The 54,921-nt window shown below is 43.3% G+C and overlaps 1 protein-coding gene across 2 annotated transcripts; it reads right to left on the bottom strand.

Moving 5' to 3' along the window:
- Window positions 1–15,277: 15,277 nt before the first annotated feature.
- USP39 (ubiquitin specific peptidase 39) lies at window positions 15,278–51,927 on the bottom strand. 2 transcript variants are annotated; one of them, XM_061432674.1, is made up of 13 exons: window positions 51,589–51,927; window positions 47,452–47,521; window positions 44,064–44,158; window positions 42,516–42,652; window positions 40,554–40,706; window positions 35,396–35,621; window positions 33,988–34,065; window positions 32,926–32,993; window positions 31,858–32,046; window positions 24,401–24,543; window positions 18,541–18,676; window positions 16,716–16,802; window positions 15,278–15,761 (listed from the first exon to the last, which is right to left on the bottom strand). In XM_061432674.1, exons 1-13 carry the CDS (start codon window positions 51,854–51,856, stop codon window positions 15,714–15,716), a joined length of 1,698 nt encoding a protein of 565 aa, XP_061288658.1. In that variant the 5' UTR covers window positions 51,857–51,927; the 3' UTR covers window positions 15,278–15,713. The 2 variants fall into 2 exon arrangements, with proteins under 2 accessions (XP_061288658.1, XP_061288659.1); XM_061432675.1 differs by lacking the exons at window positions 47,452–47,521; window positions 51,589–51,927 and adding an exon at window positions 44,327–44,452.
- Between the last annotated feature and the right edge of the window lie 2,994 nt (window positions 51,928–54,921).

Below are 54,921 nucleotides of genomic sequence, written 5' to 3' on the forward strand. Positions count from 1 at the left end.
GCACCCTGCACTCCAAAAGAAGGTGGGAAGGAGAAGCCCTAGGAGGGGTTAGGGCCCCAGTGCATGGGGGTCTTGTTCTTCAGTTGCCAGGGTATGGCCTAAGGAGGACACATCAGAGTGAACTCTGGGAGGGACCTAGGTAGGAGGGCTTGGGAGCCACCTCAGAGGGAGCCCCTCAGTCAGTCAGTTCAGTTTAGTCACTCAGTCATGTCTGACTCTTTGCAACCGCATGGACTGTAGCATGCCAGGCTTCCCTGTCCATCACCAACTCCAACACATCGCTGCTAATTGCTCCATGCTTTTTTTTTTATAAAACATTTTTGTTTTTTAAAGCAACTATTATCAACAATGTTGTGAAGAATAAAAATCCTGGCAGTAACGTCTTTGTTTACCAGTCCAATTATTTCATTAGAATCAATTCCAACTCCAGGAGCCTGCTCAAACTTATGAGGTGATGCCATCCAACCATCTCATCCTCTGTTGCCCCCTTCTCCTCCTGCTTTCAATCTTTCCCAGCATCAAGCAAGGTCTTTTCCAATGAGTTGGCTCTTCACATCAGGTGGCCAGAGTATTGGAGTTTCAGCTTCAGCATCAGTCCTTCCAATGAATATTCAGGACTGATTTCCTTAAGGATTGACTGGCTTGATCTCCTTGCAGTCCAAGGGACTCTAAAGAGTCTTATCCAACACCACCATTCAAAAGCATTAATTCTTCAGAGCTCAGTTTTCTTTATAGTCCAACTCTCACATCCATACATGACCACTGGAAAAACCATAGCTTTGACTAGATGGACATTTATCAGCAAAGTAATGTCTCTGCTTTTTAATATGCTGTCTAGGTTGGTTCATAACTTTTCTTCCAAGGAGCAAGTGTCTTTTAATTTCATGGCTGCAGTCATCATCTGTAGTGATTTTGGAGCCCAAGAAAATAAAGTCTGTCATTGTTTCCATTGTTTCCCCACCTACTTGCCATGAAGTGATGGGGCAGATGCAATCATCTTTGACTTGATACAGAAGAGCAGCACACCCCATAGCCCAGAGGCCATCAGGATGGGCTCTATGCTTTTTTCCTAACAAGATGGATGGGCTCACAAGAGCCCACCGTTGGCGACAAAGCAGTGAATGTTTCAAAGACCTGGAGAGGATTAGAAGCCATACTTGTGCAGCCAACACGAGATAGCAAAGACAGGCAAGATGAGTGACATTTGGTGGCAGGGACCTGGAGGGCCCAGGAGAGCACAGTTGCCAACATTTCTCCTCAAGACAGTGTAATCTGTCAACCAGTCTCAGGGGAAACAAAAGGAGGGCTCAGTGGGTAGTCACCCAAGATGAGCTGGCTGCATTTTAAACAAGAAGGGACTGGGTTGTTTTCAAATGGGAATATTAAGTGTGAGGAACTTACAAGCCAAAACGAGTTCAGTTATAGAGAAATAAAGACAATTATGGTTATGTCCCCCTGCTTAATAACTGAAGTTTTAAATCTATAACACAATCATTGTAACATTTATAACATATATAACATATTATTCCAAACCTTTCCCCACACGTACAAAGATAGATATAACAGATTTACAAATATGGGAATACCCTATACACACTGTTTTGTAAACTACTTTGCTCATTTAAAATAATCTTTCCTATAAAATTAACAACAAAGACCTACTATATAGTACAGGGAACTATATTCAATATCTTATAATAACCTAGAATGGAAATATGAAAGAGTATATATATACATGTGTGTGTGTGTGTGAAACTAGCACAACATTGTAAATCAACTATACATCAATCAAGGAAAGTAAACAATTTTTTAAATTAAAAAAAAAATCTTTTCATGTTAATAAATATAGATACCTATCATCACTGCTCCATGCTTTTTTTGACAAAAACTCCTTGTTTTTTAAAACAACTATTATCAACAATGTTGTGAAGAATAAAAATCCTGGAAGTAATATCTTTGTTTACCAGTCCAATTACTTCCTTAGAATCAATGCCAAGACATGAAATTCTGGGGACAAAAACCATGTACATCTTTACTTCTAATATAGTCTGTGTTATCAGTCTGGCTCTGTGCCAGCCATACCAGTTTCTGCCTCAACAGTAAACGAGTGCCTTTTTTCCACTCTCATCAACCCTCAATATTAGCAATCTTTCAAATCTTTGCTAAAGTTTAAAAGACCTCTAGTTATTCTAATTTGCATTTCTTTGGTTACTAAGTAAACTATTTTTAGCATGTTTTTTGGCCATTTATATTTCATCTTTCATGAAATGCCTATTTGGGTTTTTGGCCTGATTTTCTTTTTTTTTAATTAATTGATTAATTCTTGGCTGCACTGGGTCTTCGTTGATTCCACTTGCTTTCTCCAGTTGCTATGAGCAGGGGCTACTCTTTGTTGCGTGCACAGGCTGCTCGTTGTGGTGGCTTCTCTTGTTCCGGAGCACAGGGCTTCAGTAGTTGTGGCTCATGGGCTCTAGAGCACAGGCTCAGTGGTTGTGGTGCACGGGCTTAGTAGCTCTGTGACATGTGGGATCTTCCCAGACCAGGGATCAAACCCATGTTCCCTCTATGGCAAGCAGACTCTCATCCACTGCGCCACCAGGGAAGTCCCTTGCCTGATTTTATACCAGGATGTTCTTTTTATTATCTTGCCAATAAAAATATAGCAGGTATATTTATTTATTTATTGTCCCGTACACTGCAAATTTTTCCCTCGTATAGATCTTTCAAATTTGGGATGCGTTTTCCACATGTTGTGACATCCAGCTAAGAAAGCATGGATTTCACTTCTTTCCCATCTGCAATTCCAACTGGCCAGAGTTTGAGGTCTCCAAACAAGAAGCATCTGCTGAAATCACAGCTGTAAAGACACATGAGCCCAGACCCCTGTTCAGACAGTCGTGGTGGAAGCCTACCACATGTCCCCCACAAAGGACTGCAAGCTACGGCACACAGGACATGACAGTCAGCCTGAACAGTGGTCCCCAGCATTTCAGACACCTGCATCTACTGTCAACACCTTTGTTGCTGTTGTTCAGTTGCTAAGTCGTGTCCGACTCTTTGTGACCCCATGGACTGCAGCACCCCAGGCTTCCTTGTCCTTCAGTATCTCCTGGAGCTTGCTCAAACTCATGTCTATTGAGTCGGTGATGCCATTCAACATCTCATCAACACCTTGGGAGCGGTGTAAAGAGACCAGAAAAAAAAAAAAATCATCTGTGCAAAAGAAGGCTACAGAGAACACACACTCAGCACTATGCCATTTGCTTAATGGACACTATTAGTCATTGACTCCAAGGTGTCAAGCATTTCCCTAGAAAGTGAAAGTGTTCTCAGTCATGTCCGACCCTTTGCGACCCCATGGATTGTAGTCCACCAGGCTCTTCTGTCCACAGAATTCTCCAGCCAAGAAAACTGGAGTGGGTGGCCATTTCCCTTCTCCAGGGATATTCCTGACCCAGGAATCAAAGCCAGGTCTTTCTGCATCAAAGGCAGATTCTTTACAGCCTGAGCCACCTATGACTAGGCACAAAAGAAAGTTTCTGTCTGCTTTTTTGGAAGTTAGAGTCTAGTTGAGGACGCAGACATTAATCGCAGAATCACAGAAAACAAAATGGGGAACTTCAGGTGCCATCAATTAGAGCTATGCAGGGTATTGAGCAGACACAAGAGCCAGAGAGGTGAATGAAGAGTGGCAAAAAGAGAGCACCCCACGCAGAGGAAGCAGATGGCACAAAGGCCTGGTATCTGGTGGTACATTTGAGCAACAGAATGAAAGCCAGTGAGTCTGGGAATTAAGATCAGGATAAAAGTCCCGAGAGGTGAGACTAGAGAGGCTAAGGATTTCAGTCTGTATTGTAAAAGCCAAGAAGTGTCTTAAGAAGGAGATCAGGGTGTGGGGAACAAATGATTTAGTTAGACTTGTGCTTTAAAAGATTACCCTAAGTGCATGTGGGGAGAAATTTGGCAATCACAAACTTCAGACAATCATAAACTTAATCAGATGCTGACTCCAGTGGAAGATGTTGTCCCAGACGTATCAGCATCTTTACTGACCCAGCATCATCTTTGCTGATACTGCATATCTACTGATTTGGCATCTTTACTGATACAGCACAGCCTCTGCCACTTTGTATGCCTCATCCTCCATGCTAGTTTATAAAGGTCCTCAGAAGTCATGTGCTTCTCCCTGGTGGGGCCAACAGTGTACCTTCACATTTGTGCATAAGAATGATGTCAATTTTCCCACTCTCTATCATCAAAAGTCTACAGACATCTTGATCATCTTGATACCCCACAAAACTTAACAGAAGTCCACTATATTGATGACACAGGATGTCATAACATCCAAGAAGCAGGAAGTATCAAGTATTTTATTATTTATTTCAATTTTATTTACTTTTGGCTGTACTGGGTCTTTGGCTACACACAGGCTTTCTCCAGTTGTGGCGAGCAGGGGCTACTCTCTGGTTGCGGTGAACAGCATGGACTCTAGAATGCAGGACCAGCAGTTGTGGCAGGTGGGCTCAATAGTTGCAGCTCAAGGGGTTAGGTGTCCCATATGGAATATTACCAGGAATATTACCAGGGAACGAATCCATGTCCCCTGCATTGGCAGGTGGATCCTCAACCATCCTGTATCAAGTATTTTTAAATGTCTTGGTGAGACATACACAATGGCAAAAACCCACACAATATTGTAAAGCAATTTATCCTCCAATTAAAAATAAAATTTAAAAAATAAGACACACACAAACAAGAGAATGGGATTTAACCCCAATACAATTCAGGGACGGTCACCTCAGTGAAGTTTCTTGGGGTCAGTGGTTGAAAGTATGCAAAGCAGCTCCATAAAGGTGCTGGACCTCATGTGACCTAACACACAGACACACACACAGGCGATTCAGTAGGACATTTGAGTTTTGGAGACAACATATATCACATTTGAGTGTGCTATTTTGATCGATCTAGGAGTCACTTGCAGCTGTATAACTATAGCTTCATGGAGACCAGAAAAAGAGAAGATTCTGCAGTAAATTTAGGTGGCAGAACAGATACTCCAGTACTTGGGCCTTATTACCCAGGAAATCTATGATATCTTGAAGTGTTCATGGCAAGCAGGAATGCTGTATGGAGCCTCCAGCAAGGACCAGTAGGAGAATCACAGTGCAGAACTCCAGGATTTTGGAGCAAGGCTATGCCCTTTTCTGCAAATACTTATTCTCCTTTAAGAAATAGTTTATGGCAAGTGGTGGAGATGGAGCACCTAACAACAGGACATCAAGTGGTCATGGAGCCTGGCCCTCCCATCATGAACTGTCAGGCTGCCGTCTGACACCTTGCCACGCTGGGCATGTGCCAACCTAGCACACAAGACCAAGCTCAGACAGGGCCAAGGCCCAAGTTAACATGAGAAGAGCCCTTAAAAAAAAAAAATTTCTGCGCTGGTCTCCATTGCTGTTGCACAGGCTTCTCACTGTGGCAGCTTTTCTTGTTGCAGAGCACAGGTTCTAGGGTGCCCAGGCTCAGCAGCTGTGGTACACTGGCTTAGTTGCCCGGCAGCATGTGGAATCTTCCCAGACCAAGGATCAAACCCATGTCCTCTGCATTGGCAAGTGGATTCTTATCCACTGAGCCACCAGAGAAATCCTTGAGCAGATTCCTGATACAACTCCTGTTCCATTGCCTCCTGGGGTGTTCCTTCAGGTCAGTTGGCCAAGAAAAGACAAAACTCAAGCCAGGTTTATGGATGGATCTGTACATTATGCTGGTACAACCAGTAAGCGGACAGTTGCAGCACTTCATCCCCACTCAGGGTGACACTGAAAGACAGAAATAAAGGAAAATCCTCTAGTGGCCACACCTCAAGCAATATATTTGGTTGTTCACTGTTTGGAGTGTGAGATGGCCAGAAGAACAGATCTAGACTAATTCAGAGGCATTTGCCAATGATTTGGCTGGATGATCAGAATTCAGAAGGCATAGGATTATAACATTAGTGAAAAAGAAGACTGGGGAAGAGGTATATGGACGGACAACTTGAGTAAGACTATTCACAATAATAGTTGTGTTCCATATGAATGCCCACCAAAAGGCATCTGCTGCATTAGAGATCCGTAATAGTCAGGGGTACACAAGTGAGATGCTTCGTGGATGTCACCAGCACTTCTTCCTCCAGCCGTCCCTAGCACTTGCTCAGTGACCTCATGAGCTATGGTGGCAAGGACAGAGACTATGCATGGGCTCAACAATACAGGCTATTGTGATCTGAGTTGTACTTGTATTGTTGTTCAGTCACTCAGTTGTGTCTGACTCTTTGCGACCCCATGGACTGCAGCATGCCAGGCTTCCCTGTCCTTCATGTCCTGGAGTTTGCTCAAACCCACGTCCATTGAGTTGATGATGCCATCCAACCATCTCATCCTCTGTTGTCCCCTTCTCCTCCTGCCCTCAATCTTTCTTTCCCAGCATCAGGGTCTTTTCCAATGAGTCAGTTCTTCACATCAGGTGGCCAAATTATTGGAGCTTCAGCTTCAGCAACAGCCCTTCCAATGAATATTCAGGGTTGATTTCCTTTAAGATTGATTGGTTTGATCTCCTTGCAGTCCAAGGGACTCTCAAGAGTCTTCTCCAGCACCACAGTTCAAAAGCATCAATCCTTCAGCGCTCAGCCTTCTTTATGGTTCATCCTTCACATAACTACTGTGAGTACATGACTACTGGAAAAAACCATAGCTTTGACTATATCGACCTTCGTTGGTGAAGTGATATCTCAGCTTTTTAATATGCTGTCTAGGTCCGCAGATCTGGATCTAATTTGCAAGTCCAGCGATTAACACTGAGTGCCCAGTATGGCCACTATTCCTTATGGGGATTGGCCAGCCACCTGGTGCCAGGCTGATTACCATCTTCCATTATTGAAGGAGCAGAGGTCCAACCTCAGAGGAATAGAAATGTTGTTTTGGATACGGATTTACCTTCCCTGCCCATGTTTCTACCAGCACCACCATCTATGGACTCTCAGAATGCCTTATCATCATGACATTCCACACAGCATTGTATGTGATCAAAGAATTCTTCTTTATAACAAAGCAAGCACAGCAATGGGCTCATACCCATAGGATTAACTGGACTTACCACATACATGTCATCTGAAAGTGGGTAGCCTAATTGAAAGAATCACCAGAGAATTGCCTGGCGGTCCAGTGGTTTAGGACTTAGTGCTTTTACTGCCAAAAGCCTGGGTTCAATCCCCAGTTGTGGAACTAAGATCCCACAAGCCACACAGCACAGCCAACTAAAAATAAATGAGCAAATAGGTCCTAAAACAAACAAACAAAAAAGTTACAGTACCGTAGTGCTTGTTCTGGAGAAGGCAATGGCACCCCACTCCAGTACTCTAGCCTGGAAAATCCCATGGATGGAGGGGCCTGGTAGGCTGCAGTCCATGGGGTTGCAGAGAGTCGAACACAACTGAGCAGCTTCACTTTCACTTTTCACTTTCATGCATTGGAGAAGGAAATGGCAACCCACTCCAGTGTTCTTGCCTGGAGAATCCCAGGGATGGCGGAGCCTGGTGGGCTGCCGTCTATGGGGTCGCACAGAGTCGGACACGACTAAAGTGATTTAGCAGCAGCAGCAGCAGCAGTGCTTGTTATACGGGATGTAATATGTGCTTTGAATCAGAGACCACTGTATGGTGTTCTTTCCCCTGTAGCCAAAATATTAATACATGGGCCTAGAAAATACATGGGTGTCAGAGTGGCTCCTCTACTGCTCCTAATAGACTTCTCACTGAATTTTTGCTTCCAGTCCCAACAATTGAAAGCCCCACTGGTTTGGGGATCTTAGTTCCCAAAGAAGGAGTTCCCCACTAGAACACGCAATGGTTCCACTGAATTGGAAGATGAGATGACCACCTGGACATTTTAAGCTCTTTATGCTAGTGAACCAACAGATGGCCAGGGGGTGGGGGGAGTACAGTGGGAGAGTATAACCTGTATTTGTCTGAATGACTGATCCTGATTACCAAAGGGAAACTGAGTTGCTTCTACACAACGGAGGTAAGATGGACTATGTTAAATGTGCCTGCATGCTCAATTGCTAGGTCATGTCCAACTCTTTGCGACCCCATGGACTGTAACCCACCAGGCTCCTCTCCCCATGGGATTTCCCAGGCAAGAATACAGGAGTGAGTTGCCAGTTTCTTCTCCAGGGAATCTTCCCAACCCAGGGATTGACTGGAGTCTCCTGCATTGGCAGACGAATTCTTTACCACTAAAACACCAGGGAAGCCCATGTACAATAGCAAAGGTTAATGAAAAACTACAACAAGCAAAATGGGGGTTGGGGGGGGGTGGGCCGGATGATTAAGGAGCCAGGCCCTTAGAGACTGATGATTCCGGTCATTGCACCAGGTAAATAACCTAAATAGCTGCGGTTTGAACTAAGAGCAGAGTAAACACAGAGGTGTGGTGGAAGAAGCAAGCATTGGTATCAATCACGGCATGGTGACCACTTACAGAAATGAGGACTCTAAGTAGCTTTACTCATTTTCTAATTGCTTGTTACATGTACATGACAATCTGTATGTACTAACCATTTTTTCTCTTCTTCCCATTTTTAAGTTACCTTGTTAACTCTACAACCAAAGTCTTTAGGGAACATAATATTCAGTGTGGCTGTGACTGATTTGTGCAGTAATATATATAACTAGCCCCTTCATGGATCACAGCCTTGGTGGGGCAAAGGGGCTTGCATAACTCATTGAAGCTATAAGCCATGAGACGCAGGGCCACCTAAGACAGATGGGTCATAAAGAAGAGTTCTGACAAAATGTGGCCCACTGGAGGAGGGAGTGGAAAGATTGAAGACAAAAGGAGAAGGGAGTGGCAGAGGATGAGATGGTTAGATAGCATCACTGACTCAATGGACACGAATTCAAGCAAACTCAGGAAGTAGCGGAGGCCAGAGGAGCCTGGTGTGCTGCAGTTCATGGGGTCGCAGAGTCGGAGGTGACTTAGTGACTGAACAACAACAAATATGTAACTATCAACGGATACATGACTCTTGGAGCTGCATCTCAGTTTGAGAAAGGTTGGTAACTGTTCTCTTGTAAGAAGGGCAGCTGTTTTTGTAAGGCATAAAGACAGTTGTCTTCTTCATTGTGGTGGTAGTAGTATGCGAGTTCAAGGGTATGCCAAAGCACATATGGTGGCTGAGTCATCAAAGGGATGGGCTGGGCCACTTATCAATGTAGTGGCCCTCAGCTCCAAATTCACCCCTTTTGCCTGCTCTGTGAATGGACTGGAGCCTTTAGATTTTCTCCCCCAGCTGCCACTGAGGCTCTGTCAGGAGAGGGTGGTGGAGACACAGCACTGGAAGAAAGGGCTTGGCTTCCTGGTTCCTGTGGGCTCCCTTGCAGGCATCATGCACAGCTTTCTCAGCAGCAGGCTCTTGCTGTGCTCAGTCTCCAGTGCCTGGATTCAGTGGTGCACGGCAGCCAGCAGCTTCACTGGGCACGTCCCTCCTCCCCAAGCAGTTCGGTAGCACAGCAAGAGGCCTCGCTGTAAAGTTTCCCTTATTGCACTAAAGAGAGCATTCCTGACAGGTTCCAGTGGACAGATTTTCAGAAAAGTCTGGATTTCAGCCTTGGACACTCCACGTCACCCCTAGGGGCAGTAGCTGTTCCTTCTATCTGCTATTCCTATTCTTTTGTGGTGCGTACTAAGTCACTTCAGTCATGTCCAACTCTCTGCGACCCTATGGACTATAGCCCACCAGGCTCCTCTGTCCATGGACTTCTCCAGGCAAGAATACTGGAGTGGGTTGCCATGCCCTCCTCCAGGGGATCTTTCTGACCCAGGGATAGAACCCACATCTCTTATGTTTCTTCATTGGCAGGAGGGTTCTTTACCACTAGCCCTACCTCCTATTCTCTTACTGCTACTGCTAAGTCACTTCGGTCGTGTCCAACTCTGTGCGACCCCATAGACGGCAGCCACCAGGCTCCCCATCCCTGGGATTCTCCAGGCAAGAACACTGGAGTGGGCTGCCATTTCCCTCTCCAATGCATGAAAGTGAAAAGTTAAAGTGAAGTCGCTCAGTCGTGTCCAACTCTCAGCGACCCCATGGACTGCAGCCTATCAGGCTCCTCCATCCATGGGATTCTCCAGGCAAGAGTACTTGAGTGGGGTGCCATCGCCTTCTCCATCCTATTCTCTTATTTCTAGCCAATTCTTCATTACTCCTGTCCCATTACAGTTAATAATTCCTGAAATCAAACTTCCCCTGATCAAATTTTTACACTGTTTCTCTCTCCTGATTGGACCTAGATTAAGCTGGGGCTTGCTGTGACTGCTGCTGCTATCACTTCAGTCATGTCTGAGTCTGTGCAACCCCATAGATGGCAGCCCATCAGGCTCCTCTGTCCCTGGGATTCTCCAGGCAAGAACACTGGAGTGGGTTGCTATTTCCTTCTCCAATGCATGCTCGCATGCTAAGTTGCTTCAGTCGTGTCCGACTCTGTGTGACCCTATGGACAGCAGCCCACCAGGCTCCTCTGCCCACAGGATTCTCTAGGCAAGAATACTGGAGTGGGTTGCCATTTCCTTCTCCATAGTTGTGACCAAACAGTGGGGAAAATGGAAAGAAGTGGGGAGATTCAAGAGATACAAGAGAAGTAGGGAGATTCAAGAGATACAAAGTAAAAGACAAGACTTTGTAATGGATTAGACAAGGGAAGTAGGGGTAGACGGAGGATGACTCCTGGGAAAATAACCAGTTTATAGACTAGATGAACAGGGGAACCCTTCACCTACATAGAGACTTTCAGAAAGGGGTCACAATTGAGGAGAAAACTTACAAGCTCAGTTTTGAACAATGTTGAGCTGAGTTGTTCCTTTGGTATCTCTGATTTTCTTGAAGAGATCTCTAGTCTTTCCCATTCTGTTGTTTTCCTCTATTTCTTTGCATTGATTGCTGAGGAAGGCTTTCTTATCTCTTCTTGCTATTCTTTGGAACTCTGCATTCAGATGTTTATATCTTTCCTTTTCTCCTTTGCTTTTCACTTCTTTTCACAGCTATTTGTAAGGCCTCCCCAGCCATTTTGCTTTTTTGCATTTCTTTTCCATGGGGATGGTCTTGATCCCTGTCTCCTGTACAATGTCACGAACCTCATTCCATAGCTCATCAGGCACTCTATCTATCAGATCTAGGCCCTTAAATCTATTTCTCACTTCTACTGTATAATCATAAGGGATTTGATTTAGGTCATACTGAATGGTCTAGTGGTTTTCCCTACTTTCTTCAATTTAAGTCTGAATTTGGCAATAAGGAGTTCATGGTCTGAGCCACAGTCAGCTCCTGGTCTTGTTTTTGCTGACTGTATAGAGCTTCTCCATCTTTGGCTGCAAAGAATATAATCAATCTGATTTCAGTGTTGACCATCTGGTGATGTCCATGTATAGAGTCTTCTCTTGTGTTGTTGGAAGAGGGTGTTTGTTATGACCAGTGCATTTTCTTGGCAAAACTCTTAGTCTTTGCCCTGCTTCATTCCGTATTCCAAGGCCAAATTTGCCTGTTACTTCAGGTGTTTCTTGACTTCCTACTTTTGCGTTCCAGTCCCCTATAATGAAAAGGACATCTTTTTTGGGTGTTAGTTCTAAAAGGTCTTGTAGGTCTTCATAGAACCGTTCAACTTCAGCTTCTTCAGCGTTACTGTTGGGGCATAGACTTGGGTTACTGTGATATTGAATGGTTTGCCTTGGAAACGAACAGAGATCATTCTGTCGTTTTTGAGATTGTATCCAAGTACTGCATTTCAGACTCTTTTGTTGGACATGAAAAGAAAATCAGAGATACCAAAGGAACATTTCATGCAAAGATAGGCTCAATAAAGGACAGAAATGGTATGGACCTAACAGAGGCAGAAGATATTAAGAAGAGATGGCAAGAATACACAGAAGAATTGTACAAAAGAGATTTTCACGACCCAGATAATCACAATGGTGTGATCACTCACCTAGAGCCAGACATCCGGGAATGTGAAGTCAAGTGGGCCTTAGAAAGCATCACTATGAACAAAGCTAGTGGAGGTGATGGAATTCCAGTTGAGCTATTCCAAATCCTGAAAGATGATGCTGTGAAAGTGCTGCACTCAATATGCTAGCAAATTTGGAAAACTCAGCAGTGGCCACAGGACTGGAAAAGGTCAGTTTCCATTCCAATCCCAAAGAAAGGCAATGCCAAAGAATGCTCAAACTACCGCACAATTGCGCTCATCTCACACGCTAGTAAAGTAATGCTCAAAATTCTCCAAGCCAGGCTTCAGCAATATGTGAACCATGAACTTCCTGATGTTCAAGCTGGTTTTAGAAAAGGCAGAGGAACAAGAGATCAAATTGCCAACATCTGCTGGATCATGGAAAAAGCAAGAGAGTTCCAGAAAAACATCTATTTCTGCTTTATTGACTATGCCAAAGCCTTTGACTGTGTGGATCACAATAACCTGTGGAAAATTCTGAAAGAGATGGGAATACCAGACCACCTGATCTGCCTCTTGAGAAATTTGTATGCAGGTCAGGAAGCAACAGTTAGAACTGGACATGGAACAACAGACTGGTTCCAAATACGAAAAGGAGTATGTCAAGGCTATATATTTTCACCCTGTTCATTTAACTTATATGCAGGGTACATCATGAGAAACGCTGGGCTAGAAGAAGCACAAGCTGGAATCAAGATTGCCGGGAGAAATATCAATAACCTCAGATATGCAGATGACACCACCCTTATGGCAGAAAGTGAAGAGGAACTCAAAAGCCTCTTGATGAAGGTCAAAGTGGAGAGTGAAAAAGTTGGCTTAAAGCTCAACATGCAGAAAACAAAGATCATGGCATCCGGTCCCATCACTTCATGGGAAATAGATGGGGAAACAGTGGAAACAGTGTCAGACTTTATTTTTCTGGGCTCCAAAATCACTGCAGATGGTGACTGCAGCCATGACATTAAAAGACGCTTACTCCTTGGAAGCAAAGTTATGACCAACTTAGATAGTATATTCAAAAGCAGAGACATTACTTTACCAACAAAGGTTCGTCTAGTCAAGGCTATGGTTTTTCCTGTGGTCATGTATGGATGTGAGAGTTGGACTGTGAAGAAGGCCGAGCACCGAAGAATTGATGCTTTTGAACTGTGGTGTTGGAGAAGACTCTTGAGAGTCCCTTGGACTGTAAGGAGATCCAACCAGTCCATTCTGAATGAGATCAGCCCTGGGATTTCTCTGGAAGGAATGATAATAAAGCTGAAACTCCAGCACTTTGGCCACCTCATGTGAAGAGTTGACTCATTGGAAAAGACTCTGATGCTGGGAGGGATTGGGGGCAAGAGGAGAAGGGGACGACAGAGGATGAGATGGCTGGATGGCATCACTGACTCGATGGACACGAGTCTAAGTGAACTCCGGGAGTTGGTGATGGACAGGGAGGCCTGGCGTGCTGCGATTCATGGGGTCGCAGAGTCGGACACGACTGAGCGACTGATCTGATCTGATCTGATCTGAACTCAGTTGACATTAAGACACCCAAAACATACCAAGTAGGCAGTTGGCTCCAAAGTTCAAGAATTTAGTGGAGTCTAAGATTAAGAGTGGGTTTCAATGCTGGCTCAGACAGTGAAGAATCCAACTGCAATGTGGGAGCCCTGGGTTCAATCCCTGAGTTGGGAAGATCTCCTGGAGAAAGAAATGGCTACCCACTCCAATATTGTGGCCTGGAGAATTGCATGGACAGAGAAGCCTGGCGGGCTTCCATGGGGTTGCAAAGAGTTGGACACGACACTCCAGTACTCTTGCCTGGAAAATCCCATGGATGGAGGAGCCTGGTGGGCTGCAGTCCATGGGGTCGCTAAGAGTTGGGCAGGACTCAGCGACTTCACTTTCAATGTTCAGTTTCCTGCATTGGAGAAGACATTGGCAACCCACTCGTGTTCTTGCCTGGAGAATCCCAGGGACGGGGGAGCCTCGTGGGCTGCTGTCTATGGGGCCGCACAGTCAGACACGACCGAAGCGACTTAGCAGCAGCAGCAGCAGCAGAGTGACTTTCACTTTACACTTACTTTAAGATTAAGAGTACAGTCATCTGGAGTTTCCTGGTATTCCAGTGGTTAAGACTCCATCCTTCCACTACAGAAGGCATGGGTTAGATCCCTGGTCAGGGAAGTTCCACATGCTGTGAGGTGCAGCCAAAAAGAAAAAAAGAAAAGACTGGGATCATCTCCCTTAAATTGGTAAATAAAGCCACAGGCATAGCTGAAATGGCCCAGGGAAAAAGTAAACAGTGAGAAGAGAGGGCCTGGTGAACCTGCAAAGGGTTGCTGGAGCTATAGGAGGTGGAGGAACACAAAGACGGTGCAGTCGGCCCCCCGCATCTGCAGGTTCTGCACCTGTGGATTCAACCAACCTCGACTGAAAATATTCAGGGCGAAAAAATTCCAGAAGTTTCCAAAAAGTAAAACTTGAACTTGCCATATGCCTGGTAACTATTTACCTAGCATTTACATTGTATTAGGCATCATAAGTAATCTAGAGGTGACGTAAAGTAGACTGGAGGATGTGCGCAGGTTATGTGTAAACACTATACCATTTTATATAAGGGACTTGAGCTTCCTCAGAATTTGGTGTCCAGGGCTGTCCTGGAACCAAGGTCCCGAGGATACCGAGGGATGACTCTATTGTGTCCTGGAAGCAAAGAATGGCAGCCCGAGGTGCAGGGCTCTGACCTGCCACACAGAGAACTTGCTGCAGTTGACTGGCTGCCACCCACACTTGTATCTCCAGATCGCTGTATCTTCAGGTCTACAACAGTGCCCAGGCCTAGGCCACACTTCCTCCCTGAGTAAGTCTGGCTGAAAACCACTTCTGCTTGATGTTTCTGTGCTCCGAGCTCCCCGCTGGCCTGGCTGAGACGTTCTCAGAGCTGTCCTGTGGTCAGACACTCTTCCTGCCTGCTTCCCTGTCATTCCTCACGGAGCCCTGCACTGCAGGCTGAAAGTGCCCACTTCCAGAGTTCCAGCTAAGACTGATAGTGATTTATCTCTTTGTCAGATTCTGTCTTACTCAGAGGATGGATGCACCCTAACTGACACACCACGCACAGGCTGACAGGAAGAGACAAGCGTGATGTCCACCAGATGAAAGATCATAGGGGAGATAGTTCGTGAGGACTTTCTTTTTAAACCCCCCTTAGGCAGAAGCCCAAGGGAATGATATGAAACAAGAGGCTGGTTTAAAAACAGGAAAACATTTAATCCATCCCCAAACACATATCAAGAAATGAAGAGAACCACAGGAAAACTACCTATGATGGAAGAAGGGTGTTACTGGCTTCAAGCTCTAAATCCTATAATCCTGAGGCTTTGATGCTTCAAAGAAACCCATCTAGTCCTTTAGTATTCCTGGCTATTCAGAAATAAATTACATACATCTGTAAAAGAGTTCTGGCCTGCTAGAAGGGAGCTAGCCAGGGAGGAGAAAGGGGCACCAATCTACTGTAAATGATCAAAGACCAGCTGAGTGACAGCATGGAGCCATCCGAGGCAGATGGACCACTGATGCTCTGGTGAGAACCAGAACACAGCGCTGGCTCAGGGGCTTGTGCCATCCACCTGTGCTCACAACAATGTCGGCCAAAGCCCCGGGAGCAAAGTTCTAAACGCCTCCTTCATGCCCCCTGCTGGTTGGTTTCATCATTATCTCGCCTCTTCCAAATCTGTAAGAAATGAATACAATGGATACTTAGGAGCCTGTGTTCCATCCACAAATATTTATCATGCACCTAAATCTGTGCTAGGAAATGAGCAAACTATCACCCCAACTGCGTATTTGCTAAGTCCCCTAAAACTAACTCAAAATCTTTCAGAAAATTCCCTTTCATTTAATTTTCACTTTTCTACCCATCCTTCTCTTCCCATTCCAAACTCCTTTTCTGAAAAAGGACTAACAGTCAGGCCTGCAACTTCAGTCACCAAGGAAAGAGTTCTTCTTGGAACAAGCACTATCTCTCTCCTTTTTTATAAAGCTGTGGCCTTCTCTTAGCCTGTCTTCCTTCTCTGCAGAGACTAGGACAGTTAGAAAGAGAAGACAGGGGGACTTCCTTGGAGGTCCAGTGGTTAAGACTCTGCGCTTCCACTGCAGAGGGCATGGGTTTGATGCCTGGTTGGGGAAATAAGATCCCATATGCTGCACAGTGTGGCCAAAAAGTAAAAATTTTTTTAAAAAAGAAGAAAGAGAAGATAAGAGCCCCTCAGCTCCTTGAACTCCCAAAACAGTGGAGAGGACAGTTAAAACATGCAGCTGCTGCTCCATAGACATGGGACAATGCTGTGGGGTCACAAAGAATGCTGACTTTGCCTAGGGAACTGGGGAGAGCTTCAGAGATGACTCCAGATGATTCTGAGCTCTTCCTCCTTGAAATCAGACCACACACTTGCAAACCTGACCTGGTTGACCGCACACAGAGAACCTCCTTGCTCACTAATAACTCGTCCATGCTTTCCTGTCCTTCTCTTCACTGAAGATCACTCCTGGCCCCGCCTCTTTCCCCACTGCATGTCGAAAGGCACCCAAGCTAACTCAGTCCCACTCCCTGCCTTCACCCACAACACTTCTCTCACCAGCCCCCACACCCCATCACCTCCACGCTCATCGAGTGAAGCCAACCCACCTGAATGTAAGCCTCTGACAGTGTGATCATCTGGGGAAGGATGTCGGTCACCTGGAGGTCCTGTAATTCATACCATTTGCCTGTCCCCTGCAAGGAGTATGAAGGGCTAGGTCAGTTTGCTCCCAGAAACCAATAGAGTTTTAGAGGGAAAGAGATGCAGCCAAAAGCTAGAAAAGTCAGAATAGTCACTAGACCATCACCCAGCAAGAGTTCTAAGAAAGAAAGTACAAGGCCTCTGCTGGGCATCATTCAATGTCAAGAGCTTTTAGGGTGCTGATCTTGACAAACAAGTCCTGCTGAGGACTCCTTAAAGCACAGTGGAGTCTCAAACACTGTTCGTCTTTTAGGAAGAGACTAGGAGGACAACACAGAGAAAGAAGAGGAAGCCCCTACTCCTCACCTGAGATGTCCCCTTGCTGCTCTGAAGTGACAGATCAACACATTCACTTAGAAGGTGCAGCATTAACCAAAAATGGACATTCCCACCCCTGCCCCAGAGGACACGGCAAGAGCTGGACAGAAAAAGACTCCTTGGTGGACACTGTCCCTCATACTAACCTGTTTCCTTTGGCCTAAGAAGCAGTGCTGCAAATATAACAACATCTACCTCACTTCATTCTTCTATAAACAAAGAGGAAAAGAAGTTTCTGGATTATGGCAGAGATACTTCTGGAAGCTCACCTGCCTCATCCATCCAAACTTTCAAGAAATGCCAAAGACAAATATATTCCGGTTATTCTGGATATTCCAGTAGTTCAAATAGGATACACAACAAAAGCTCAGGATCCCATAATGAAAACCCCTATTCCTGGTGTGAGGACTGGTTAATAAGAACACAGTAAAACCGAGTATTCAGGTTCCAATGCCAACTCTTCTAACTTCAGATCAGTTACTCCAACTCTAAGCTAGGTTCCTCACTTGTAAAAAGATGGTATGAACACCTGTCCTGGAAGTGTGTTTAGGGATATAAACAAGATGAACATACATGAAGTATGTGGCATACTATCTAGCACACGGCCAAGTGCTTGGCAGATAGAAGCTGGTTACCATTAAACCCAGATTCTCAGAAGACTCATCAAGTTAGAACAATTTGTGCCAGTAATCTGTATCATACCAAATACATTCTAAGCACATGTTTCTCCCATTTTCAGCAAATTCACAAAATTAGTTTTAGCTGAAAGGTAACCTCTCTACCAGTGCTTTGTAAACTTTAATTTCATACCCTTCAGAGGGCCTTGTTAAACCAGTAGACTGTGATTCAGGAGGTATGCGAGGGGTCTGAGATTCTACAATTTCTAACGAGTTCTCATGTGATGTCAATGCTGTGAATCCAAGGCACTTTAGGTGGCAGGTGCTAGTCTAGGACAGCGCTTCTCAATCTTGGCTACACAATGGAAACCTGAGAATTTTAAGACCATCAAGACGCCTGGTTCTCACCTCCAGATAATCTAATCAAGTCTTAACTCCAACATTTTGGACCGGAAAACTCTTTGCGGTGGGGGCTGCCTGTGCATTGGAAGACATTCAGCAGCATCTCTGGCCTTTGCCCCAGTGGAAAATCAACAGGCACAAATCACACTGTTTTCACGTAACTGGTCTGGGATGGTCCAGGCTTCAGCAGTCTAAAACCTGCCCCCAGGGAAGTCCCACATGTAGCCAAAATTGAGAACAGCTGCCTTAAACTGGTCACTGACAACTCTGTTTCTCACAGAATCCCAAAGTCAAGGACAAGAAAGAGCAAACTGAAAGGAGCTGCCTTCCAAAAGGCCAAGGGAACACCACGAGCTTCTGCCACTCTGCACAGTGAGAAGTCAGCCCTACTCACATGGTGGAGCACGTGGATCCGGTAGGAGCCCTCGGAGGGTTTGCCGTCGTGTACAATGTTGGCGATGAGGTCGTAGGTGGTATTCTTGTGCACTGCCTGCACTTCTTCAGACAAATACTCTCTCAGGTCCACATTTCTGAGGATGATGAAAATAAAGTGAAGATCAGACAAAGCCTATGAGGTTAGCCCTGTAGAGGTTAACTGTCCTCCCTAAATGGACCACGAAGCTGTGGAACCCTATTTCAGGAACTTGGATCTAGGTGGGCTTGAATAGCTACGGAGCCCAGGTTTGTGGAAATTCACAGTTTGCTACAAAAATGGGTCAAACTAGGAAGACTGGCTCTATGGGAAAAGCGTATTTTAAAAGCATGCCTAGGAGGAGAAGGGGACGACAGAGGATGAGATGGCTGGATGGCATCACTGACTCAATGGACGTGAGTCTGAGTGAACTCCGGGAGTTGGTGATGGACAGGGAGGCCTGGCGTGCTGTGATTCATGGGGTCACAAAGAGTTGGACACGACTGAGCGACTGAACTGAACTGAACTGAGGGCTTCCCTGGTGGCTCAGTGGGAAAGAACCTGCCTGTCAATGCAGGAGACACAGGTTCAATCCCTGGTCTGGGAAAATCCCACAAGCCACGAAGCAACTAAGCCTGTGTGCCACAACTATTGAGCCCACAGGCCTCAACTACTGAAGCCAGGTGCCCTAGAGCCTGTTCTATGCAAGAGAACTACGAAAGTGAGAAGCCAGCCCACTGCAACTAAAGAGTAGCCCCCCTCTCACTGCAACTAGAGAAAGCCCATATGCAGGAATAAAGACCCAGTGCAACCATAAATTAATTAATTAATTAAAAGACGTTCCTGGTGGTCCAGTGGCTAAGACTCTGCACTCCCAATGCAGGCGGCCCGGGTTCAACCCCTGGTCAGGGAACTAGATCCCACATGCCACAACTAAGAGTTTGCATGCTGCTGCTAAACGTCCTGCAACTGAAAGATCCTGCATGCTGCAACTAAGACCCTGCACAGCCAAATAAATAATATTTTTAATTAAAATCTTAAAAATAAAAAAATAAAAGCATGCCTAGGGGAGTCATGCCTGGTGGTCTTGTGGATGGACTCCATGATTTCACTGCTGAGGGCCCTGGTTCAATCCCTAACTGGGGAACTACAATCCTTCAAGCCACAAGGCATGGACAAAAAATATTCAAAAATAAAAATTAATGCATACCTAGCAGTCTAAAGTACACAGCTTGGAGTCATTCAGACCTGAGCTGGAATCGAGGCTCTGTCACCTCAGAGCTGTGTTTAAGTTTAAGCAGGTGACATAAGCTAAGGCTCTGCTGTATGAGAATGAGAGTCACCATCTCCTCTGAGATGAGAACAAGGGTAACCGCCTCACCCTCTGCTCTGTCAGGGAATCGGTTGCAGTGGCAGTGTTCAGGGGGTACCTGGTCTCTGGACTCAGCCTATAGAAGCCTGCTCACCTGAGCATGTCAGTTATAACTGTATACAATCACTGTAACAATTTCAGTGCGGCAAAACAGGACTTCCCTGGTGGTCCAGTGGTTAAGAATCCACCTGCCAATGCAGGGGACACGGGTTCGATCTCTGGTCCAGGAAGATTCCACGTGTGGCCAGGCAAGTAAGCCACCCCTAAGTTGTGATCTGCAACTACTAAGCCCACGAGCTGCAACTGAAGCTCTAGAGCCCGTGCTCCACAACAAGAGAAGTTACCACAAAGAGAAGCGCCTGCGCCGCAACCAGAGTAGCCCCTGCTTGCGACAACTAGGGAACGCCCACGCACAGCAACAAAGGCCTAGCACAGCCAAAATAAATATGTCAATTAATTTTTTTAAATATGGCAAACCAGGCAGATCATTCAGATTTGTTTTTTTCTTTGATTTCATGGGACTGTGTTTATTTGATTATTTTGCCTTTAGTCAAATAGGCAGAATGGTTACAAGTAACAGAACACCTTGGGCAGCCCAAGTACAAAAGGGGGATTAATTGATTCAAGGTTTCAGACTAGGAGATGCAGCAGAAACCAGGCACTGAAGAAGCAGCAAGATCCAAGAGTTACCTGCCCTCTTTTCTCCTTTGAAAAGCTTTATCCTTTTCCCATCCAGCTTTCTCTCCTTTATGGAACCCACCTTGACTCCCCCACAGCTTCCAAATTTCTCAGTTCTGGTTGTCAATAGAGACTACTGACTAGGTTCCTTCAATTGGGACTTAAAAACATCAAATTTATTTTTAACACTTGAACACTCATTTTTTAAACACAGAGAAGCATTCTTGATGTACTTGGAATAAAACCTCCTTTTGTGTTTTATTTGTTGAATTCTATCAGTTGATGTATAAATGTGGTATAAATGTGTACCAGTTTTTATGAAGTCAAGAGCTATAATACAGGCTTACTGTGAAGACGGCAATGACAATTACCAAGAACTTTCAAATAGGGAAGTAGATTGACAGTTAACGTAACTATTAAGAGAAAGCTAACTAACTACACTATTTTCAGGAAAAATATAACCTGACGCCTACAAATATTTATAAAAATTTAAATACAAGATAGAATAAGAAGAGTATGTGTGTGCTCAGTCACTCTGTTGTGTCCAACACTCTGTGACCCCATGGACTGTGGCCCGCCAGGCTCCTCTGTCCATGGGATTCTCCAGGTAAGAATATTGGAGTGGGTTGCCATTGTCTTCTCCAGGGGATCTTTCCAACCCAAGAATCGAACCCACATCTCCTGCACTGGCAGGCAGATTCTTTACTACTGAGTCACCTGGGAAGCCCGAGAGAGATTATATCCTTTTTCTCATCTCTAGAACTGTCGGCTGTGCTACCACTCATAACATGAAACACAGTGCTATCATCTCAAGAAGGCTTTACAATAAATGCTAACAGTGGTCACATCCGGGGATCATTTCTAGATATGTGTCTCCTTTTGAATTTTACACTATGAATTTATGAATATATCATCTGTCCAAAAATACAAAAAAATTTCAGTGTAAACCATGTATTAATAATAAGCAGGCAACTTTGTTCTAACTGTATTATGTAGCTTTCCATGTGTTAAGGATAGCTACTTATTTCCACAGACTGACAGCGAACCATGTAGATTGCAATAAATAGTCATTGTTGTTTTGGGGCTTTTGGGATTTTTTTTTTGGACCTGCCACACAGCTTGCAGGATCTCGGTTCCCCATCTGTGGAACACAGTGAAAGTGCTAAGTCCTAACCACTGGACTGCCAGGGAAGTCCCTAAACAGCCACTGTTAAAATACATTTTAGATATGAGTCTGAGGAAACCGATGAGGGCTCAAGAGAGCCAAAATGCCTGCCAGCTGCTAAGAACTGACTTCTCATACTGTCTTCTCAGCTTTAACAACAGCTGTTTGGACTTCTTTGAACAAGTCCTAGAAAAGTCTTCAGAAGTATATATACTCAAAAATTTCATGACTGAACCCAAACTGTCTCAGTGGCAAAAGGGAATAAATTGATGTTAAATCATTTTGCTTTAGAAAACAGTCAATGGGGAAAACCCTATTTGTCCCCCCATGAAACAGTCCAATGTTGAGACCACCTAACTAGCTGGAAGTGAAACTTTACACCTGTGCCCAGAAACCCTATCTCCAAACAAGCAGGGGGCCACTAATCACTGCATGTCTGATGGATCTCTACTATGAATAAAACACAGGAGAAGAATTAGATCTGACGAAGGGTTTTTCAAATGGGGACTTGAGCATAATGAGAACTGTATTAGTCTAAAAGTGATGACGGTGTGTTAATAATCAAAGTCTAGGTTTCCAGGAGAGTCACACAGTGTGATGGTCTCCATCGGACTAGTGGAAAAGTCATCTTTTTCTCAACTTCTCCAAAGCTTTCTGATAGACAAGCTACTGAAGGCACAGTGACCAAAAATCCAAATGTAACTGGTGGCAAAATACACATATTCCAGGTCCCTAATATAAAAGAAACTTCCTACCAGTGAAAGGAAATTTCTGTGCTGACTGAGCAGGAACTACCATCAACACACAGTCCTGCCTCGGGAGCTGCCCTAGAGTAAAGAGGGCTCCTTCCTTCCAGGAACAGACTGGTGACTGCAGCAATTCACCAAAGTCCAGCTCTGAATTAAAACCCCTAGTCTTTCAGAGAAAGCCCCTCTGTGATCCTACTCAAGTTAGCAGACAGCTGGCCTTCATATTCCCAGATTTCATTCTACTTGTCACATAAACAAGATATTGGAGAAGAAAAGGAAGAAAAGTGCATGAAAAGAGAGAAAGAAATTCTCCTGTAACCCTAACTACTACAAAGGTTTTCTCTCCTCATCCACCACTGTTCTCAGAGTCTTGGTGATGATGGAACCAGAAATAATAAAATGTTACCCTTGGAAGGATCCCTAGGGCTCGTCTAGTCCAGGCCTCTCATTTAATCCAGAAGAGAGTATACAAATGACCTGCGCAAGGCCACCTGGCTAGGACAACACAGAACTCAAGACTTCTTTAAGCTGCTACCCTCTTAAACGCTACACAGAATTAAGAATTGGTACTATTTTCAAAGGAAAACACTGGCAGCTCAGTCTGGGCAACTGGAGGGGATGGAGGGAGAAAGACAAGAGAAGAAGATGACCATTTGCCCATTACAGCCCCCAAACTACTTTCTGAGGTTTAAAAATAACTACACTTCTGAGCTAAACAGCATGGTAATCCTATCTTCTAACCATTCAGATCCTTCCAGTAAGAAATCATGTTAGGGCTCCTACCTTATCTAAACGCCCACACACAGATGCACCTTTCTTCCTGCCAGCCCCACCACCAAGCCTCTCTGTGGTCTCGTCTCTTGGGAACTAAAAACCAACTGTCTACCCCCAAAAGGGTCTTGCAGGAGCCTTCTACTGCTCCTCCAAATTCCCCATTAAAATACTCATAAAAAAAAAAAAATTACTCATAAACAGAGACGCAGATGCAGAGAGCACACACGTGGACACGGGCGTGGGGGGAGAAGAGGAAGGAGAGGGTGGGATGAACTGGGAGATTAGGACTGATGACATAAATACACTGCCATTTGTAAAACAGCTAGTAAGAAGCTGCTCTATAGCACAGGGTGCTCAGCTCCATGCTCTGTGATGACCTAAAGCAGGGGATGGAGTGGGATGTGAGAGGGAGGTCCAACAGGGAGGGGATATATGTATGCACATGGCTGATTCACTTCACTGTACAGCAGAAACTAATGCAACACTGTAAAGCAAATATATTCCAATAAAAAAAAAATAAAGGACACATACTGAAAAAAAAACACATATAAATATCTGCAAAAAGACAACTAAATGGTCAATTAAAAATAAGACTATACATCAAAATTTATAACTTTCTCATCAATAGGCAGAAATTGAACATATTCCAGACTTTATCCTCTAGGGAAGAAATAAGATAGTAGAGTTCCAAGAGAGTAAGGCAAATCTAGAGTCATCCCCACTGTCCACACTTAACTAACCATAGCACACAAGATGCAATGATAGGCAGACAGACATACAGACTAACTATTCAAGATTACCTTCAAAGCCAGGAAAAGCCTACCTGTCCTACTTTTACCGTCTGTTCATCCTTATACTGAAAGACTACAATTCCCAGCAAGCAACAGGAGGGAAGACAAAAGGGGAATTGCCTCCAAGTAAACATTCATCTTTGAGGTCCCTAAAATGTTTGTATCCTTCCCATAGAAACCTTAACTTATATAGTGTAGGTAGGTTCCTTACAATCTCCAACTAAGACGGTCCAATATTAAGAGTGGCACAAAGAAATAAAAAAGGAACTCAAGCTCACACCCCTAATAGGAAGTGTGGGAGGGGAACACTCACGTAATCGGGAAGTTGACAATAGTCGGATTCTTCTCCACAAAGAAATTGTTCTTAGTGAATCTCTTAATACAAAAGATTAGATATGGAGGCAGCTTGGTGAGCTGGAAGCGCTTCAGAAAGTTCTCCTTGTAGGTCTTATATTCCTAGAGAGAGAAAAGAAAATGATCAAGTTAATGTTGGAGCATTAGAGCAGGAACACAAGTTTTGTTTTGGCTTGGCTTGGGTTTTTTAATAGAATTTTGTCTTCCAATAGAATCCAGAAGACACCTGACCCCAGCAACCACCTGCAAGGGTTAAGAATAGCTGTTTGGCCAAAGCTGAAATACCTCATCTGTGTTTCAGCCAGCACGTGACCAAACTGTTGAACTCTAACCATATAATATAGGTTTTTGTTTCTATAAGGAAAACAAAAATGTCAAGTGAAAAAGAGGATTTGTTAAAAGTTCAGAATTTAAAAACCATGAGTTGTTGTTTGTTTAGTCCCTCAATCGTATCCGATTCTTTGTGACCCCAGGGACTATAGCACACCAGGCTCCTCTGTACATGCGATTTTCCAGGCAAGAATACTGGAGTGGACTGCCATATCCTTCTCCAGGGGATCTTCCTGATCCAAGGATCGAACCCATGTTTCCTGCATTGCCAGACACATTCTTTACCACTGAGCCACCTGGAAAGCCCCTAAAAAAAAAAATAAGAGTTTCACTTAATTCAAAATAAAGAAGAATGTCCTGACCATTTGACCATCAGACACATGCACCATGGAACAGGCACCTGTGACCAACAAGGAGCCCTTTAACACTGAGGGTTTTCCAGAAGAGCAGTCAACTGACATTCCACGTTCCTTCCTCCTCCAAGGCCCCAAGACTCGTAGGTCAAGTACAGTCTGTTGAGCAACACTTAACTGAGGCCTCACTCAGGACTTGAATATCTCACTTTCAACAGTGGATAGACAACCAGGCAGAAGAAACAGAAGACCTGAGCAACACTATAATTAGGCCTAAAGTTGCACCGCCAGCAGCATAATGTACACTCTTCTCAAGTGCACACGGAATGGTCTCCAGCAAAGACCGTATGCCAGCCCATAAAACAAACTTCAACAAACACAAAATATAGAAACAATACAGAGTATGTTCTCTGAGCACAATGGGGTGAAATTATTAACAGAAGTCAGCAACAGAAGGAAATGTGCAAAACTCACAAATGTACGGAGATTAAACAATACATTCCTTAACAAGCAATAGGTTAAATAAAAAAGAAATAAAAAGGGAAATCAGGAAAAGAATTCAAGATGAATAAAAATGAAGACACAACATATAAAAACTTATGGGATATAGCTAAAGCAGTGGTCAAGAGGTAAACTTAGTTGTAAATGCCTAGATTGAAAATCAAATCAATAACCTTCCACCTTAAAACATTGGGGGAAAAGCAAACTAAACCTAAAGCAAGCAGAAAAAAAGAAAAAAAAATCAGACCACAAGTTAAAAAAACACAGAACAGAAAAACATTTCAGAAAAATCAACAAAACCTGTTTCTTTGAAAAGACAAGCCTTTAGTTAGTTGAACAAGAAAAAAAAATTCAAATTACTAGAATAAAAAATGAAAAAGGGAACATTACTAGGAACTTTACAGGAATAAAAATGATTATAAAGGAACACTATAAACAACTGTATGCTAAAACAGTAGATAAGTTAGATGAAATGGATAAATTCCTAGAAAGACTCAAACTACCAAAACTTGAAAAGAAACAATCTGAATAAACCTACAACAAGAAATTAAATTAGTTGTTAAAAAACTACCCATGAAGAAAAGTCCAGGCCCAATTTCTTCACTGGTATTTTCTACCAAACATTTAAAGAAATTACACCAATTTTTCAAACACTTTTCCAAAATAAAAGGAGGGAATACTTCCCAACTCCTTTCATGAGGCCAACATTACCCTGATACCAAAACTAGGCACAACTACATATCAGTATTTCTATGAATATGGATGCAAAATTCCTCAACAAAATACTAGTAAATCAATTCCAACATAAACAACAACAAAGAATTATATACCAATTATACATGACTAAGTATGATTTATTCAGGAATACAAAGGTGGCTTAACATCCAAAAATCAATTAATATAATATACCATATCATATAATAATAAGAAAATAAGGCAATAAATAGCAAAATAAGACAACAAATAGCAATAATCGAAACCCACACAATCATCTCTGTAGATACAAAAAAGCATTTGACAAAATCCGACACCTTATCATGAGAAAAACACTCAATAGAGACAGAAAGGAACTTCCTCAACCTGATAAAGGGTATCTATGAAAAACAGATATGTGATGTTATCCACAGCTAACATCATACTTACCGGTAAAAGCCTGGACTCTATCCCTCAAGATCAGGTACAAGATAAGATATCTCCATTTTCCACTTCTATTTAACCCTGTACTAGAGATTCCAGCCAGAGCAATCAGGTAATAACATTTAAACAAATATGAAGCATCCAGATTAGAAAGGAAGAAGAAGTAAAACTATCTCTGTCTGCAGATGATATGATCTTGCATACGGAAAATTTTAAGAAATACACTTTAAAAGTTTGGCAAGGTTGCAGGCTACAAAAATCAATATACAAAAATCAACTGCGGGGGCTTCCCTGGTGGTCTAGTGATTGAGAATCCGCCTGCCAATGCAGGGGTCATGGGTTCGATCTCTGGTCCAGGAAGATTCCACAAGATCACAACTAAGCCCATGAGCCACAACTACTGAGCCCACGAGCCTTAGAGCCTGCACTCTGCAATTAGAGAAGCCACTGCAATGAGAAGCCTGCACACCACAACGAAGACCCAGTGCAGCCAAAAATTAAAATAATAAAAATTTATATTAAAATAGTTCAAAACTTATACTCCAAAAACTATAAAACACTATTGAAGGAAATTAAAGAAGATAAATAAATAGAAAAATAACCCATGTTTATGAATCAGAAGACTGCTATTATTAAGTTGGCAATAACTCCCAAACTAATCTACAGATTCAACACAATCCCTGTCAGAATATCAATTGGCTTCTTTGTAAAAATCCACAAGCTGATTCTCAAATTTGTAAAACTGCAAGGAACCTAAAATAACCAGAACAATCTTGTAAAAGAATAAAGTTGGAAAGTTCAGTTTATAATTTCAGAACTAACTACAAAGTAATAATAACCAAGACTGTGTTCTAGACATACATCAATGGAACAGAATTGAGACTCCAAAAATAAACCCATGTGTCTATGGTCAAATGATTTTTCAACAAGGATGCCAAGACCATTCAATGTGAAAAGAATTGTCTTGTCAACAAACAGTGCTAAGACAACTAGACAGCCATATGCAAAAGAATAAAACTAGACTTTGTACTTTACACCATATACTAAAATTTAACTTAATACACTATTGAGCCCACAAGCCATATCAGTATGTTTCTAGAGAGTGATACAATAAATACCACCATGTGAAGTTGTTAGAGCTTCAAATCGATGAAGGGTTCATTACACAACTTATGATTGTCATTAGTATTAATATTTTGCTCTGTTAGGTATTTGTTCCAATGAAAAATTTTCAAAAATGATGCATCATGAAATTTTGAGTGAAGAAGAATCTTTCAGTGAATTTTATGAAGATATTTTCTCTGATTGCCTGAGCGATATATATACTAGTGTCTCAGAAGATGACAGTTCTTCAGAATATAGTTCTGATTCAGATGATGTGAATATTAGACCAACAAAAAGACAAAAAACCTTAGTCATTGATTCTGATACAGAAAGTGTAAATGAAACTCATGGTGCTGGAGAGGGTTCCTTTGCTTCTACAGAAGAGTGAACTGAAGACAACATTTCAATTCAATTAAAAGATTCTACAGGTGTGTCAGGTGTAACTACTGAATGTAATAACTCACAAAGTGTTAGTGAAATAACAGAATTAATCTCAGGCTAACCAAAATAAACTTACTGACCGCAGGCATTAGTTAGTTGCTGCAAAAATCCCCCGATCAATGGAACTTTCTTGGTGGCTCAGATGGTGAAGAATCCACCTGCCAATGCAGGAGATGTGGGTTCTATCCCTGGGCTGGGAAGATCCCCTGGAGAAGGAAATGGTAACCCACTCCAGTATTCTTGCCTAGAAAAATCCCATGGACAGAGGAGCCTGATGGGCTACAGTCCATGGAGTCACAGAAGAGCTGGACGTGACTTAGGGACTAAACAACAACAACAAAGGCCTGAAATGTAAAAGCTAAAACTATGAAAGTCTTAGAACAAAACACAGAAGTAACCTTTCATGACCTGGGATTTAAGAATGGATTCTTACATATGATAGCAAAAGCCCACACTATAAAAGAAAAACTAAGTAACTTCATCAAAGTTACAACCTTTATGCTGCTAATGATACTATCAAGAGAGTAAAAATGCAACCTACAGAATGGGAAAAAATATTCGCAAATCATACAATTTGATGAGTGACTGGTATTGAGACTATATACAGAAATCTTACAACTCAATAATAAAAAGATAAACTAATTTTTTAAATTCACAAAGGATCTAAACAAACATTTCTCCAAAGATGATATACAAATAAGCACATGAAATTAGTCACCAGGGAGATACAAATTAAAATTAAAACCATAATGAGATACCATTTCACACCTACTAGGATGCCCAAAACCTGAAGATAAACAATAACAAACGCTAGTGAAGATGCAGAGAAACTGGAACACTCGTACACTGGAGGTGGGAATATAAGACAGTGCAGTCACTTTGGAAAACAGTTCTTCAAATGGCTAAACGTAAGAGTTACCACCCAGCAATTCCACTCCCCGATATCCAGCCAAGAGAAATGAAAACATGTTCGTAACAAAACCTTGTAGACTGACCGTGATCTCAAAGTTTGTTTCAAAATTTGCAAGCATCAAGTGTCATTCAAAAATGATTAGTTGCTGTCTAGGGCAGGGGGACACAAAGGGGTTAAAATGATAACTAAAGGGTAATTAAAAAAAAAAAAAAATCAATGATGAAAGTATTCTAAAGCTGACCAGATCTGTGGTAGCTCATATCTATGAATATAGTAAAGCAAAAAAAAAAAAAAAAAAGACAAAACAAAAAAAACTGCACTGTAAACTTTGAATAGGTTAATTGTATGCTGCTAAACTGCTTCAGTTGTGTCCGACTCTGTGTGACCCCATGGACTGCAGCCCACCAGGCTTCTCCGTACATGGGATTCTCCAGGCAAAACACTGGAGTGGGTTGCCATTTCCTTCTCCAAATTGTATGCTACTGTATATTATATCTAAATAAAACTGTTCCTTTTTAAACAATTAAGTGTCCTGCCACATGATGAATAATCTGAGAGCACTGGAGAAATAAAAACTTTCCATCTCTAGTACACATACCAGAGCCACACCTTCTTTCTGGTAAATTTCTCATCATCTATAGGTATAAGCCCTATAGAAATAAATGTCTTTTTGGTGATAGGAAGTAACTCATCTCTGTGTGGTTGAAATAAAATATTGTGCTAAACCCTCCCCCCACTCCAAAAAAAGAAATGTTCTTAATCAAGTAAACTCCAAGAAATTTCACTGCCCACATCTGTGTCTATGTACAAGCTGGCATCAAGAGGCACTATTTTTAATTATCTCAGAGTAGTGAAGGACAGAGTTAACACTTAAATACCACCATAACCTAACATGAAAAGGTTTCTCTGAAATTTACAAGGGAACACTGGGAGCATGGGGTGGAGGGAGGGGAGGAATTTCACACTGGACATCAGTATGGTCCTCACACAGCAAGGTTTTAGCTAAACTCACATAACAATAGTGCTATTAACCAGTTTTATTGATTTCAAAGTTTTGTTTACATAAAAGTTAGTTATAATTTAGTACTTTCCTTAAAAGCTATAGGTATGAAAAGTGTATACCAACATTGATGTTTACACTGATTTAAGTAATACTATCATAACAATAAACGTAAACCAATACTGAGGGTCCACAGGAATCTCAATATTGCTTATATGTGAACAAACAGTAATAATAGAGACCATGTGGTATAGTTGAAAAAGTCAGAGAAAAATCTGACTTTAGATCCCCAGCTCTGTCACGTAAAATTGGTATAAAATAAAGCCAAATAAAATAAACAGATTTAGATAAGCCCTAAGGTCTTTCACCTTCCCCAAATGAAATGAGTCTAAAAAAGAGAGGGAAAAGGGTTCAGAATGAGGCATTGAGGTAAAAAAAAAAAAAAGTTTTTTAAGTTTAAAAGAACGAAAAAGGATTAAATTTATCTACGATGAAGAAAGGAATTAAACCAAGAAACAGTTAACTCTGCAGATAAAAAGAAACTTTCAACTTGATGAAAGGTAATGTTATAGTAAGAATACATTTTTTCATTCTATTTATATTTTAGTGTTTTTCTTCTGCTTTAATGTCTACATTATATTTTTTAAAAGATGGGAGTTTTTCATACCTTTGTGAGTTTCTACTCTCCTAAATACCCTGTCCTTTCTCCATACTACCCAGAGGCACTTTAATTCAAGTTGAAGTGTGAAAGTGTTAGTTGCTCAATCATGTCTGACTCTTCATGACCCCATGGACTGTAGTCTGCCAAGCTCCTCTATCCATGGAATTTTCCAGGAAAGAATACTAGAGTGGGTTGCCATTTCCTTCTCTAGGGGATCTTCCCAACCCAAGGATCAAACTCACATCTCTTGCATCTCTTGTTTTGGCAGGTGGATTCTTTACCAGCTGAGCCACCAGGGAAGCTCCCAGGTAAAGAATCAACCTGCAGTGCAGGAGACCTGGGATTGATCCCTGGGTTAGGAAGATCCCTTGGAGAGGGAAATGGCAACCCAGTCCAGCATTTTCGCCTGGGAAATCCCATGGACTGAGGAGCCTGGTGGGCCTCAGTCTATGGGGGCACAAAGAGTAAGAAATGACTGAACAACTAACACTTTTACTACACTTTCAACTCAAGTTGAGTTGAGGGTAAAACAGCAGAAAGTCTGGGAGGCTCAATAAACACCACACACTTTAAAATAGCATTACACACATGTGGCGATTTTCAAGTATAAAAAGAAAAACGTCAAAGTGAAAAGGTTGGACTTTCATGGTGGTCAAGAATCCACCTGCCAATGCAGGAGACACGGGTTTGATCCCTGATCTGGAAAGATTCCACATGCCATAGGGCAACAAAGAGCCACAAGCCACAACTATTGAAGTCCATACGTCTAGAGTCTGTGCTCCACAAGAGAAGCCACCACAATGAGAAGCCCACTCAACGCAACGAGACAACAGCCCCCACTCACCACAACTAGAGAAAGCTCACAGGCAGCGACAAAGACCCAGCACAACCTCCCCCTCATAAAATGAGATATTAAAAAAAGAGAGAGGAAGAGAGACAAAGGATTATGAGCAGGGCAGGTGTGCAAATGGGTCACCTTCTCAGTGATGCCGTTGAACTTGGCCAGGATGTTGAAGAGAGGCACCTGGGGGATAATGAGCTGCTCCTTCTCGTCCTTGTACAGGGGGGCGGTAGGAAGGTCCAGTGTCAGGTACATAAATGTGGACTCCACCATCGTCTCCTGGTACTCGTCATTATGCAGCAGCTGCTCTTTCTCTTCTGCTGGCTGGAAGTGAGGAAGAAGGAAAAGGAGGGAAGGAGTGTGAGCAAAATAGAATACCACAGCTGGAAAGAAATGAGGTTTCAGGGACGCTTATATTTACTTCATTTAATATTAAAGGGAGAAGGGGTACCCAAGAGACTGTGCAATTCCACAGGCACTTGCACAACCTGTTTGCATGCGTGGGTGCTCAGTCATGTCTGACTCTGCGACCCTGTGGACTGTAGCCCATCAGGCTCCTCTGTCCATGGGATTTTTCCAGGCAAGTGTACTGGAGTGGGTTGCCATTTCTTTCTCCTAGGGATCGTCCCAACCCAGGGACTGAACCCACACCTCCTGCGTCTCCTGCATTGGCAGGCAGATTCTTTACCACTGAGCCACCTGGGAATTCCTAGAGATTAATGCAAACACTGGTCTTTCATCTTCATAGAGATATTATTTAAATATCAGACTATTTGAAATCTAGAAAGTTTATCTGAGCTTTAGGGAAAAACACACTAGCACCACCTAGTGGCCAGAACACTGAAATCAGTCATCCCTCCTTATCTATGGTTGCCTCCAGGACCTGCCTTGGATACCAAATTCCACGGATGATCAAGCCTCAACCAACTGCTAAATGTAAATAGAGTGCTTTTATATACTGAAAAAATTCCATGTATAAGTGAACTAGTGCAGCTCAAAACTGTGTTGTTAGAAGGTCAACTGTACAATCAACCACCACCTCCCAAACTTAGCACACTGGTACACAGGAACCTAAGGGACATGCCACTTGGCAGGCGCCTTGCAGAACCTCTTCCTGGAGCAAAAGGCTGTTCCAGTTATCTAAGCATCTTTTTGTCAACTCTGAATCCTCTCAGGCAATATAAACCAGTCCAAGCCACTCACCAGATCAGGATGAGGCAGTTTTTTAGTGAAGATCCTCATGGACCCCTGGAAAACGTCAGTTACAATTGCTGTACAAACAGAAATCAAAATGCAACTTCTGTGTTGAAAGTATTTCCAAAATTCAGTCCTAACTCCTACATTTTTTAAATAAATCAGCATCTTCCAGCATAAGACCCAAAGCTCTCACTTAAAAACAGACATATACCACCAAATTATACCTTTTTACTTATTTGTGTAAATAATTACTCTAGAGGATTTCTACGACTCTGTGCTCCCAATGTAGGGGCCTTGGTTTGATCCGGGTCAGGAAACTAGATCTCACATAGCAAAACTAAGAGTTTTATGCCACACGCAACTGAGACCTAGTGCAGCCAAATAAATGAATATTTTTTTAACAATTATTCTATGTCTTTCTTCTCCCCAAGATGGATGGGGCGGACAGACTGAAGACACCTAAAGAGGGGGCAGGGCCACCTGGTAAAAAGAGCATCAGGCCACAATCCCACATCAAGAAACCAACACCATCAGAACACAGAGAGAAAAAAACTGCGTTAGGTCTCCAAAACAACTTACCTGGTTCAGCAGTCTCTAAGCTAAGTTATTTAAGGCATTCATGAAAAATATCCAACTACTGCTAAGCCAACCTGGATGCTAAGAACACAAGGACTCAAGGTCTGAGCCTCTATAAACTAGCTTTTAGTCTGTTATTCCGAAGAAGCAGCCAGGCCTAAGGACTATCCACTAAGTCTTCACTCTGCTACCACCAGCCCACCAGCATGTCTACAACACATTGCCCAGCCCCTCAGTTTGAAACTAGGTCAGGATTTCTAGAGCACAATCATATCCATTTCTACTTATTAAAAATACCATTATATACAAGCATGCTCTAATAAAGAAAAATGGAAAGGAAACTATTCAGGAACAAGATTTAGCCCATGTGTACAGAGACTGTACCCTAACACAAAAAATACACAGGTAAGAAGAAAGGATGAAAAGTTGCAAAGTGTTTCCAAAAGGAAGCAAACAAAAAAGTGCTCTCCGTCATAAAATAACACAACTTACTCTTTTTTTTCTTCTTTGTGCCCCCCAGAGCTGAGTGTAGAGCATTCAAAAACCAGGACAGAAAATCAACTCCATCCCCTGGAAAAGGAGAGGTGGGACATCAGACTGAATGAAAGTCCAAACCACACACTGGTTGGCATGACTCCACATTCTCAGTTTTCCTCCCTCCTCTCCAGCCATCCCATCCTGTGGGCAACCTCCTCTATCTGGCCACTACACACTGACACTCCTCAAGGCCAAGATCTTAGTCTTCTGACATTACTCACCCCCTAGACAATCTGGCTCAACCAGAACCTTCACTTATCAGCTCTATTCCAACCCTGAGTCTCATCACCCATCAAAAATCATTACTGGGAGTTCCCTGGGGGCCAGTGGTTAGGAATTGGCATGTTCACTGCCATGGACTGGGTTCCAACCCTGGTCAGGTAACTGAAATCCTGAAAGCCACACAGTTCAGTCAAAATATTAAAATAAAAATAATAGCCATTACTGAATTTCTAAGTCATTCCTCAACAAGAATGTTTTAAGACAAACATGTGACAGCGTATCTTCACTTAAGGGCCTTCACTGCGTCCCCGCTGTTATCAGGATGTAATCCAAGTTCCTTATAGCAGTGGGAAATAAACCCAACCACTTGGTCCATCTCAGCACTCATTGTTGGATCCAAAGGTCCAGCTACAAGCAGTCCTCTCTCTGTGCCAGGCACCTCCATGCTCCTGTCCAGTGTCCTCTCTGCCTGGAATGTCCACCCCCACCGTGTCTCCCCGCTACCTAAAACTCAGGTGTCTTTTCCTTCTCTCTGAATCTCAGCTCACCTCGCATGTGTTCCCACAGCATGCTGTGCTTCTGCTATCACAGCACTTAACACATGTAATCATCTTTCTACAGAACTATCTTCCCCACTAGAACAGGAGTGCCTGGAATGAAAAAACTGTGTTTTTTAACCCTGCAGCATTAAAACCTAGCACCATGAGTGAATAGTCAATCAACTGACCTGGAAACTAGAGAGTATCATATCACATCCTATGAGCTACTATGAGCTACTCATGTGGCAATAAATCACTGGGTTTGGAGGGATAAAAATAGTCAGAATAGAACAGTCTGCGACATGACAAAATGAGAAGCAAAAGTGGCAGGCACTTAATAATGGTTGGTGCCTTTTCCAGCCTCCTGGTTTTCCCAAGTCGTAGTTTAGTTCAGCAAATCAGACAGACTGCCTATCCAGCTGACCACGCCTGGGACTCTGGGCAGGGCAGGCTGATGAAGGACGACTGAGACACCTGAACACGCTATGCACTGGACACTCGCTCCAGCTACTGCAGAGTTCACTGCAAAGCAGAAGTAAATGTGCCCACCAGACTAGTGCTATTGCCCAAAAGTCAGAAGACACGAATTACTCCTTCCTTACCCTGTTTCGTGATCTGAAAAGTCTTCTTGCTGCAGAGGACAACAGCCTGCAGCATCTCATGGGGAGAGACATGTGCTTTGAAATTGCGAGGGTTCCAGAGTTTTCTCATCAGCTCTCCGAAACGCTGGACCAACAAGAACATGATATCCCCTGGAGGACGTTTGATGTTCTTATAATTGTCTTCTTCCAGGAAGTAGTTCCGGAGAGGAGGAACGTTAGACAGAGCCTGGAAATCAAACATTCCGATTCCGATTAATCCACAGCCCTTCCGCTGGACCCCTGGGACTTAGGCTCATCTACTTAAGCTCTTCTAAAAACTGTTACACCTTAAAGAATCAGAAGTAAAGGTGTCTTTCCCACATGTGGTCTTAAGAGTGTGGTAATAAAGCCATACAACTGTATATAAAAATGAATGTACTCTGTTATGATGGAAATAGTCAAAGACTTTAAGAGAACAGAAATCAATTTTATCTCATTAAGCAAAAAGATAAAGACCTACCACGTTAGTTCAGGAAGAAACATATGCTTATTAGTGTGATATATGAAACTGGGAAGGAGACCACAGAACAGACCCTAAATAAATACAGTCTCAGGTCTTTTCTGATAGGGTCATGAATCCTCATCAGTGCTGTGCTTACCATGTGCACAACTTTCTTTGACAAGGTAATCCCTTTAGCAAGGAGTAAGGAAAGATGCTGCTAAATATATAAACCCAGGCATCTCTGGGGAAAACAATTCAGGGGGCAACTCAGGATAATGACAGAGGTGACCAGGAAAGCCTCTACAAGTTTGGGGCTTCCCTGATGGCTCAAGTAGTAAAGAATTTGCCTGCAACCCAGGAGATGCAGGTTCAATCCCTGGGTCAGGAAGATACCATGGAGAAGGAATGGTAACCCACTCTGGTATTCTTGCTTGGAGCATCCCATAGACAGAGGAGCCTGGCAGACTACAGTCCATGTGGTAGCAAAGAGTTGGACATTACTGAAGCAACGGCCTGAAAGCCTACAAGTTTAGCTCAGCTAAAGAAACAAGGATTTCCTGCTGAGATACTGAAAGTAAAAGTTGCTCAGTCATGTCCAACTCCTTGCGACCCCATGGACTGTAGTCCATGGAATTCTCCAGGCCAGAATACTGGAATGGGTATCTTTTCCCTTCTCTAGGGGATCTTCCCAACCCAGGGATTGAACCCAGGTCTCCTGCATAGCAGGCGGATTCTTTACCAGCTGAGCCACAAGGAAAGCCGTTCCTGCTGCGTGTTACTCTCAAAAGGAAAAGCATGTGGATAAAGTTTATCCTAGCTCTGTTATCCATGCCCCACTGTGGAGAGAGGTTGCTCCCTGACTTCAGTGACAAGACAAATAGCAGGTGTCCTCAGAAAGAAATTAATCAGCCTCTGTGGAGTACTTGGTCCATTCAGTAACATTTTAGTGGAAACATCACAGAGGATTTGTTCATCTACTTACATGTATAAATAAAAAGAACTTCCTATGGGGGCTAAAACCCATCACAAAGTCACAACTTCCCTGATTGTATTCAAAACCCTATCTGTCCTCAAACAGTCTTCACAAAGCCATGAGAGACTGGAAGAGGCAAAGTCAGCAAAATCTCTCTCCATCTAAGAATTCAACCTTTCCAGGGACCAGAAACATTCAAATACTAAGATCATGGAATCTGGTCCAAATACTACATGGCATATAGATGAGGAAACACTGAAAACAGTGAAAGACTTTATTTTCTTGGGCTCCAAAATCACTGCAGAGGGTGACTACAGCCATGAAATTAAAAGACACTCACACCTTGGAAGAAAAGCTATGACAGACCTAGACAGCATATTAAAAAGCAGAGATATCACTTTGCTGACAAAGGTCTGTATAGTCATAGCTATGATTTTTTTCCAGTAGTCATGTATGGATGTGAGAGTTGGACCATAAAGAAGGCTGAGCGCTGAAGAACTGATGCTTTCAAACTGCAGTACTGGAGAAGACTTCTGAGAGTGACTGTAAGGAGATTCAACCAGTCCATCCTAAAGGAAATCAACCGTGAATATTCATTGGAAGGACTGATGCTAAAGCTAAAGCTACAGTACTCTGGCCACCTGATGCAAAGAGCCGACTCACTGGAAAAGACCCTGATGCTGGGAAAGATAGAAGGTAGGAAGAGAAGTGGACAACAGAGGACGAGACAATCGGATGGCATCACCAACTCAATGGGCATGTTTGAGCAAGCTCCGGGAGATGGTGAAGGACAGGGAAGCCTGGTGTGCTGCAGTTCATGGGGTCACAAGGAGTGGGACACAACTTAGCGACCAAACAACAAGGGACCAGGCATGACACAAATGGCAGACAGCAAAACTCAGAGATATGTTTTTGCAATGTTTTACCCAATTCTTTATGCAAAAACACCATACACAAAGTTTAAAGGCCAACCAAATGAGAACTAGAATACGTGCAACACACACACATATACATACAAATATATACATACTTTTAAAACTCAATATAGTGTAACACTAATAGAAAGATGAGCACATAAGGCCCACAACTCATGAGAAAATATAAGAATCAACTTTAGAAATGAATTTTTAAAAGTAAGTTAAGATGGAGATACCTATCAAAATGGAAGAACTTTTTTTAACGGTAACAGTGACAATGCAACACCCCTTTGGGAATCCTCCTACACTGCTGGTAGGAATGTATCAATAAACTGGTGTAGCGACTAAGGAGAACAGCATGAAGGTTCCTGAAAAATCTAAAAACAGAGTTACCATAAGATCCAGCAACTCCACTCCTGGGCATACATGCACCTAATATACATGAAAGCACTATATACAATAGCCAAGATACGGAAACAACCTGAATGTTCATTGACAGATGAATCAAGATGTGACACACACACAGAATACTACTCAGCCGTTTAAAAAAAAAAAAAAAGAATGAAACAATGCCATTTGCAGCAGCATGGATGGACCTAGAGATTATCATACTAAGTAAAGCCAGAAAGAGAAAAATACCATATGACATCACTTACATGTGGAATCTAATACACAGCACAATTTATCTATGAAACAGATTCACTGACACAGAAAATAAATTTATGGTTACCAAAAGGGATAAATTAGAAATTTTGGATTAGCAAATAAAAATTACTATATATAAAATAAACAACAAGGTCCTACTGTATAGCACAGGGAACTATATTCAATATCCTATAGTAAATCATAAGAGAAAAGAATATGAAGAGGAAAATACATATCTATAACTAATTCACTTTGCTGTTTATCAGAAACTAACACAACACTGTAAGTCAACTATCAGATCAGATCAGATCAGTCGCTCAGTCGTGTCCGACTCTTTGCGACCCCATGAATCGCAGCACACCAGGCCTCCCTGTCCATCACCAACTACCGGAGTTCACTCAGACTCACGTCCATCAAGTCAGTGATGCCATCCAGCCATCTCATCCTCTGTCGTCCCCTTCTCCTCCTGCCCCCAATCCCTCCCAGCATCAGAGTCTTTTCCAATGAGTCAACTCTTCGCATGAGGTGGCCAAAGTACTGGAGTTTCAGCTTTAGCATCATTCCTTCCAAAGAAATCCCAGGGCTGATCTCCTTCAGAATGGACTGGTTGGCTCTCCTTGCAGTCCAAGGGACTCTCAAGAGTCTTCTCCAGCACCACAGTTCAAAAGCGTCAATTCTTTGGTGCTCAGCCTTCTTCACAGTCCAACTCACATCCATACATGACCACAGGAAAAACCATAGCTTTGACTAGATGAACCTTTGCTGGCAAAGTACTGTCCTGTCTCTGCTTTTGGATATGCTATCTAAGTTGGTCATAACTTTGCTTCCAAGGAGTAAGCGTCTTTTAATTTCATGGCTGCAGTCACCATCTGTAATGATTTTGGAGCCCAGAAAAATAAAGTCTGACACTGTTTCCACTGTTTCCCCATCTATTTCCCATGAAGTGGTGGGACTGGATGCCGTGATCTTCATTTTCTGAATGTTGAGCTTTAAGCCAACTTTTTCACTCTCCACTTTCACTTTCATCACTTCAATTAAAAAAAAAAACAAAAACAGCAGCCTTTTCTGTGGCTGGTGGGTTCATAAACCACAACAACTCCCCTATAGCCTAGAATCAAGGCTCACAGTGCATTAATACAAGAAGTGAAGGTTGAATGAATCAAATTCAACAAAACAGAATGACGTGTAATCATTAAGGATGCTGCACAAGAACATTTATTGATCTCACAATAGGCTTTTAAGTTAAAATATATACAAAGATATACACATATACTATGTTACTTTCTAGATTAAAAATCCAAGTATTTGAAAAGTCTAGAAAAGAAATAAAACAAAATATAAGAGGGTCACAAAAAGTGCAAGATGGATACACACTGCAACACTGGTAACAAAAAACCCTGAGACAAGTGAAATTTTATCTATCAATTGAGGAATAACAAAATAAACCATAATATTGCCACATGACATTATGCCTGTGTGTGCGTGTGAGTGTGCGTGTGTGTGTTTAGAATAGTTCTGGAGCTTTCTATACTGTTAACTATCCCAGGGCAGAGCACTAGGGAAAGGAATAAAGTTCTCCTGTTACACTTTCTGTATCTTTCTTCCCCACTCTCCGCAATTTGTTTATAGTAATCATTTTTTTTTTGAGTGAAGCAGAAGTACTGTTAATTTTCTTATTTACGCTTATCAATATTTTCTACAATGTACACTATTACTCATGTAATTTTTTTTTAAAGCAAAACTTAATTGCAAACAGGACAACTTTGGCTTTCTGCTTTTCTCATTTCAGGGTTTACACACAGGGACAGGACAGACACCTCAGAGCCAACACAGTGAACATCTACACCATGGAAGAAAAGCATCACCTAGCACATGTGCCTCTTTTTGGGTCCTCCAGGCTACATGCAGATTCCACTCCCTGTACACTCCAGAGGCTGAAACAGGCCCACCATTTACCAGCAGCCCTCAAGCGGACACAGGAGTGTTCTGCTTGGTGCAGAACAAATAGGCCAGCAGAGTTTCCAGCAAAGAATCAGGATCTGAGGACCACTAGACTCCACCAGAAAGCAGTCATTTCCTGGCTGACCTTCAGTATTCCTGGGTTGCCCCCTCCCGCACAGTTCCCATCCCATCCTACCCTACCTGAAGGACGGCGTTGGCGTAGTCATTGGCCTTTATGTTATTCAGGCCCACGATACCTGGCAGGTAAGTGGTGCCATCATATGCCCGGGATAACTTGGCTTGCTTGTCCAAGTTAGCAATCTGCTGCTTTGTGAAAGTGGGCTTCAACACATACTGCAAAACAAAAGAAAATTCCAAGTTGTTTCAGGACAATCTATAGAGCTGACAAGACATATTTGCAACAGCAATTTTTGCAAAAGCAAAAAATACTTTACCATAAACAGCCACCCAAAGAGTTCCCAACAGTAGGCCTAAGGACGGAGGTGACATGGAACAGGCCCACTACACACTGCTCATCTATAAACAGGTGATTATCAAAAACCCAAAATCACCGAGTCCCAGGCCTTCCCTTAGAGAGCACGTCTGGCCAACCCCATAACAAACAACAGTGAGAAACTGCAGGATACTCAAGTCTGCAGGCGGCACAAGTCTGAGTCCCAGGTAGGAGCTCACGCAGGGTCAGCACGTGGGCTGCTGCGTAAGCAGGAATGTCGTTCTCCCTCTCTGTGGAGGTCTGCAATGCTGTGATTCCCTGTGACTGGAGGGGCAGGATCAGACCCTTCCCAGTCCTACAGCTATGAGGGTCATTAGGTCACAGGCTGGTCAGAGGGCACCACTGACTCACTTTGTTTCTATTTTACGTTTTGGTTTTTTGGCTGCGAGGCATGTGGGATCCCAGCTCCCAGACCAGGGATCGAACGTGCATCCTCTGCATTGGAAGGCATAGTCTTAACCACTGGACCACCAGGGAAGTCACCACTGACTCACTGTGAAAGCTTGAATTTAAAAAAAAAGCTTGAATTCCTTTCAGTTTCTCCTCTGTGTATAACCACTTAAAATTTCAATTTTAAGAGGACTATGAAACTTATGGAAGTGGGGTAAGTAGTGTTTCAAACACTCTGAACACCAAGCTTTCCTTAAATAGAACATTTCACTCTACTGAACATGCAGCCACTTGCTGAAAAGGAAAACAATAATCAACAGTTCCAACAGTAATCAAAGCCCAAGAGGACTTCCCAGGCTCCCCACTTAAGTGCAGGGACTCCTGGCATAAGGCACAAATCGGAGCCTGCAGGTGGAACATGCTGGCCATTTTGGCCACATCATGTCAAAAGGAGCCGTGCATGTGTGCTAAGTCACTTCAGTTGTGTCCAACTCTTTGCGACTCTATGGACTATAGCCCACCAGGCTCCTCTGTCCATGGGGATTCTCCAGGCAAGAATACTGGAATGGATTGCTATGCCCTTCTCATGGAATCTTCCCCACCCAGGGATCAAATCTGTGTCTCTTAGTCTTCTGCATAGGCAGGCAGGTTCTTTACCACTAGGGCCACCTGGAAAGTCCAAAAGGAGCTGTGAGCTGGTATAAATCTCTGTCCTAAACCTGGCTACCCCAGGCTCAATTCACATCACTACACCAAAGTGTGGAAGGGTAATTTATTTCATAAAAATGCTTTCACTCCAATTACAAAGGAGCCCTATTTCTTCAGTCCTAACTAAAAACAGAAACAATAGCTAAGCTGCAGACCATGGGCCATGACTACGAATTGTGGGGCTACCCAGGCGGCTCAGTGGTCAAGAATCTGCCTGCTAATGCAGAAGAAGTAGGATTGAGCCCTGGGTCAGGAAGATCCCCTGGAGGAGGAAATGGCAACCCACTCCAGTATTCCTGCCTGGATAACCCCATGGACAGAGGAGCCTGGTGGGCTGCAGTCCATGGGGTCCCAGAGAGTCAGATACGACTATGAGACTGAGCACACGTGACCTCTTTCTTCAGTTTCCCTGGTTCCTCCCAGAGGGAAAGGAGATTCTCCAAGTCCAAAGGACTGAGACTCTTTCCTGACCTTGAGTGGGGAAGACCCCCAGGAGCCCTGGGGTAGCTCCCAGGAGAACTAGTTCCAAACCAACCCTCTTGGACACGCACCGTGATGTCCTCTAGTGAGGAATCAATGATCTCATAGTTGTCAGGGAGGCAGTAAAACTTGAGGGTGTGGAGGTTGAGGAAGACATGGTGACTAAACTGGACACTGTGAATGTAGGCATGAGACTTCAAACCCCGGCCTGCAGGAAGGAGGAAACGCTGTGAGAGAAGCACAAACTCCAGAAGCACACAGATCATGTATAATTTTCCCTTCTTCATTTTGTATCAGAACATGTTAATATCAGCAAAAACAAAGTACTACACCATTCCTGAAAATTCATCTCCGCATGAACTCCTCTCATCATACAAGTTAGCAAGAAAGAACAGCACTTTATTCTCTAGATAGCATAAAACATAGGGGGACTAATTTCATATACACAAATATGGAAAACGTGTGGGTATCTGTATGTGCATATGTGTACGTATATATGTGAGTATGTATATGTGTACGTATACAAGCTAGTTTCATGTGCTATCAGAAACTAGGGATATGCATGTATATATTACAAATAATACACGTACATACACATATGTACGTGTCCCCATCATCACTTAGTCCTAATTTTCCAGCTGCCCACATTCATGACAATCTCATATCTACGTAACCTTTGTTCATGTTACCACTCCTTTCTAGAATATTTCACCCTTTACCCATTCAAACTCTGTATATCCTGCATACAGAGAACAAGTTCCTCCTTCACTATCTTCATGAACTTGACACAAACATTCCAGCTAACAGTGATCTTTGCATATTTCAACTCCTATTGTCCTTATTTATTTACACTCAGTGCCACACGGGCCAGCAGTAATCTTTATGGTCTTAAGAGAGTTTGTTGATTGTTTTATGTGTTACCCTTGACTATTTATAAGATCCTTATAAGAGCAAGGAATGTACTTTACATTTCTTCTAAATCCACCACTATACTGTGCAAATAGCACTAGCTTGGTCTGAATAAACTGAATACAGTTAATTTTCAGAAAAGGACAGAATGAAAAAATTCCTGACAGTAAAAGGATTCTCAGAAAAAGACATTGAGTATAGAAAAATATCAGAGATTCAAAAACCCAGAGCCAGTCAGCACCAGGGGCCAGCCAATCCCAGAGCTCTTCCCCGCGGTCGGTTCACAGGCCAAACAACCAAACAGAAAAGTTAAATAAATAGCAGCAGGGCCAGAGGCAGTGGGGCTGGAGATAGCAGGGCTTCAGTGGTCTTGCCTGTGCTCCTTCACTGGCGACAACCAGCATTAGGCAGAGAAAGCCACCACCTTAAAAAAATAATAATAAAACTAGAGCTTCTGAGATTTCCCACACAGTCTCACATGGGGTGAGATCTTTCTCCCTTTCACATGTGTTCAGATTCTGATAAATAGAGAACCTCCTATGGATTTTCTAAGAGTATTCCAATTTCCTGGGAACAAAGATAAAAGTTTATTAGACATGACTCTTAACAGCAACTTACTCTCTTAAAAAAAAAACAAAAAAAAAACACAACAACAAAAACCCACAGACCTGTGGCTAGTGCTGAAAACACAATACAAAATATTTATTTACCTTGAAAGTACTTGCCACACACCAGACAAGCATATGCATTGATGTGGGAGAGGGAGATGGAACACAATTTCTCGAAGTCGAAGTCCAGCACACTCCTAAGAGGATGAAAACAAAACAGAAACAGTTAACGGTGATGGCTGCCCAGGTAAGCACCTGAGTAAAGCAGCACCGCTGGCTCCATGCTCCCCAGCGTCATGCAGCATCCTTCCAAGAATAGGTCAACAATCACACGCAAATTGTGGGGAACGTTAACTCTTCCTTACTTAGACATTCGGGCTTTCCTAGCGGCTCAGATGGTAAAGAATCTGCCTGCAGTGCAAGAGACCGGGGTTCAATCCCTGGATTGGAAAGATTCCCTGGAGAAGGGAATGGCTACCCACTCCAGTATTCTTGCCTGGAGAATTCCATAGACAGAGAAGCTAGTGGGCTACAGTCCATGGGGTAGCAAAGAGTCAGACACAACTGAGTAACTAACAATTTCACCTAGACATTTAATATAGTGCCCCAACCCACCAACCCCCAGAGTAGTGCAAAGGTATCTCTACCAATGACCCTCTTCGAGTATCCACAACCAGTTGAGAATCTCCCATTACTTTCTCTGGAGGAAAAGCCACAAGTAGGACTAAAGTAACAGGACACCAACAACATTCCAAAGTAAAAGACATAAAATAAAGGACACAAAAAGAGTGAATAACCCCTTTCATAAAAGAAAATTTTATTTTTGTCCATTAAAAAAAGTCAGAAGCCTGAAGAATTTTAGAGGAATACCTACAAAAAGATCTGTTCAAGTGCAAAGTCACGGTGAGTACCAGGCAAGTTAAGTGATTTAAAAAAAGTTACCTCTACTAAATCCACAGGTGGCAAGGGTTTTCCTTCTCAAGCATCAACTCTAATTAATCGTTAATGGTCCCTGGAAAGCTGCACTGCCCACTAAAGGGGCCACTAGCCACACACAGCTATTGATGTAAAATAATTAAAATAAAATTTATGGAGAAGGAAATGGCAACCCACTCCAGTATTCTTGCCTGGAAAAGTCCATGGACAGAGGAGCCTGGCAGGCTGCAGTCCATGGGGTTACATGACTGAGCATGTGTGCATGAGGGTGGAGGGTCACGGGTTGGTAGCAATAAACTGGTAGAACTAAAATAAATAAATAAAGAAAGAAAGAAAATAAAATTTAAAATTCAGTTCCTCAAGCCACATTTCAAGTGCTCAACAGCCACAAGTGGTTTGTGCCTACCACATGGACAATTTCACTGTTGCAAAGAGCAATTTCAATGTTGCAAAAACAGTCTAGTAGTCAAGGCTACACTAGAGCATAAGTGAAAAAACCATCCTATAATGATCTGGGGGACCAAAGAATGCATTAGGATGAGATGACCACCTGTGCTTTAGGACATGTCTTTGTCTGTTTTTCCTTTCCTGAATCCCAGGCATCAAGAGCAGTACCTAGCACATCATGTGTGTGCGTGCTCAGTGATGTCAGATTCTGGGACTCCAGGCTCCTCTGTCGGTGGGATTTCCCAGGCAAGAATATTGGAGTGGGTTGCCATTTCCTCCACCAGGAGATCTTCCTAATCCAGGGATTGAACCCAAGTCTCCTGCATCTCCAGCACTGGCAGGAAGATTCTTTATCCACTGAGCCACCTGGTAAGCCCTAGCACATACTGTTCAGTTCAGTTCAGTTGCTCAGTCGTGTCCGACTCTTTGCAACCCCATGAATCGCAGCACGCCAGGCCTCCCTGTCCATCACCAACTCCTGGAATTCACTCAAACTCATGTGCATCGAGTCAGTGATGCCATCCAACCATATCATCCTCTGTCGTCCCCTACTCCTCCTGCCCCCAATCCTTCCCAGCATCAGGGTCTTTTCCAATGAGTGAACTCTTCACATGAGGTGACCAAAGTATTAGAGTTTCAGCTCCAACATCAGTCCTTCCCATGAACACCCAGGACTGGTCTCCTTTAGAATGGACCAGTTGGATCTCCTTGCAGCCAAGGGATTCTCAAGAGTCTTCTCCAACACCACAGTTCAAAAGCATCAGTTCTTTGGTGCTCAGCTTTCTTCACATCCACTTCTCACATCCATACATGACCACTGGAAAAACCATAGCCTTGACTAGACGGACCTTTGTTGCCAAAGTAATATCTCTGCTTTTTAATATGCTATCTAGGTTGGTCATAACTTTCCTTCCAAGGAGTAAGCGTCTTTTAATTTCATGGCTGCAATCACCATCTGCAGTGATTTTGGAGCCCCAAAAAATAAAGTCTCTCACTATTTCCACTGTTTCCCCATCTATTTCCAATGAAGTGATGGGACCAGAGGCCATGATCTTCATTTTCTGAATGTTGAGCTTTAAGCCAACTTTTTCACTCTCCTCTTTCACTTTCATCAAGAGGCTTTTTAGTTCCTCTTCACTTTCTGCCATAAGGGTGGTGTCATCTGCATATCTGAGGTTATTGATATTTCTCCTGGCAATCTTGATTTCAGCTTGTGTTTCTTTCAGTCCAGCGTTTCTCATGATGTACTCTGCATATAAGTTAAAGAAGGAGGGTGACAACATATAGCCTTGACGTACTCCTTTTCCTATTTGGAACCAGTCTGTTGTTCCATGTCCACTTCTAAGTGCTGCTTCCTGACATGCAAACAGATTTCTCAAGAGGCAGGTCAGGTGGTCTGGTATTCCCATCTCTTTCAGAATTTTCCACAGTTTATTGTGATCCACACAGTCAAAGGCTTTGGCATAGTCAAGAAAGCAGAAATAGATGTTTTTCTGGAACTCTCTTGCTTTTTCGATGATCCAGAGGATGTTGGCAATTTGATCTCTGGTTCCTCTGCCTTTTCTAAAACCAGCTTGAACATCTGGAAATTCACGGTTCACATATTGCTGAAGCCTGGCTTGGAGAATTTTGAGCATTACTTTACTAGCGTGTGAGATGAGTGCAATTGTGCGATAGTTTGAGCATTCTTTGGCATTGCCTTTCTTTGGGATTGGAATGAAAACTGACCTTTTCCAGTCCTGTGGCCACTGCTGAGTTTTCCAAATTTGCTGGCATATTGAGTGCAGCACTTTCATAGCATCATCTTATTGAGCACATACTGAGTGCTCAATAAAAAAGTAAGTTGGTGATTGCCACTGATACCACATATCCTTACAAATTCAAAACAAGCTGAAAGCTCTTTCTGCATGTGGCACCCTAAAACAACATGCCCTCTGATGACAGTTTAAACTGAGGGGAAAGATTAAAAAACCTGGTAAGAAGCACAGTTTTCTGGGCAGAAAGCTTTAGAAGAGATAAAGTTTCTGAACATATCATACAATACAAAGAACTTTCTACAAAGATTCCCTTGTATGTCTGCTATCCCAGCCATCCGTGTGCTACCCACCTGTTAATGGTATCCAGGTACGGGCAGTGGCGGCTCCTCCGGTCCTCAGAATCCACGCGGCCATTCTTTGCTGAAAGGAAAATCATCGAAAGTTCTGAAAATGGGAAACACATACTCAGGGTCAACTACCAGTACAAACAAACACAAAAATGGGAAAAACAAATCAGGACGAGTTCTGTTACAAATAGCCTGAAAACACCCCAAAATGCCCACTCTAACAGAAAGTGAAAGTGTTAGTTGCTCAGTTGTGTCCAACTCTTTGCGACCACATGGGCTATAACCCTCTGTCCACGGGATTTTCCAGGCAAGAATACTGGAGTGGGTTGCCATTCCCTTCTCCAGGGGATCTTCCCAACCCAGGGATCGAAGCCAGGTCTTTTGCGTTGTAGGCGGACTCTTTAGTCTGAGCCACCAGGCTACAAACTGAGGCAATATACTTGAAACACATAAAACCAACAAAGAAATTGCTTGCAATTAATAAAGAAATCTGGTGAAGAGTTTTGAAAAAAGACAACCCAACAGAAAATGAGGAAGACAGCCCACAAAAATATGAAAAGATACTCAACCTCACCAATAATCAAAAAAATGCAAATTCCCTTGCACAATAATATACCACTTCACACCTACCAGAGAGGATAAAACAAAATCAAGCAATTCCAAGTGCTGGCAAATATGAGGAGCAATGAGAAGGCTCATAGACTGCTGGTGGGAATGTAAACTCTTACAATTACAAAATACTGCAGCTAGACTGAAGCTGAAAATACACAGACCCTTTGACCCAGCAATCTCTCTTCTATTAAAACTTGCATCTACCCTAGAGAACTTTTGCACAGGTGCATCAAGAATATTTTACTAAAAAATATTTATAGCTACAATATTTGAAAGAGATCCAACTAGAAACAAGCAAAATGCCTACCACATACCAAAAATGGGAGAAATCAGGTTTGATCCCTGGGTCGGGAACAGAAGAAATGGCAACCCACTCCAGGATTCTTGTCTGCAAAACTCCATGAACAGAGGAGCCTGGTGGGCTACAGTCCATGGGGTCACAAAGAGTTGGACCGGACTAAGCATACACACACTATCATCAATAGAATACTTTGTTGCCATGAACATCTATCTGAATGAACCTCAACAATATGACTAGTTAAAAAAAAAAAGGGCAAAACAGAAGACTATATATAGTATGATTTCATTTGTAATAAATACAAAATAAAATACAGTTCTACTTAGGCATATATATAAGGTAAAACTATAATTTACCTCATAAATACATGAGGTAAATATATATAAACTATAAAAGTTTATAGTTTATTATATATAAAATATATAGTTTATAGTTTTACATATATATAAACTATAAAACAATAAAAGTAGAAACAGAAAAACTTCAGAACAGTGATTACCCCAGCAAGCAAGGAAGGCGGATGCAACTGGGAAGGGGCCTGTTGGACCTTCTAAGGTACTGGCTTAAACTTCAACATTCAAAAAACTAAGATCATGCCATCCAGTCCCAACACTTCATGGCAAATATATGGGGGGAAAGTGTAAACGGTGGCAAATTTTAGTTTCTTGGGTTCCAAAAATCACTGTGGAAGGTGACTTCAGCATGAAATTAAAAGATGATTGCTCCTTGGAAAAAAGCTATGACAAACCTAGACAGCATATTAAAAAGGAGCGACATCATCTTGCTGACAAACGCCTGTATAGTCAAAGCTATGATTTTTCTAGTAGTTATGTACAGATGTGAGAGTTGGACCATAAAGAAGGCTGAGTGCCGAAGAATTAATGCTTTCAAACTGTGGTGCTGGAGAAGACTCTTGAGAGTCCCTTGAGAGCAAGGAGACCAAATCAGTCAATCCTAAAGGAAATCAACCCTGAATATTCATTGGAAGGACTGATGCTGAAGCTCCAATACTTTGACCACCTAATGCAAAGAGCTGACTCACTGGAAAAGACCCTAATACTGGGAAAGACTGAGGGCAGGAGCAGAAAGGGGCAACAGAGAATGAGATGGTTGGATGGCATCACCGACTCAATGGACGCGAGTTTGAGCAAGCTCCGGGAGATGGTGAAGGACAGGGAAGCCTGGTGTGCAGCAGTCCATGGGGTTGCAAGGAGTCGACACGACTGAGCAACTAAACAACAACAAAGTACTAGTTAAGCACTACTTCTGAAGCTCAACAGTGTCAGGAGGCAATTCTGCATTGCTCTCTCCTGTTTCTGCATATACTGTGACCAGAGGTACCGACCACCTCCAGACTATCTCGCCAAAGATGTTGGTATAGTGAAGTTTGTTTGTACAGCCTTGGAAGTCAGAGATGGTGTTTCCTTACAGAGCAAAGGCGAGGCAAGCTCAAGGCCCACTGTAGAAGATTTGGGTTCTCTAAGTTCAGAGCTGTTGTCCTGTGCACCCACTCCCTGTGTGTATGGATTTTCATCATGCTGCACTACAGGAACTGACTCAGGAAACGATGATAATGCTATATTCTGGCTACTGTTATTGCTGCAGAATGCTGTCTGAGGCCCAGTAGTTCAATGTCTTCCAACAGCATCCATGAAACCGTGGCAGGCTAATTTGGTAGTGTACAAACAGGCTCAGACCCTTCACAATCTTTGACAAATGGTAGATTTAAGGCTATATACCCACACTCTTCTTTAAACTATACATGTGCATGACATTTGGTCTATCTTAGTACCTATGATCTATTTCACAATAAAAATAAAAGGAAAAAAAAAAAAAAAGACAGTAACCACAACTGGTATCCTAATCTGTCCCAGAGAAAACAATCTCCTGACCACAACTAAGCAAAATATCTGAAAAACAACTTCTCTTTCAGAGAAAGGGAAACCTGAGGCTGACAGAATATATAAGTAAAAGAAACCAAAGAATATCCTGAAATTATTAGGTTATTCAAAGAATATTTATCAAGTACTTTTCATGAGCAAGGTGGGATCCTACACCTTGTGCATAATACAAAAATATGCAAATGCAATATGCAAATACAAAAAAATGCAAAACCTTGAGCAAGAAATTTAAGAGTTAACATAAGAGTAAGATCTTTTATTTATTTGGATGTGCCAGGTCTTAGTTACGGCATGCAGGCTCTTGGATCTTCACTGCAACATGCAAACTCTTAGTTGTGGCATGTGGGACCTAGTGGCAGGTTCCCTGACCAGGGATCAAACCCAGGTCCCCTGCATTGGGAGGGTAGAGTCTTAGCCACTGGACCAGCAGGGAAGTCCCCAAGAATATAATCTTATACAGATAAACAGGCACAGAGACAGAATTATAGTCTTGGAGAATGAATAATCCTGGAACAAAGAACACTGCCCCTACAGTGTAGCCTAGTGATATGTTTACCTGCTAACTCACCAGAAAACAAGTATATGGGAAACATGTTCAAATCAGAAGTCCCAAGTTCAGATATGGAAAAGATTAACTGAGCTTAAACAGGAAAAGCTTCAGACATGATGGAAACCTACTTAGTAACTGGTAAGATATCAACAAGTTGGAAAACAGTGTACACACTCCAGAGTACCAAGGCTGGGCCAAAAGATCTCCAGCAATTACCAGGAAAAGCAGAATGCGTCCAGCAGAAGGCAGAGGGTACAGTCACAGAAGTGACTGACAAAGCTCTCAAAGCTCATGGATTCCAGTATTCCTTCCATCGACTTAAAGAGGGACAGACACATGAAACCCACATTCCCAAACCAGTGACCCAGTCTCAGAGGCCGGATTAGAATCCAAACCTCCTGGCAGCTACAACCCCAAGTGACAGGGCAGTGTAGTCCAAGCGCCCAGAGTTCAGGCTCTCCACTCTGAACGGTCTGATTTCAGGAATTACAGCAGGGCTTATTCCTCAGGTGTTTTGTAAAAACTCAAGGAGGTAACACCTGTAAAACAACGAGCCTGGCCCCAAAGCTAAGCATCCGATAAGGGAAAGCTGCTGTTATTATTAAAGTTGCTAGAAACATTAGAGCTACGATTACCAAGACTAGTAAAAAGCAGTCCTCATTAAAAAGCAATCGAGTCGAGCAGGATCGCGTGTAAAGTATGACTTTCCCGCGGGGAGAGAAGGTTGGACAGAGAAAAAGAAGAACGCGAGAGAGGAGCCCGCGCCCGGCCCCGCGCACCTCGCACCTCCCGCTCAGGTTCCGAGTCCTCGTCGGCCTCGCGCTCCCGCTTCACCCGCACCACCGGGACTACCGGCGTCGGGGCCTCGCGCGCGCCCGCCGGCTCGACCTCCCGCTTCACGCGCACTGGGCTGCCCCGGGCGCTCGGCGCCTCGGGCTCCCGCTCCCGATCTCGTTCCCGTTTGACGCGAGCCGAGCTGCTCCGCGACTCGGACTCGCGCTTCCCGCGGGTGGAACCGCGAGAATCCCGCTTGGACCGGCTGGACATCGCCACTACCGGCCGAGTCGCCGGGCGCAGCCTCCAGACAAGACCGAGCGCGCGGCAAGCAGCCAATCAGAAGCGGCGCTGTTATGGAAGCCAAGGATCTCTACGAGTCGCCGACGGGGACAAATCACGCCGCAGAGAACTTCGGGGAAGTACTGCCTTTTGTGGCTTCTTTGCTGCTGCGTGCGCATCGGGGACCGGTAGGCGGATCTACTGCACTTTACCCTTTTCCGGTTTAAAGAGGTAAGAACCTTTTACTGACGGGATTTCTGGATAACAGAAGCTGTCGTTGGACCTCTTGTGTCTTCAAGACACTTTTTGTCCCGAAACCAGAATTGGGAGGTCGTCTCCAGTCTCCGCGCCTCAAAGATCAACACCCCTGCACAGAACCAGGCGACGTTCCCGTCATACCCTTCTTGAAGCAACCTGGCGACTCTAATTCCACATTTACAGGAATCACAGAAAAATGCGAATGACGAGCAGAGAGAAACTAGAGAGTGGAGCCAATGAAGCCGAAGCTTCAGGACCTTTGACTTTCCACAACCTTCCACAACCCTGAACTACTTTACAGTTCTACTAAGGTGTGATATACAATAAAAAGCGCGTTTAAAGTGTTCAGTTCAGTCGCTCAGTCGTGTCCGACTCTTTGCGACCCCATGAACCGCAGCACGCCAGGCCTCCCTGTCCATCACCAACTCCCGGAGTCCACCCAAACCCACGTCCATTGAGTCCGTGATGCCATCCAACCATCTCATCCTCTGTCGTCCTCTTCTCCTCCCACCTTCAATCTTTCCCAGCATCAGGGTCTTTTCAAACGAGTCAGATCTTTGCATCAGGTGGCAACGTACTGGAGTTTCAGCTTCAGTATCAGTCCTACCAATGAACACCCAGGACTGATCTCCTTTAGGATGGACTGGTTGGACCTCCTTGCAGTCCAAGGGACTCTCAAGAGTCTTCGCCAACACCACAGTTCAAAAGCATCAATTCTTCGGCGCTCAACCTTCTTCACAGTCCAACTCTCACATCCATACATGACCACAGGAAAAACCATAGCCCTGACTAGATGGACCTCTGTTGGCAAAGTAATGTCTCTGCTTTTTAATATGCTGTCTAGGTTGGTCATAACTTTCCTTCTAATGAGTAAGCATCTTTTAATTTCATGGCTGCAGTCACCATCTGCAGTGATTTTGGAGCCCAGAAAAATAAAGTCAGCCACTGTTTCCACTGTTTCCCTGTCTATTTGCCATGAAGTGATGGGACAGGATGCCATGATCTTAGTTTTCTGAATGTTGAGTTTTAAGCCAACTGTTTCACTCTCCACTTTCACTTTCATCAAGAGGCACTTTAGTTCTTCTTCACTTTCGGCCATAAGGGTGGTGTCATCTGCATATCTGAGGTTATTGATATTTCTCCTGGCAATCTTGATTCCAGCTTGTGCTTCATCCAGCCCAGCGTTTCTCATGATGTAATCTGCATATAAGTTAAATAAACAGGGTGACAATATACAGCCTTGACGTACTCCTTTTCCTATTTGGAACCAGTCTGTTGTTCCATGTCCAGTTCTAACTGCTGCTTCCTGACCTGCATAGAGGTTTCTCAAGAAGCAGGTCAGGTGGTCTGGTATTCCCATCTCTTTCAGAATTTTCCACAGTTTATTGTGATCCACACAGTCAAAGGCTTCAGCATAGTCAATAAAGCAGAAATAGATGTTTTTCTGGAACTCTCTTGCTTTTTCGATGATCCAGCGGATGTTGGCAATTTGATCTCTGGTTCCTCTGCCTTTCCTAAACCAGCTTGAACATCTGGAAGTTCACCGTTCACATATTGCTGAAGCCTGGCTTGGAGAATTTTGAGCATTACTTTACTAGCATGTGAGATGAGTGCAATTGTGTGGTAGTTTGAGCATTCTTTGGCATTGCCTTTTTGGGGATTGGAATGAAAACTGACCTTTTCCAGTCCTGTGGCCACTGCTGAGTTTTCCAAATTTGCTGGCATATTGAGTGCAGCACTTTCACAGCATCATCTTTCAGGATTTGAAATAGCTCAAGTGGAATTCCATCACCTCCACTAGCTTTGTTGTACATTTTGCTGAATATTGATGGAGATATGTATACACTCTGAAACCACCACCACGATCAAAATAATGAACTAGGGATTTCTCTGGTGATCCAGTGGCTAAGATTCAGCTTTCAAAGCAGGGGGCCTGGGTTTGACTCCCTGGTCAGGGAACTAGATCCCACATGTCACAATTAAGATTCGGTGCAGCCAAATATATATATTTACTTATATAAAATGAATTTAGTCACCATTCAACAAAAGTGTTTTCCTGCCCTGACCATTGATCTGCTTTCTGTTGCTACAGATCAGTGTCACTTTCTAGAGTTTTATATAAACGGAAGGACACAGCGAGTCCTCTTTTTAATCCCTGGCCTGTTTTGCTCCGCCTATTTGTTTTGCGATTCATCCACCTTGTTGGGTACCTTGTTGGGTATATAACAACTCACTTCAACTCAGCAGCATTCCACTGTGTGGATGTACCAGTCTGTCCCTGTTCTACTCATGAACTCCCAGTTTTGTCTATTTTTAAAGAGGATCCAAAAATGACACAGGCTCAGGTATTTGAAAGGCCCCAGGGCCACCCACGGGGAGAGTTAAGACACCGGTCCGGTGAGCGACAAGATGAACCGGGTGGCGGGAAAGTACGAAGTCGGCGTTGGGCGGGATGGGAGGGGTAGCCGCCGCTGGTGGTCTCCTGGAGGGCCAGAGGCTGGGCTGCGCGGCCAGGGCGCCGCTGTGTGCCCACCCTGGGCACTCGCCTCCTCAGGATCTCTTTGAAGGTAGCTGCTGTCAGTGCCCCCACTTACAAATGAGTAAACTGAGGCACGGCTGGTGATAGTGTCACACATTCCAGCAGAAGAAAAAGGAAGGGAAGGCTCCACAGCGAATTCTGAGTGGTGTGATGGGTGCTTTGCGTTCTTCTGGATTTTCTGATGTATCAGCTGCTGCTGCTGCTAAGTCGCTTCAGTCGTGTTCGACTCTGTGCGACCCCATAGACGACAGCCCACCAG

The sequence above is a fragment of the Bos javanicus genome, chromosome 11, assembly GCF_032452875.1.
Source record: "Bos javanicus breed banteng chromosome 11, ARS-OSU_banteng_1.0, whole genome shotgun sequence".
NCBI classification, from domain to species: domain Eukaryota; kingdom Metazoa; phylum Chordata; class Mammalia; order Artiodactyla; family Bovidae; genus Bos; species Bos javanicus.

Coding starts and splice junctions, on each gene's coding strand:
- USP39 (XM_061432674.1), bottom strand. CDS start 51,856: ATGTCCAGCCGGTCCAAGCGGGATTCTCGCGGTTCCACCCGCGGGAAG. Junction 32,994..33,987: donor CACAAAGAAGAAAAAAAAGA/GTAAGTTGTGTT, acceptor CTGTTTGTACAG/CAATTGTAACTGACGTTTTC. Junction 24,544..31,857: donor TCAACGGCATCACTGAGAAG/GTGACCCATTTG, acceptor TTCTCTCTCTAG/GAATATAAGACCTACAAGGA.